The sequence below is a fragment of the Rhamphochromis longiceps genome, linkage group LG3, assembly GCF_057381845.1.
Source record: "Rhamphochromis longiceps isolate RC_006_pf linkage group LG3, R_longiceps_female_GT1.1, whole genome shotgun sequence".
Classification (NCBI taxonomy): Eukaryota; Metazoa; Chordata; class Actinopteri; order Cichliformes; family Cichlidae; genus Rhamphochromis; species Rhamphochromis longiceps.
This window is the reverse complement of record NC_140559.1, coordinates 25,805,891-25,876,976: the sequence shown is the minus strand read 5'-3', so window position 1 is coordinate 25,876,976 and position 71,086 is coordinate 25,805,891. Positions and strand designations below refer to the sequence as shown.

Below are 71,086 nucleotides of genomic sequence, written 5' to 3'. Positions count from 1 at the left end.
GAAACGAGAAAAGAGAGGGATGAGGATTAGTTGGGAAAGCAGATAAACACGGAGAGACGAGAGAGATTGTATATTTAAGCTTCTAACTCTTGACTGTTTTCCTTCATACTTTGTCATTTTGCCTTTGTCTCAGTTTTAATATTGAAGTACATATAAGTGTTATCGGGTAGATTAAATTGAATTAACAAATGTGGGTCATATTACCTCAAACTGTTGCTCTTCTCGCTGCCAGTAAATAAAGCCCTTTATGGATATTGGGAAAACTGTATTTCCATGGTTAGTAAGTGTGCAATGCCTTTTAATTTATCTTTTTAGGCATTCATGGAGTCACAAAATCTTGCAGTTACTTAACCAAGTCTCATGTATGAGTTTCCCTCTGAATGAACCAACCAGTGATCTGCTTTTATTGGCGATAAATTGGAGCTGAGGGGTCTTGGTTACTATTTGCAAACATGCTATAGGACATAACAAATTTGGTCAGAGAAAAAATGAAATTATTTTTTCAAATAATTTGACACTTTCTTTTTATATTTTAATTTCAGGAATTTTATGTAATCACAAGGAACAGCACAGAGAGCACCAGGCACCAATGACCACAACTGAAAAATGATATGTAAGAAGTTCCAAAAACTGCAGTTCCTCCAGTGGCCACTTGAGCTTGTCTTCATATGTGAGATAAATTACCATCTTATTCCATTAAGAAGCCTGCTAGGAAATATATGATTGGTCTTTGTAGCTAATTTCTCCCTTTATAACCACTAGAAGATAGAGAACATTTTTATATAACTCAGCAATTTGGCCGTTCGATGGTATAAAGTAAGAAATATCTCCTGCCTGGTTTGCACTGACAGCAGATGTCTGATATGTTTCACCTGCTCTGAACCGAGGCAATGAATTGGACTTGGATGTTTGTGCCACTGGTCCCTTGGTAAGTTACAAATAATATGACTTTTTGTGAGGAACCCCAAAACTTGTCAGTTTTGGCTAGCTGACTGACAATAATCCAGGCTAGTGAGCTTGTGGTCAGTGAATCTTGGCATATGTTATTCCATTATATCCAGTGAAACAGACTACTCAACTTTGTTCGTAACTCATAAAAGTTATTATTCAGTGTTACTTGGATCTGATTGTGTTAATTGGTAATGTAGCTATAATCACACTGAGAGCAGGTCCGCAGATGTCTGTCGGCACACAAAGCAGAGATCTGCGCAAGAGCAAATGCCAACAGCTGAGCGAAAAGGGCTGTTATTGTGTGTGTATGTGGATTGTTACGACCCCCTCTGCTAGGGGACAGTAGCAACATACTTAAGTCCTCACACGAGTAACTAAGTGAAATAAAGGTTTTATTGCAAAATTCAAACAGAAAACACACGGGGCTGCGTTCTGTAGACCACTGGGTATATAATCAGCACACAATTAACCAACACATACGGGAGTGGAAAAAGCTAACTAAGGCTAACCTCATGAGCAGTATCGACTATATTTTTCTCCTCAAAATACAACATCAGAATAGAGGCACACAAATAACGCCATAGCCCTTAAAGCTACCAAGGTCTCAGAGTGAGGATCGAAGATTGTGGGTTGGTATTGGTGGTGGCAATATAAACTCCACCTCTCTCTGAATCTGGATAGTAGATGTCCTTTCAGATAGGCCTCAGTACATCTGAATCAGCAGCAACACCTCTAACACCATCAGACTTAGCACAGGAGCTCCTCGGGGCTGTGTTTGCAGCCCACTGTTGTTCACTCTCCTGACACGACTGCACTGCCCTACACAGCTCTAACCACATCATCAAGTTCTCCAATGACACAACCATGGTTGGACTCATCAGCAGCAATGACGAGTTGGCGTACAGAGCTGGCGTTCTGGTGCAGCGAGAACAACCTGTCACTGAATGTGGACAAAACCAAGGAGATGGTCGTTGACTTCAGGAAGATTCGCTCCACCCACACACCACTCAGCATCCACGGTTCCACGGTAGAGACTGTTAACAGTATCACGTTCCCATCTCAGATGACCTCACCTGGACCACTAACACCTACTCCATCACCAGTGGAGTAGGTGTTAGTTTTTTTTGGCTGTTAGTGTGGTGTATCGAGACGCTTGAAGCAGGTGACCAAAGTCGGCAACCTCAGCCAGCAACAACGCACAAGCTGATTGTTAAAGCAGCTACCAAGAAAATTGGAACATCTCTACCTCTGCTACAGGACATCTTCCACAAGCACTACGTCAGTAAGGACTCCTGCATTGTGCTTGACACCTCATTTGGACTCTTCTCTCCTTCCATAAGGGTTCATTTAAACCACTCCAAGGTGACTTTAAGCATCTAACTGTAAATTTTATTTAAAAATGTTATTGATCCTTTTCCCCCATTCAAAAGTGTATATTTATTTTCTAATTTATTGTTTGTTCTTTTGCACTACTGTAACTGGAGCCTCATCATCTCATCTCTCTATACTGTACATAGTGAAAATGACAATAAAGTTTACTTTCACTTTGAAATATCTTCTGGACTATTTCTGCCCCATTAATCCATCGAAATTAATTCCCTTCTATGCAGTGAAAATCACTCTCCTCCTCACACTATGTGTCCTCGTCTTTTTCCACCTCCTGACCTGTGTAGAGCATTATTTGTCTGCTGTTCACCCTACAACACACACCTACATGAGTCTAAGAAGTGCTCGTGGGGTCAGGATCAGAAACATCACTATCGGCTGTGTTTGGCTGCTGAGCTTAGGAATGACATGTGTTACAATTTTAATACCTGCTAACTACAGATTTGCTCCACTTTCTGTATTTTGGCTCCCTTCATAATAATCGTAACTTTCTGCAGCCTCTCTGTTCTATACGTTTTTGTGGCAGCCCTAATAGACATGCTCAGCTCTTATAGTTATGTCAACCTCTGAAAAGGCATTCATCTTTGTTTGAAAAAAATGGAAAACAGACCAAATGATTTGACTTCCAAAAGTTTTCATGTCGTATATAGAGCAATGGCTGCTGGCTATGCAAATGACAGCACAAATCAACTTTTTTGTTTTTACAATGCTTGTTTGTGCTTTGCATGTGTTTATATATGTATTTTTTTCAGGTTGTTCAGTTGTACTAGGCAGGATGTTTTAAGGTGCATGCTCATACACTGAAAAAAAGGGATTGGCCAACTCTTGGATTTACGTAAGCATCTTGCGTGTATTTAACATAAGTGCCTCATGCTTTAAAGTTAAGCATAACTATATAGTGTAGAAACTACATGATATGCAGAGAGGCTAGATTAAATTGTTCATATCATGTTCGAGTGAAGTAAGTCAATAACTTTCAGTCTCGTATGCTTTGGATCGTGGTTTCAGGAAGGCATCCATCTCAGTCAAATCGAGTAGCCTCCACTACTTTTTTTGGTATACTGAAAAAAGTAAATTGGGTGTTTGTTACATTAAAAACAAAATTACATGTTTAAATTAACTTGTAATTGTGTCTGTATGGTTGTCTGCCTCTTATAACCCCAGTGGTCTTGTACATTTTGTGATTCCAGGCAACTATCCACTCTTACTAGATTGTATCATGCCATCTACACAAGAATAAAATAAGTTGTGTTTCATGCAGATCCTACATGATTCACTTGGGTTTACCATAGAAACATGAAAGTGTTGTTGTATCTTGTAAACGTGACAACCTATTCAACATCATTTGCTGACTTACCTTAGGCTATTTTATTTAACACAATTGTTAAAGCAATAAAAACATTATCTAGTTCAAACACGAAAATGCATCAAGTCCAACTTTTTTGACCCTGCGACCCATATCCGATCATGGTATGACAGTGTGAACGGCACAAATCCGATATTTTCAAATCTGACCTGGGTCACTTTCGTATGTGGTACTGAATCCGATACATATCAGATGTTTTAGGAAGCGACTGCTGTTTGAACGGTCAGGTCGCATTAAATCCGTCTTTTACGTCACTGACACAAGACAGACGGCAATTATCAGCGCTGGAGAAGACATTGTGAACACTTCCTGGCCATCCCGTGTAGATGTTAGTTAAACTGTTGGGAAGACAACGTTGGAGAGACGTGAACATTTTATTTGTACTTTATAATCTGCGGATTCTGACAGAAATCTGCAACTATCCTTTGAAGCACTGCTCCTCTCTAAAACAGCAATAAGGATAATTATTAGGCCATATGTAAATGACAAAATAACTTTATAACTTAAAGCAAAATTGGGAAACATAAAGTCAGAAACAAGTCTTTGGGCCATCAGTCAAACAATACTGTTTGGTCTGGGTCTAAACAGAACGTGTTGTGTTTTATTGTATCAGGGTTGCAATAAATCTTCTAATAATAACAATAATAATAATAATGGTCCGCTTGCGGGCCACTTTGAAGGTTCACACTAGAGCGCGTTTGCTGTCACATTTTATTTGTAGTCTGAACAAACAGACAAAAAAATTAGATTTGATTCAAAAAATTGGAATTGAGCATTAAGACCTTCAGTGTGAACGTAGCCAAAATGACAAACGGAACAATATTGTCTTCCTTTATAAAGAAGCAGAGAAACTCAGGAGAAATTTCTCAGGTCAGAACATAGAAGTGCACTTGGCAAAACACAAGCCAAACAACATAGTGTGTGCTGTGGAGTGCAACGAAGAGTGCTCTGATCTCTATAATGGATGATATAAGATGATATAAGATGATATAACCATATATATTTAAGACAGAGAGGTTTAAATATTGATAAACATAGACATTATACACTATATACACTGCATTTCAGAATTATGGCTTGCAATGTGTATCAGGGTTACAATAAATCTTCTAATAATAATGGAAGTAGAGTTGATACTGGATGCATAGTAAAATCCTCACACACATGCTGTAAATTAAATCCCATCAAACTGCTCAATGTACATACACTGCTTAATTTGAATGAACACCTGTCTTAAATTACAAGCCGTTTGAATACTGTGAGATGTGATGGATTGATAGAATAAACATAGACATTAACAATTCTAAGCATGTTGATTTTTTCCATTATTTACACATCCTAAACTGTTCTGTCACGTATATACAACTCAACCAAAATCAGCTGAACTAATTACACAAACTCCATGTTAGTTTTTGGTTTCCTACATGTTGGGGTGAAAAAGAGAATTTGTTTTTTTTCTACATATATTATCTATAGTTGTTAGAAAATACCGATGTAACCTGCAATACCTTCCTGTGACGCAAATGGTCAAGTATTTGCTTCTGTAATTTACAGTAACCACCTATAGAGTCATGCAAAAGGCCCCCATTGTTCAGCTGCTGTGGGAACTCTGACCACCATCAACACCAGAAGAAGCATCAGTGCACATTTAGAGTGAAGAGCAGTCGGTCAGTTTGGAGACGCAAACCAGAGGAAACAATTCAATCATAAAGGTGATTATAGTGATACGTTAATTTTTAAATGCTTTCTTATTCAAAAAAATATTTAATCTGTTGTTTATCTTTTTGTACTGATGCAACTGAGATTAAAGTGTTTCAAGCTGTGCTCACTATACATTAATTTAAATTTTGATGTAGGTTATCTACCTTTTTTGCCTCACTTTCTGTATATGTTAGGAACTTGTAATTAATAGTTTTTAAAAAATGAATTCATTAATTTTTTTTAAACCTGTTCAAAACAAAGGTTACTCTTAAAAGCCCATTTTTCTTTGGTCAAGTTACAGCGCTATGGTTTTATTACACCTTTGAGGAAGTGATTAAATTTAGTGGGTCAGGTTAAGTTAAACCAGATAATTTCTAATGATAACGTCAACACATTATATTCTGTGTGGAACTCATAGCTGCTTCCACTTTGTAACTGTAGTGAAATCGAGTCACTACAATGAGAAGATCCTTATTTGTAGGTAAATCTGAGAACACTGAATGGGATTACCGAATTGTTAAAATTAAGAGAGAAAATGTGTTTTGGATTTGAAATTTTTTATATTCATTTAAAAATGAAAACGTTTCTTTAAGTGTCATAGATAGACCTTTTCTTTGATTTATTTGTGAACAACTCTATGAATTACATGTGATCAGATTTTAATGACAGAGGATAATGGAAAATTATTTATTATTATACTCCACCAGCTTGATAATATGATATTATGAATGAGCAAAATATTGTATTTTTAATTCATTCTGAGTATATTTTTCTACTGTCAAAAATTTCATACCCATGTTATGGTGGTTTGTTTTTAAATGTTGATTAACAATTAAGACTTTATGTTAGAGTATTTGTTGACAAAAAAATGCCAGTTATCTCTCACAGTATTGCGCCTAAAGCGCTACTAATTTGTCAGAGACTGTTTAAGATGCATTATAACTGTGATCTGTCAATCCCTTCCAGTCCCTCTAATTGTTTTTTTTTTTCTCCTCAGACCTACATCATACAGCAGTTATGGCTTTTAACTCCACCTCCAACTATGTTATGGACGATATCTGCGCCATATATTCATACAAATTTATTCCTTTCAATACAGTGAAAATCACCTTCCTCATCATTGTCTTTGTTCTCGTCTGTTATGTTGGTCACCAAAGATGGCGGCATCAGCGCTTTAAAACAGCAAGCCACTCTGACATCTTCACCTACCACATGGCTGCCATGGAGCTGATCTGGATCTTAGGGTGTTTGGTCATGTATTGCAGCACATACACTAATCACTTAGTGAGTGTGGCAGTAGGATTATATGTTTGTAACGTTGCTTATTATGGAGAGATATTTTTCCACGTCCTGACCTGTGTAGAGCGTTATCTGGCTGTTGTTCACCCCATCACCTACATGAGTCTAAGAAATGCCCGTGGGGTCAGGATCAGAAACATCACCATTGGTTGTGTTTGGATGCTGAGCTTTGGACTGGTGGGTTTTGCACTCTTATTACCTCCTAACTACCAATCTGCCCCAACGTTCTGCATTTTGGCTCCATCCATTATAATCATAACTTTCTGCAGCCTCTATGTTCTCTTTGTTCTGATTCGCCCAGGGCCAGGGGAAGGAGGTAGGGAAAAGGAAAAGGTTGACCAATCAAAGCTGAGAGCTTTCTACACTGTCACAGCTATAACCTGTGCTGTGTGGCTATGGTTTGTTGGGTTGCTTGTATCAAATGCTCTTAACGACTCACTTCTGGTGAGCAACACTGTCAAGTGTTCAGTGTTAATGTTTCTTATCTGGTTTAACTTGCCCAGCAGTTTGGTGTTACCTCTGCTGTACCTGCATAGGGCAGGAAGACTGTCGTGTTGCTGTTATACCAACAAATGAAGAACAAGTATTGAATACAGGATTGAGTACCGCAGAGACTATAGATCTACATGGTTTGAAAAAGTATAGTAGACTACAACATTTGGAACAATTTTTGTTGTATTACTATAATAACAAAAGACTTTGATCAATAACTCTTAACTGGCTTCATGTAACTTTGTAGGCTTTTGATACTGCCCTGTGTCCTGAAGATAATGATGATCAAATTTGTTTTCATGGCTTTATTATTATTTAACAGAACTCTAGTCTTTTGGAGAGTTTTTAACAGAGGACACAAGTTATTCAGCATTTGTCCACACTGATGAAGTTTGATGTAACTGAGCAAATGCCCATGTGTTTGCTTTTTATGGATGCAACACAGTATAAATTATTTGTGCGTGTTTTTCCTTTGTGTGAGATTGTATGAGGCCTGGCAGTCAGTAACGATTTATTTAAACTCTGTAGTATTTATAAGCTTGAAAACAGAACCTTCACTTCATCATTACCCATATGGAAAAGAAATAGTAAAAACATATATGATTTACTCATGAAAGTGGCCACTTTCTCATTACTTTCATATAATTTTTAGTAAGTATCCAAAACATACAAGCTTCATTATATAATTTTTCAAGGGATCTTATATCTGTTTTCACTCTTGCATGCTTTCCATACAAGTTTCATACAAGACAGATAAAAACTTTATAAGATTTATATATATCTTTTCCATATGGATAACAGAATGTTGAAAACACATTTGTATCAAATTCACCAGGTAGAGATAAATACGGCAGGTTGTTTTGCTTTGGACAGTATGGGTTTTTTTTTTAGCTGTACTGTAAGCACACATACATGAGAAAATTAAAAACAGCATTAACTTTTTATTTTATTAACCTTTTACAGAATTAGTGGTGTATAGCTCTAAAATATTTCTCTTCATGCCGTGCCTTCCTAATATTGCAAATAATTTTTGTATGTTTTTGTGACTGTTGATTAGGTTCATTGGCAAGTTCAAAAATGTGTAGCTGAGACATGGAGCATCTTCATTTTGCTAGTTAAATTTCATTGTGCCATCAGTACATTCTTTATTTACATGTATGTTAATAAAAAGCAAAAAGTCAAAATGTGTAGGAATCAACCCATAGTTGTCATGATGTTTATGTACAGCACAAAATAATCTGCACTGTGGTCCTTTGGTCTGTATATACTGGAATTTCAATTTTATTTTAATTTTATTTTTTATTTATGATACTTTTCTGTAATGGAGAGTCCACATGATAAGCTGAATTAAAATAAATATTTCTGAGATACAGTCTCTGTCACGTCATTTATCATTATACCTATGGCGTTATTTTTGTGCCACTATTCTGAGCGCACGTAAAAAAAACATTTGAAGGTGCAAGTGTTGCATTTTGAGGAGAAATTTATTGGTGGGTAACAGGCATCTTCAAAAACGTTAGTGCACTTATACAAATATGTGATGTCTTGATAGGTCGAGCAGATATTTGAAGTTCACACAGCACCATTCTCACATGAAAATATCTTAAAAGTTTATTTTGTGACCCAGAAAGAGTAATATTTCAAACTCCGCCACTCTGTGCTCCTCCGCCACAACCTTTTTTGAGTTTTGGACTAAATGGATTCTGGCATATTGCATTTCGTCATTTCGACCTGATTGGAGACCAAAACAGCCAATCAGTTTTTTTGCATCCAAGTGTGTGATTGGCTGGTTTGTGGCACAGAGAGGACAGATGGTTTGAAAGAGGAGTGAAAGAAGCCATCTATGTCCACTGTGAGCGACCATCTTTGAACAGAGGCGGTGGTTTACGACACCAACTCTCTGCCATCTATAATCCAGTTTTGAGATACTTCCCCAGACGCCTTAACGCCCACTCACATCCAACAAAAGTGAAAATCAGTAAAAACTTTATATTACCCCAATTTCTTTATGGCTCATCTTTAAACTTTACAAGAATATAATAGGCCTTGGGTGACATGAGTACCTAGGATGAATAAGCATTTGACTTTGACCTTCACTGTTAGTGTCAAACGTCAAAGTTGACATAGAAGAAAATATTTAAAGAAACTATTTTGAATATCTCCCAAAAGGTTGATTCTGTTCATTTGGACGTAACAGAATCAACCAGCCCAGGAAATTTGTTCCTCATTGTCAGCTTAGGACAGTCTGAATTATGATGAAAAGTGCTATCCTTCTAGCTTATGAACTGGTTCCAGTAGCTTATAGGCAGCTTGTTCGAAAAGCTTACAAGGCCAATCCTAACGTGTTTTTTCAAGGGCGAAAAGTGTCCTTTTTGTACTCAAAAGAAAGTAATCATAAGATACATGTTTGATCCATCACTTGTTATTTCTAGATGTGACATCATAGATATGGTCAGCTGTCATAGTTATCTTAATCTTTGAAAAGGGTTCTGGACTGAAGTGAAATTTTAACCACATTGCTTTCATCCTTGTTTGAATTGGGAAAAAATGCAAAACTGACTTAATGACGTGTCTTCCAAAAGTTCTCATGTCACATGCAGAATAATGGCTGCTGGCCATGCAAATGACAGCACAAATCATCTTTATTGTTTGTACAATGCTTATTTGTGCTTTGTGTGTCTTTGCATATAAAGTTTAACTTTAAACCTTCCCTGTACAGATGAACAACTTTAAAAAATAAAGTCTATGCTTATTTAAAGCCAAATTAATTGTAGCTCCTATATATGTTTTCACATTCACATTTTGTAATATAGCGAATAATTTGTGCATGTTTATGATATTTACTGTGACTATGTTGATTAGGTTCACTGGCAAGTTCAAAAGTATATTTAGCTGAGACAAGAAGCATCTACATCACACCCGTTAAAATGCATTTCATTATCAGTAGATTCTTTTTTTACATTTATGTTAGTAAAAATGTGCAGGAATCAGCCTATAGTTGTCATGATGTTTATCTACAGCATAAATTAATGTGGTTCTTTGAGCTGTACATCCTGCAATTTCTATTTCATCGCTAAACTTTGTTGTGATGCAGAGCACACTTGATAAGCTGGCGAAAATAAACAGCTCAAAAACATAATCTGCATCTATGTCATCAGTGCTTCTCATACTCTTCTATTGGTCAACATGTGAAACATTCATACATTTGATAGGCACATGTTCAAGCAACTCATTTTACATTTTTATACTCTACTGCACACATTTTGATGATACATGCTGAAAATTATTCAACATCATTTGCTGACTCACATTGGGCCATTCTGTTTTACACAAGTGTTAGAGAGTAACAATAAAAAACATTCCCTTGTTCAGACACTACCCAGGGAGAAACAAAATTAATAACGGAACAACATCGTCATCCCTTATGTAGCCAGTTTATCAGAAAAAAATTTTCTCCAACCATGACACTTCAGTGTACTTCAGATCCAGCCACACACTCAGACTAAAAACTGGCTCATTCCAAAGACAACGTAGTGTGTGCTGTGGAGCGCAGCGCAGAGTGCACAGACCTCTACATTGGAACAGCCACTTCATAAACGCATGGTGCAACATGGTGCAAGATTCAGGTGTGCACCTGCATCTAAAGGACAAAGGTAATTCTTTCAAACATGTCAACAAATTTTAAAATAAAGATTGGAAAAACACTTGAAAAGGCCTGTTATTAGGCTCAGAGAAGGGCAGGCATCAGTCCTGACCAGTTGGGGCTGATGAGGTTTTCACATATTGTTGGCCAAAGTTATGTAATGTCCAAGTTGAGATCATAATTTGGAATCAGAACTGTGGGTCTCTGCATCTTCTTCTGCTCATACATTTGAAATGTCTCATTACTGGTTCACTTACTTCACTTTTTGGATTTGCACTGACTTTGTTCAGTTATGATGTGAGGCCACATTTCGACTTTCCCCTACACCTGGAAGCTCAGGTGGTTGGACATCTTTCCCAGTACCTTCAAATTTCTGTGAAATGCCATCAGATCTTGCTCTGACTTGGCACTATATAAATAAAATTGCAATGAGTTGAATTGAAAATATTCAGCTAGGAGTAACATTTTGAAACCCAATTTTCTTTCTTTTAATTAGCTCTTGCATTTAAATGACACCATTGGCTCATCCACAATGTTTCAGCTTCACGAGAATGTGCTTTAGAAGAGGTTGAATCTTATCATAGTCACCCATATGCCTTGTGGCCTGGCAACTGTCGCTTAATTTTTTTAATCCCTTAATTAGTGCGAGAGGTATCACATCAGCAACATGTGAAATGTGTAAAAAATTGTGTAAGAATACAATGTAGCGTTACATACAAACACACTATTATAAAAGTCTCCCTCAGACTATAAGCCCTTATTGCACAACATTGCTCTGAGGCAACAAAAGGAAAAACAGAATTTCTGAACATGCAAAATAAAAAGAAAACTTCATAAAACCCGACAAAAACCCTCTCTACATCTTCATACATGAAAGTTTGGGGTGGCTGTAGGTCAGGTGGTAGAGCAGGTCACTTACTGATGGCAAGGTTGGTGGTTTGATCCCCATCTGCTCAAGTCTACATGCTAAATATTCTTGGGCAAGATACTAACCCCAGGTTTCACTTACATATAAAGAGGGTTAAAAAAAACTGCTTGTTTGAATGGGTGAATAACGCAAGTTGTGTAAAGTGCTTTGAGTGCTCAGAGTAGAAAGAGCGAGAAAGATCTGTGAAGTGACTAACTGACTGAAACGGACTAAAAAAGGTTGTGGCGGAGGAGCACAGAGGTCTTAATGCTCAATTCCAATTTTTTGATCAAATCTGCTCGTTCACACTACAAATAAAATGCGACAGCAAACGCTCAAAGTGTCCCGCATGCGCAAAAGAAGACGTCACACACAACGCGCTCTGTTTAGACCCAGAGCAAACAATATTGTTTGACTGATGGCCCTTAATATAAAGACTTTGGACTTTATGTTTCCCAATTTTTGCTTTAAGTTATTTTGTTATTTACATAATAATGTAGATAACCTAATAATTATCCTTATTGCTGTTTTAGAGGAGCGGTGATTCAAAGATAGTTGCAGATTTCTGTCAGAATCTGCAGATTATACAGCACAAATAAAATGTTCACGTTGTCTTCCCAACAGTTTCACTGACATCTACACTGGATGGCCAGGAAGCGTTCGCGATGTCTTCTCCGGCGCTTCTCTGATAATTGGCATCAGTCTTGTGTCAGTGACGTAAAAGACGGATGTGACATGACCATTCAAACAGCATTCGCTTTCTAAGAGATATGTATCGGATTCATTACCACATACGAAAGTGACCCAGATCTGATTTGAAAATATCGGATTTGTGCCGTTCACACTGTCATACCATGATCGGATATGGGTCGCATAGGGTCAAAAAAATCTGATTTGATGCGCTTTCGCCTGCAGTGTGAACGTAGCGTAAGAAAACTCAGAAAATATACTGTTAACAGATCATTACATGAATGGGAAGATGGCACGAGTTTTTATATGGACTCAATGTTTACTGTCTTGTATTGAACAACAGTTTTTTCATTGTTATTAAAAATGAGTTTTTCATTGCTGTTTGTCATTGCTTCTTTCACACCCAGAAAGAAGGGAAGTGAGAGGAGTAATATTTCTGGGTTCTAGGAGATATTTTGCGGTCTTGTGAAAGCTAAGTGAGTGAAGCTGAGATTAAAGTTAGAATAAATGTGATAAGCTCTCGTGTCGTCCTTACATACCTCCAAAATACCACTATATCCTCACTATGAAGACTTAAATTAGTCCTCAGAAAAACAGCATCACACACAGTAAATAAACATTAGATTTGAATGCTGTATTCAAATGGTGCTTGACTTATTATCTAATGAATTATATATGTAATGATAGAATAAACAGTTAAGCTGTGAAAAGCATATATAAATAGACATATATACACAAGGAGAACATAAGTATGGGACATTCTGAGTCTTGGACATTGTGGATATTCTCTTTTTAACCCTTCATCAAAGATTATAGGTAAAAATCCGAGTATTACTCAGCAACAGTAATAGTACTTATAGGTTACTCGAGTCCTCTATAACTAACAGACCCTTGGGGTTTAGTTTTCCATGCTACTAAAAACAGATACAAGTGGCAAAAATGTACTTTCTCTGAATGGTGGCTGACCTCTCCGCTAGAGATACGGTGAGATGTTCAGTCAGAGTGGATTCACTGCTCCACATCGAAAGGAGCCAGTTCAGGTGCTTCAGGCATCTGACTAGGGGGCCTTCTGGGAGAGGGTGTGTCCCACCAGAGGGAGGCTGCGGGGCAGAACCTGGACACAGTGAGAAGATTACATCTCATGAATAGTCTGGAAATGCTTCAGTGTTCTCCCTAATAACCTGAAGCCAGTGGCTGGAGAGAGAAATGTCTATGCTTCTTTACTTAGACTGCTGCCCCCTGGATAAGTGAAAGAAAATGGGATGATGGATGGGTTTTCAAATTCTTGACATAGGAAAAGGAGAACAAATAAAATAATCATCATAACTGCTTCACATTAAAAACAAACTTTCTTTTTTTTTCAATGACACACAAAAGCTCTTTTTATTTTTATCTAAACTCAAAGTTGGGTCTAGTGAATGAAACTAGTGTGTGTGCAAGCATGATCTAACCATGGATATACATTGTATTTCACTATTATGTGTTGCAGTATGTATCAGGGTAATCTTCTAATAATAATGGAAGCTAGAGTTATGCATTTTAAAATCCTCACGTACATGCTGTAAATTAGATCCCATCAAACTGCTCTTAGTATACACATGCGGCATGACATTGCTTAGTTTGAATGAACACCTGTCTTAGATTACAAGCCATTTGAATACTGTCTGATGTAATGGACTGATAGAGTAAAAAATGGACATTAAAATTCTTTAAGTCCTAAACTGTATGCTATTTTCTGTCACATACAAGAAACTCAACCTAAACCAGTTGCACTAATTACACAAACTCCATGTTAGTTTGGTTTCCTACATGTTGGGGTGGAAATAAGAATTTGATTTTTACTACATATATTATCTATAATTGTTAGAAAATAAATATGTACCCTGTAATGCAGCACTATGACCCAAATGCTGAAGTATAATTTAATGGTGTATTTTACAGTAAGTACCACCTATTGAATTATGCAAAAGTCCTGCTGTGTGAACTGCGAGCAACCTGAACACCGGCAGAAGCATCAGAGCACTTTTAGAGTGAAGAGCAGTCGGTCAGTTTGGAGACGCAAACCAGAGGAAACAATTCAACCATAAAGGTGCTCTTTAATATTTGATTATATTAACATTAATTTTTAAATGCTGTTTTTCACAAATATTTGATCTGTTATTTATCTTTTTATACTGATTCCAGGGAGATGAAAGTGTTTTAATCTGTGTTAACTATACATTAATTTATTATTCGATGGATGATCTACTTTTTTGCTTTCCTTTTTCTGTGATTAGATCACTTCCTTTATATGTTGGGTGCTTGTTATTAATAGTGTTGTAAAGGCTAATTCAGTGACAATTTTGGAACTTTTTTTTCAGCATTACTCTAAAAAGCCCGACTTTGCTTTGGTCCAAGTCACAGCGCTGTTGTTTTATTACAGCTTTGAGCAGTAATCCTCACTAGATTAATTTAGGGAATCAGTTGATTTTTTGTGATGAAGCAAACATAGTATATTCTGTCTGGGCTCATAACTGCTCCCACTTGGCAACTATTGTGAAACAAGATAGTCTCTGATAAATCAGAGACAATTTACTGGGATTACAGAATTATATAATTTCAAGGATAAAAGAAAAAAATGTGTTTTGAATTTGAGAATATTTATAGTCAGTGAGAGATGAACTTTTGTTTAAGTATCATTTATAGACGTTTGCTTTGATTTATGTTTTGCCCAGTGTGGAAAAATCCACAATTTTATAACATTTTAGATAACAGAGGATAATGATAAGTTCTTTGTTTTTGTACTCCACCAGCCTGATAATAGGATATTATGCGTGAGCAACACACTGGCATTTTGTTTTTCTTAGTTTCTGAAAATATTTTTTCTACTGCTACAAATTTCCTATTCACCTCATTTTGATTTTGTAATATAATGTTGGTTTACAATTAACATTCCATGTCAGAGTGTTTGTTGACAGAAAAAAACTATTTCAATGACCAGTCATTACTCCCACTATTACTCCCAAAGCTACACTAACTAAGGGCTGTATTAAGCTGCATTTTTGCCTGTCCCATCTGGCACTGTAGTAATCAGAATTCTTCTCTAACATTTCCTTAATAAGGTGCATTATAACTGTGAACTATCAGCACTTCCACTGTCTGTCCCACTGACTGTTTCTTTTTCTTCTCATTTACCATTTTACATCATACAGTAGTTATGTCACTTAACTCCACCTCCAGCAATCTTCTGGACAATTCCTGCCCCATAAATCCATCCAAATTGATTCCCTTCCATACATTGAGAATCGTCCTCCTCCTCACTGTCTTTGTTCTCGTCTTTTTTTCTGGTCATCAAAGATGGCGGCAGCAGCGCTCTATTATAACAGCAACCCACTCTGACATCTTCACCTACCACATGGCTGCCATTGAGCTGATCTCGGTCTTAGGGTGTTTGGTCATGTATTGTGGCACATACACTAATCACTCAGTGAGTGTGGCAGTAGGATTATCTGCTTCTATTACTGCTTATTATGGAGCGTTATTGTTCCACCTCCTGACCTGTGTAGAGCGTTATCTGGCTGTTGTTCACCCCATCACCTACATGAGTCTAAGAAATGCTCGTGGGGTCAGGATCAGAAACATCACCATCGGCTGTGCTTGGCTGCTGAGCTTTGGACTGACGAGTGTTGCACTCTTATTACCTCCTAACTACCAATCTGCCCCACTGTTCTGCCTTTTGGCTCCATCCATTATAATCATATCTTTCTGCAGCCTCTCTGTTCTCTTTGTTCTGGTTCGCCCAGGGCCAGGGGAAGCGGGTGAGGAAAGGGAGATGGTTAAAAAATCTAAGCTGAGAGCTTTCTACACTGTCACGGCTATAACCTGTGCTGTGTGGCTATGGTTTGTTGGGTTGCTTGTATCAAATGCTCTTAACGACTCACCTCTGGTGAGCAGCACTGTGAAATGTTTGGCGTCAATGTGTCTCATCTGGTTTAACTTGCCCAGCTGTTTGGTGTTACCTCTGTTGTATCTGCATAGGGCAGGAAAACCCTGTTATAACAACAAGTAAAGATAAGTATTGAATACAGAATTGAGTATAGCTGAGACTACAGAGTTAAATGGTTTGAAAGAGTATAGTATGCTAAAACATTTTAACAGTTTCGGTAGTATTATTAATATAATACGGGGCCAAGTCCAAACTTTAGATCCAGAAGTAGACCCAAGAAAATTAAGAAACAAAAGAGAATAAGTCTTAAGTGGTTATTTAATGCAATCAAGCGTTTCATTCAAAATAGTCAACAGGGTCGCAAGAAGCGTGTGGAAAAACCAAGGCGCAAAATAACTGCCCATGAACTGAGAAAAGTCAAGCGTGCAGCTGCCAAGATGCCACTTGCCACCAGTTTGGCCATATTTCAGAGCTGCAACATCACTGGAGTGCCCAAAAGCACAAGGTGTGCAATACTCAGAGACATGGCCAAGGTAAGAAAGGCTGAAAGACGACCACCACTGAACAAGACACACAAGCTGAAACGTCAAGACTGGGCCAAGAAATATCTCAAGACTGGTTTTTCTATGGTTTTATGGACTGATGAAATGAGAGTGAGTCTTGATGGGCCCGTGGCTGGATTGGTAAAGGGCAGAGAGTTCCAGTCCGACTCAGACGCCAGCAAGGTGGAGGTGGAGTACTGGTTTGGGCTGGTATCATCAAAGATGAGCTTGTGGGGCCTTTTCGGGTTGAGGATGGAGTCAAGCTCAACTCCCAGTCCTACTGCCAGTTTCTGGAAGACATCTTCTTCAAGCAGTGGTACAGGAAGAAGTCTGCATCCTTCAAGAAAAACATGATTTTCATGCAGGACAATGCTCCATCACACGCGTCCAAGTACTCCACAGCGTGGCTGACAAGAAAGGGTATAAAAGAAGAAAAACTAATGACATGGCCACCTTGTTCACCTGATCTGAACCCCATTGAGAACCTGTGGTCCATCATCAAATGTGAGATTTACAAGGAGGGAAAACAGTACACCTCTCTGAACAGTGTCTGGGAGGCTGTGGTTGCTGCTGCACGCAATGCTGATGGTGAACAGATCAAAACACTGACAGAATCCATGGATGGCAGGCTTTTGAGTGTCCTTGCAAAGAAAGGTGGCTATATTGGTCGCTGATTTGTTTTTGTTTTGTTTTTGAATGTCAGAAATGTATATTTGTGAATGTGGAGATGTTATATTGGTTTCACTGGTAAAAATAAATAATTGAAATGGGTATATATTTGTTTTTTGTTAAGTTGCCTGTTACGTCCCCCCCGAAGGGGTCTAGGCATGCGAGTGAGGGGACCAGTAACAAATGAGTCCAGAACAGAATGAAAGGAAAACAGACAGGTGTTCTTAGTAAATAACAGTCTTTATTGTAGATAATCATAACATAAGGAGCCGGCAACGCTGTATTACCAATAACATGCCGAAAAAGGGAAAAAAAGGTTGCAACAACAAAGAACACAACAACCAAACAAGCCGTAACATTGCCTAATAATTATGCACAGTAATAGTCACCTGCACACACAGATATCCCCCTAAAAATAGCTAAAACTAAAAACAAACTAAAAACTACTTCCACAAACATTCAGCTTTGATATTAATTAGTTTTTTGGGTTCATTGAGAACATGGTTGTTGTTCAATAATAACATTATTCCTCAAAAATACAACTTGCCTAATAATTCTGCACTCCCTGTATATTAATATTTTAAACAGTGCTGCAGTGTAAAATTCGAGAACTAGACAACCAGATGAAATCACGAATGACAAACACCAAATGTAATCTTTACATCTTGTATTCAATGTTAGTCTGACATCTAAAGGTAAATCAGGTAGTCAGGTACTATGCAAAAAATAACTGAACCAAAAAGTAAAATAAATAAATAAATAAACTGCTTAAATTTGTAAAGTTGATTCATATTCATCACTAAGTGCCCTCATACACATATTAAGAGTGAGCCAAACATTAACTGTGATGCCCTAGTACTCAAATGCTCAGAAGAGCAAAAGTCAATTTTTAACCTTCCAGTTTTGTCACAGGCACAGAGCATCCATCCATCCATCCATTTTCTTCCGCTTATCCGGCGTCGGGTTGCGGGGCAGCAGCCCAAGCAGAGAAGCCCAGACCTCCCTCTCCCCAGCCACCTCCTCCAGCTTATCCGGGGGAACACCAAGGCGTTCTCAGGCCAGCCGAGAGATATAACCTCTCCAGCGTGTCCTGGGTCTGCCCCGGGGCCTCCTCCCGGTGGGACATGCCCGGAACACCTCACCCAGGAGGCGCCCAGGGGGCATCCTTGTCAGATGCCCGAACCACCTCAGCTGGCTCCTTTTGATGTGGAGGAGCACTGGCTCTACTCTGAGCCCCTCCCAAATGGCCAAACTTCTCACCCTATCTCTAAGGGAGATGCCAGCCACCCTTCGGAGGAAGTCCATTTCCGCCGCTTGTATTCGCAATCTCGTCCTTTCGGTCACTACCCACAGCTTGTGACCATAGGTGAGGGTAGGGAGGTAGATCGACCAGTAAATTGAGAGCTTCGCTTTTACACTCAGCTCTCTCTTCACCACAACAGACCGGTACAGCGTCCGCATTACTGCAGCCGCTGCACTAATCCGTCTGTCGATCTCCCGCTCCCTTCTCCCATCACTCATGAACAAGACCCCGAGATAGTTAAACTCCTCCACTTGTCGCAGGAACTCGTCCCTGACCCGGAGTGGGCACTCCACCCTTTTCCAGCTGAGGACCATGGCCTCAGATTTGGAGGTGCTGATCCTCATTCCCACCGCTTCACACTCGGCTGTGAACCGTTCCAAGCACAAAGTAGTCATATCTTAAAAAAATGACTAAGTGATGTTCTGAAGAATGTTATATAAACATTTTGCAGTTGTTCAAAGAAATGAGAATACAAGACTGTCATTAGTGTAGAGATATTTAACACTGCTTTCTTAATATGACAGGCATTATACTTTCCCATGCCATCATGTAAACCTTTGATATTTTCTAACATTTGTGACTAAGGCTCTCCAAGTATATAGATGGTAAATTAGTTGACATTGCACACATTTTGGACAAAACCAAGCCATAGTAACAGCTGCTATTCAGGAATCAATGCTTTATTTTCAGTGTTGAGTGTATGTGAATATTAAGTCATAGCCCATAACAGTGAACAGACATGACAGCAGTTACAGAGCAAGAAAGACCTTGAAAGTGACACTGTATGAAAGCGATCAGTATTTTAAAAGCTGTCTTCTAAAACACCATAATAGGATTGCAGGGGGGGAAAAATCAAACCAGTGCAATACACAATGCTGTTGCATTTTCTGCTAAAAATCTTACACGTAAAACACCCACATTTGTACATATGTGCAATGGCATTTTTTATTTTTTATTTTTCAGGTTTCCAAAAGAAAATTTGCAATGGCTGTGTTGGCTACAAATGAGCTGTTTGTGTCTGAAATTGTAATTAAATCTTCTTTACTGTATTTTTCCAAAACAATCATTACTTCAAAATTACTGAGAAGGCAATTCTACCAGATCAAACAACATTCATATGTAATACCAACATTAAGGCTCAATATCCAGTAAACAAAGCCCAGGTTACATTAGGAAACACAGTCGAATTTCTTTAAAACAATCAATAGTACCAACAAATCAAAAGATCTTATTTCAAGTTGATGAGCAAAATCTGACACTTAGCAGCATTACAGGATGCTTATGTTAGAAAATATAGTCTTAGCAAATCCATGAACAGACTAACAAATTACACAAACGAGGAGGCGCCAACCTTTTTTTTACTGGACTGAATAATGATTACTGTCATTGTATTGAAGATGAAGTTGTTTCATTGTTATTAAAAGTGATTTTGTTGTTTCTATGTGAAAAAATGATCAAAACTGACGGCTACAAACAAGTCAAAATTAATAGGTTAGCTTGTAATCAGTTATGTAAGAAAAAAGCAGTATTAGCCATTTAAAGCTAATGTTTTCATAAGGTTGGTCATTGTACTGCACTGTTTTTACAGCTAACTTATTAGTTTTGAGTTAAACGTGTTGTTGATCCCAAAATAAGGTGCTAATGAGCTATTTTTGCTAACTGATGAGCTTGATTTTTTTTAATTTAACAAAAGATTTTAAAAAAAAGGAAACTTGACAAAATATTAACAGCAGTTCTAATTCCAGTCCCATTTCAATACAGCCTAAAGACTGAAATGTCTAGTAAGATGAAATGTAACGGTCACTTATGAATTTAAATGCACATGGTGTAACACAATCAAATGGCAAGATGAAAATAACTAATTAGATAAATAAATAATAAGCAATAAATAGAAGTAGTAAAATATATAACTTAGAGAATCTCTGACCAACTGTGAACATAATGATGAGTTTCTCAATTCCTGTTTCAGGAAAGACTAAATGTGTAAGTAATTGATGTGATGCCACTTAAACTACCACAATCAACAAAGAAGTTTGCAGTATATTAATAGTGCATGTAAAATCTCCCCAACTCGTCGCGGATGGAAATAACATAAATTCTTCTCTTACCTATTCAACAGTTTATGTAAATGCTTTGTAGTGTTGTTATTACTGGCATATAGCACTTTATGTAAATGGCTAATGCTTGAGACTTTAACATTACTTTAACTATACTTTACTGATGTTACTGTAAATTGTCTTTTAGGTTAGACTTGTAAAATGGGAGCTCGCAGTAGATGTCTGATATGTTTGGTGTCAACAGTTACATAACAACAGAGGCATGCTTCTAGAACACTGAGGTATTCTCTTTTTTGACAGAATATGTGGAATTTTACAAGCGGGCAAGAGCAGTTTTTCAGAATTCTTAAAGCATTCTTGTATCCTTGTCAATAAGGAAGAATGAATAGAGACATTCTAGAATTCCTTCCCCCAAAATATCCTTCTGATATTTTGTTGCCATGGTGACAAGCATAGAGAAATATGTAAAAATAGGGCATTTCAACTGCAGGACATAGCAAGGAGTTCTGGGGAGCACATCAAATGTAAATGCAACAGCCATCCTGGTCCCCTCCATTGTTGTCACTGTTGTTGTTGTTTTGATTTCATGGGACATCAGTTCTGTTAACTTATGCGTTGTGAATTGGTATCACAGACCTTGACATTGTAAAACTGGTTTGTTGACATCATAAAATCAACTGATCCTAAAATGCAATGGAAACGAAATGGCTCAAAGGGCTCATGAGGGCACTAGACCTGTAAATGTTCCTGCAAAAGACGGCTGCTGTTACTGAGTCCAAATATGTTGATTACAGCTTATGCAACATTATTAAACGTATCTTCACAAATATATACGATAAATTTTTCACTTTTTCCTCATTGCAACAGGTTTATCAGGAAAAAAATATCTGAACACTCAAACCAAGCATAGACACACAATGCTTTTTGTCAAATCAAGTCAATCAGTCATTAATTCAGACAGTCAGAATTAGAGTCAAGCAATCATTTCTAATAATGAATCTATTACCTAAGATTTGTAAAGAATACTGTTATATGGGATCAAAATAACATTCCATGTTCAAACAATCCTAATGTACAAACAATGCACTTTGGACTAAAAGTGGTCTATGTCTTATAAATTTGGAATTTTTTTGTCATATTTAGAAATAAAATCTTGTATGCTTCAGCACAATTGCTGTCCTCTCCAGCTGCGCTACCTTTAAGTTAAGTGCTTTGCTCAAGGGATGTTAAAGTGTGGCACCAAATCCACAGTGGAAGTCTCTAATTATGTAATGAAATTGGAAGACATAGGTCTCTTTTAGCTCATAATCAATTATTTTGTGTATTACATACAGCACAAGAAGGCAGAACATTAGAAAACTTTCAGTCTTTCATTTCATTCTCTCCACATTATTTCCATTATGTCCCTTTATGTCCATGTTAATGCCTTTGCTCCTTTTTATGTCTCATTGACCACATCATAAATTTAGTAAGCAGTTGTTTCTGAAGAAATCATTGTCATCTCTCTTGCAGCCTTTGTTTGGTTTTTTCATTTTATTATCTAAAGCTTTCCTCATTAGTCCATTTATAGACACTGAACCTCTCAAATTTGACATCTCTGAACCAGTATTGCATAACTTTTATCTACATCCCATTCTGCAATGTCTGTATGACAGCTGGAAATTATTGAGATTTTCACGTGAGCCAATCTTAAGCCCTCTTGAGACTCATCTGCTATCAATGTTTTGTTTTCATTTTATTTTTTTATGATCTTACCTAATAATAATCACCAAAAATATTCAAATTAGGTACTTCCGTCATGAGTTCTGGTTGGAACCCAGAATGGGAACTGAACACTTTTTCGCTGACTTTTTCATCCCTTCTATCCCATTTTCAACATTCACAGGGAGCAGTTAGAGGCTCATGCAGTAATTCATATTATTTGACAGTGCTCACTCTATCGCTTCATTTAAACCTCAACTTGTCTATCGCGTCCACGTCACCATCCCCCATCATCATCCAAGCCTCCATCATTGTAGGTAGCGGTAGACTTTAAAGCAATGATTGCCAGAGTCAGCCACTACAACGTGTCCGTCTGAAGTCAGAGCCAGACCTTGGGGTCCATAAAGAGGGTCTGCTGATGTGTTGATATAGGACAGGAAGGAGCCACTGCCATCAAACACCTGGAAATGTCGAAGATATGTATTATTTATATATAAAAACCTTACACAGCAGGGCTTTCATATATAAAAGGTTGACCGTATATAAAAGTTTTTTCATATGTTAACGTTTTACCTGTATTCTGCTATTGCCCCAGTCAGCTACAATGATGTTCCCATTAATATCCACTGCTACACCAGTGGGAGCATTGAACTGGCCGTTTCCTTCCCCATTTGAACCAAATTTCAGTACAAGCTCTCCTTCAAGCGTGAAAACCTAATCCGAGAAATAATGATAAAGATTTATTATTTTGAATCCTCTGAAACCATACTTGGACTTGATATGAAATATTAGCTTTTTTTTACCATAACATTACACTAAAACTATCCTTTAAGCTCAGTAAAATGCTGTACCTTAACAGAGTGATTATGGAAGTCTGTCACAATGATTTCATTGTTTTTGTTCACTGCTGCAAAGTGTGGACCTTTAGGAAAGAAAAACAGGAACAAAGAAATAGGTTGTACATTGTACAACGAACAATGTATTTTCAATTAGCTTTAGCCTCTTTTAACACTTTCAATTCGCAAGTATTTTAGAGAAAGGTAACACTGGTATTTGTATATCTGAATAGTTTTTGAAGTCTCTTAGAATGAAAAGAAAAAGGGGAAAAAAGAAAAGAAAAAACAAAATGTACAATATTTTACTGTTAAAGGTTGGGGTCATCAAGTGATTTAAAGGTCATAGGGTTAAACTTTAAACAGAATTTCAAGTGCACTCAGTTCTTAAATCAATTTTCAGACTTAGCAACTGCCAACCATCACCTAAATACTTTTATTAGCGCACGTAAACCTTCTGAGGTCACCAGTGATAACTACAACCCTAGCCTCAAAACCTGGGACAAAAGAGAAATGCAAGTTAAAATGTTGTTTGTTCCCTTATTGCCAAAAGTTGGGGGGTAAATGCTTTAACCCTCTCAGATCTAAGCCATCAGTTGTCCCAATCCTTAACTTTTAGGACGTATCATTTTCATTGTTTTGGCAGTCAGGGGACAAAAGGGTACGCAATCTAATTGCTCTAACTGACTATTTATATTTCTTATACTTTGTGCTGGTCACCAAAAAATGGGGTCAGGGCAGCTAGCACTGCTTTCATTACCAGTGATGACTCAGACCTCATGGGGTTAAAAACATCAATGGTTTCTATATAGTACTAACTTTTTAAAGAGCCGTTAATCTCAAGACAATCCAGAATCAAACATTTTCTCTTCATATATTTGCCTTTTCTTCTTTATGTATATTTATTCTTTACAGCCCATAGTACATTTTTGGGAATTAAATTACGTGAAATAATATAATTTAGTCCACATTACCTGCAAACTGCTTGTCACCATTGCCCCTGCTTCCAAACTTGGTAATAAGCTTTCCAGTCAGCTGAAAGATGAAGACAGTACAAGCTTTGTTGTCAACCACAATAACATGTCCGTTTTGGTCCACAGACACACCCTTTGGTCCCATGAGTCTGCCAGAGCCAAGTTTTGCCTGGTGAACAACAAATACAAACAATAAGATTGCTGCATAAATCAACACTGAAAACATTAGAATGAGGGTTTGCTTGCAATAAAGTACAATACCCCTTCAACCCTGACATATCAGCACACATACCTTGAATTTGCCCTCACAGGAGAAAATGCTGACCCACTTATTGTCGTAGTCAGCAATAATGATGTCACCACTGGGGTGCACGGCTACACCAGTCGGACGCTGTAGCTGACCTGGCGATCGTCCCCGCACTCCAAAACGACTCTTAAATTCTCCCTCATTGCTGAAAATCTGGACATATATACATTGTTTAACTTTCGATATAAATTTGGGGTTTTTATATGAACCCTGCAGCTTTTCGAAGGCCATACCTGGACACACTGATTGTTGCTGTCAGCGATCAGTATCCTACCATTGGAAGAGGCAGCTACTCCTTGAAGATTGGTGAACTCTCCTTTATTCCTTCCCTTTGTTCCTGAATAGTGCAAAATATGATTTTAAATTCCATTATACATAGAAATGTTTTCATAAACAACCTTTTGCATGAAGCTTCAATTTGAGTTCAATTTTCCTTGAACATACATTTGGACTAGACCTACCCCCTCAAACACAAAATACCCATGGATTGTGTTTTCTATTTTAAAAAGAAGGCTCATTTGTGTAAATTTTGTTGAAAGTAAAAGGTGAATATTTATGTTTTCTTTTTGTGTTACTGACTTTAAAGAAAGGCTTTCTATGGGAAGACCATTTCACATTTACCTAAGTTTTGAATGAATTGAAGCGAGGTCTAAAAGACATTTGAGTGGAATATTATTATCAAGACTAAAACTGGGCATTTCACCATTCCACACAAAATGTTCGTATGTGTGGTGCACCACACATACGAACATTTTTGTTCCAGGACAAATTTATGAAGTGTTTAAGGTAGGAGAAGATTAGCTATGATGTCAATACTAGAATTATTCTGACAGTCCTATCATACTTGTGTGCTAAGATAAAAACAAACAAAACAAAAAAAACAACAACAATACTACAATACTGACAATTTGGTGAATCTGAGCTTTTAAAATTCACAATGACATTACTTTAGTCCCTTCATAAACTGTAACATGAAACAGGTAACAGACACTGAAATCAGCCAGATGAAAATTCCACCATGTTGGAAAAAGTGATGCATATGATGGGGAGAAATAAGCCCAAATTAATTGAACCATTAAAAGGGCCTTTCAGTGTCACAAAAATGAGGATATATTAGCTTTAAAAAAGCAAGTGTACAATATCCTAGTCTGTCTATACGATTCGTTTCTTCCAGCTAAATGTCTCACCGATCCTAAAAATGAGGTCGTCCTCAATGGGGTTCTGAGTTTTGCGCCGTGGGGTACCAAGGGCACTGCTGGCCCTCTTTGAGCCTTTCTTCTTCTGACCAGGTGACTTTCCTCGTCTCTTTGCTCCTTCAGATGAGCCAGTCGATGGCGTAGCATTGGCTGCTGAGTTGGTTGCCGTTGTTGTAGAGGGAGAAACCTGGAGAGAGAGCAAAAAGGGAAACACAATACACAGTAACTATGAAGGTTATATGGTTTTTGTTTGGAAAGCTTCCTACATCCTTTGCCAAAGTCAATGTATCGATGAATTTAGGGTAAGCTCAATCAAATAAATTTAGGTTTTATAATTGCTTAAGTCATGTTGCTTGAATCATTGTTGCTCAAGAACTCTGAACTTCAAGAGACAAGCACGACGTGGTCAACAATACGAGCTTTTCTGTGTTGTGTGAGGACATTAGCACAAAGTTTTGCAGTGAGATTGGACATACTTGGATGCAAGTTTCGTTTGATGGGAAGAGGATTAACAACCTCTTAGGTTTAGGCAAAACTACTTGACTAGGCCTTCATAACAATAATTATAAAGTGAGTGTCAGACAGTAATGTCATAAGCTGATGTTTCAGGTCCTGATGTCCAGTGTCCTTCAGCACAGATGCTAAAGGACACTGGACATGAATGAGCCGTACATAGGTTGTTGGTGTATATTACAGTTGCTATTAAAGGAATTTAGACATTATTTGCCAAATGGATAGTAGAAATGTACTAATATTGAAAGAAAGATCCACCTACGTCTAGTTCAGCCTCTAGAGTCTTGGTGACAGTCAGTTTGAAGGGACTTCCTTTGATGTGCTGGTCATACAAACGGAGAGCCAGTGAGAAGTCACCCTCCTTTGGCACCGTGTACACAAATTCATATGTCCCGTTCTTGTGGTCCACTATCTCACCATCTACTATGCTGCCGTCTGGTGTGAATACCTACATCAACACATCATAATGTTTTGTCACTGTTTGCATTGAAGTGTGAACACAGAGTAGAACTTAATTTTATGGAGTTTAGGTGTAGAATGAACCTCAGCAGAGAGGATCGCATTTCCACTCTTGCAGGCTCCCCCTGACTTGTCTCTTGTTACAATGGTAACAGAGGCAGGATGCCCAACAATGCATTGCTCAAGACCTGCACCCATGGCTTCGCTCTGGCTTGCAACCGCACTGAGGACGAGAACAAAGACGAGTGTTAATGAAATGGCATTAAATCCAAAACCACATGGTTCAATATGTTTCATCATCATTGAAATGCCCCAAAACCCCATCCCCTTAGAGACTGTGTCGGCCATGGATATAATTCCTCAGCTGCATCTTCTTCAGTGCCTTATACCAACACAGTGCAGAGCAGTTACCTGAACGCTGCTTTTACAGAGTTTGTTATCTTGTTAATAGTTTTATATCGTCACTGCGTACGACTCTGGATACTGTAGCTCCTCTGACAAAGAAAGACTTAAATCAGAATTTATTGCCTTCCTGGTATAACTTTCAAAGATGCACCTTAAAGCAGATAGCTGATAAGCTGGGGTGCTTAGTAATCTTTAATAATTTAGAAGATGACAATTTAGCCTGGAAAAACAGTTTGTTGTTCTCTAAAAATAAAATACAGCTAAAACATCTCGCTATTTATCACTGATTGGAATACTTTGGTATACAGCGGATTTTATAGATTGCTCTTATTTTCTTCAGAGTCAGAGTCATGTTCCCAAGCACAGCAGCAAATGTACAACAGAATGGCTGGAAATGAAAAGGATCAAGGTGATGCAATGGCCCGTTCCAGTCTTCAGCCTGACTGAAATGCTGTGGTGGGACCTTATAGGGAGCTGCGCATAAATGATACAAACAATGAGCTTCTCTGATTTTAGGATTAGGCTTAAAACTTTTTAATCTTTACACTGCAGTAGGTCTAGGCTGCTGGGGTGTTCCCATGATGCACTGAGTGTTTCTGTTTTGTTTTTTTTTTCACCTTTTTTATTCACTATGTGTTTACACACCACTCTGCATGTAATCATTAGTTAGTATTAATCTCTGGCTCTCTTCCACAGTCTTTTGTCTTTCCCCTTTCACTTTAAACCAGTTGTGGCAGATGGCTGACCCTCCTTAAGCCTGCTTCTGCCAGAGGTTTCTTCCTGTTGAAAGGGAGTTTTTCTTTTCCATTTCCTTCCCCTATGCTTGCTCATACAGGGTTGGCTGACTTTTGGGTTTATTCTGTTTTTCTGTACTATTGTAGGATCTTTACTTTACAATATAAATTGCTTTGAGGCAGTTGTTGTTGTGATTTGGCATTAAATAAGTAAAACTGAGTTGAAATTGATTTGAATTGTCTCACCTGGTTGTAACAATAGTCCCCAGGTTGTGTATGGACTTCCTTAACCCATCTGTCTCCATCACCAGATCCAGCTGGTCGTTCTCTTCCGGCTGGCATGGCAAACCAAGACCAGCAAGCTCACCCAGCCTCTCCCACAGCTCTCGTTCCACCTGCAGGCTCGCCACACAGGGATCTCCAGCCAGAGCCTCCTCTGCCTGGGTACAGGTGGCTGTCATGTCCCCCTCTCCCCGTAGAAGGCTGTCTATCTGGGCTTGGAGAACCTGGAGACAGAAAAAGAAAAGTTTCATTAGACTGTTTCAGACTTTTTCATTTGATTTGTTTTATTTAAAGAAGTATACCAGTGACTGAGGAGGTTGTACTTTTACCAAAGAATCAAAGGAAAAATTAAACAAACTCTGTTCACCTTCTGTTTGAGTCCGTATGTAACTTCCAGCTCCATCAGCAGTACACTCTTTCGAACATCCAGCTGCTTGTGTAAGTCCTCGAAGCTCGATTGAATGTCCTCTTCAATGGAAGCCCTCTGATTGGTCAGCTGCTGGAGGATCTCTTTAACAAAGGACAGTACATCTGAAATCTGAGGGAGTCTAGAGAGGACACGCACAAAAGAGAAAGGCAGTTACATATCTAATTTGCAAAACAACAATAGCAAGCTTTCTTTATGCTACATTTATGTTGTTAAATATTTACATATGCAACCTGTAACTTTAATTGAGAAAAATTAATAACATGTTATTGTTAATGTCAAGATTTTATAGCCTGGTAAATCATTTGTACTGTATTTTGCTCACTGTCCACTAGATGTCAGCATCTCTTCTTTCCTCCATCCACTGTCTGTCAATAGTTACTTGTGACTGAGTTATATTAAGTATGCCTACATTATACTTTAACTGAATATGTCAGTTGTTATGCAACTTGTTCTCCACAGCAAATACATTTGTACCTGTTGGAGCTACAAGAATGAAATGCTATCAGCTGATTTGTATTTTATTTTTTTCCAATTTTGCAAACGAAAAAATGTGACTTTTAGTATTTTAAGTGCGATTTGAATGTGGGACCTACATTTACTACTCCCTGTTTACTAATAATTCCCTACATGAATGGATGGGTATTTTCAATATAAATACTTAGTAACTTCTTTAACTTTCTACCCAAGCCCGTATGTCTTTTAAGAAATCTTTTGACTATCTCATTCCCACAGTAGCATTTAAATTAAATTCCAGAGATTATTTGTCTTTCTTGAGAAAAGTCCTTGGCCCAGAACACTGTCACTCTTCTATTTTATTCTTCTATCTTTTTTTTTTCTTAACAAATGTGAGGCATTTAGGGAACATCTGTGTTTTGCTGCAAAAAACAATCAATGAGCATTGCCCAAGTGACTCTTAAATGAATCTTGCTTAATGAGAGAGCCCTCTCCTGGTCTCTGGGAATTACTAAAAAATATACAATATATAAAAATAATAAAATCCTAATAAACTCCAGCTGATGTTTATCATTGGCTTACTTCTGCAGTTTATAATACATATTTAAAAAAAGTAATTCAGCATTAAAATTTTTGGGGGGGTTTGTGTGTGTTTTTGTTGATAAATGGAAACTAGCACCACTGCACAACAGTTTAACATAAGGGTTTGTTGGGGGCACAGATTAATGGACTGAATAAAGTTTCTTAATGTTGTATCAAGTATTTCACCCTGTACCTGTCCTGAACAGTGCCCAGTCTTTCCTGCAGGTTGTTGCGGTGCTGCTCGAGGGCCTGGCTGAGGGCCACCTTAGGGTGTTCTGCATGGTTGGGAAGACAGTCCTCACACAGAGCGCACTTGCAGGCAGAGCAGTACAAGTCAGCAACCTGCAAATTGAAAGGATTACATGAAGGGAGGAAAGAGGAGAGAGAAGCTACACTATTAAGAATTGAATGCCCCATGATAGCCTAGATATATTGTTTGTCTTTAGTTTAGTCTCATTGTTGTACAGTTGCTAATCAGTAACTGGATTAAATAGGAACAACATATAGATAACATGGATTAGGCTTTGGGCTTACACTTTGCAGTACATGATTCAGTCATTTCTATATGTATGACTGAATCTGAATCTGAAAATACATGTTACAGAAATTCCTGGAGGAACCCACCCGAGGGATTAATAAAGTTTTATCTAATCTCTAATGTGAATTCAAAATTTACTGTTGAGAACCATAACTTGCTCATATCTGTCCTATAAACTTTGTTTTTGCATCATATTTCTTAACAGGGCACAGTTTTATTTTCTGTTATAGTCACTTAAACTGTCCAAGAAATAGCAGCACACATACCTCCTATAAAACTGCAACTTTTTAAACCTTCTAGTTTGTAGACAACCTGCTCTACTTAATGAGCTACAGCCATCCAGTCTTTTAGAGTCCAGTCTTTACTTTAATTACAAGTATGTAATTGGTTCCATTTGTCTGTTTATCTGGCCATGTTTTAGCAGGCTAGTTGCCACAGTTTTCAAGATATCATGTTCAAATTTAGTCTGATGGTAGATACCAATAAAGGCTCAAGCTGATTTTATTTTTGCTGAAAATCAGTTCAAGGTCACACCAAAAGTGAAAATCAGTAAAAATGTTATATTACCCCAATTTTTTATGGCTCATCTTTAAACGTTACAGGTATATACAAGGCCTTGGGCGACATGAGTACCTAGGATGGCTAAGCATTTGACTTAGACCTTCATTGTTAGTGCCAAAGGACAAAGTTGACATAGAAGACAAGATTTAAAGAAACCATATTGAGTGTGATATATACACTATGAAAGGGCACAGAGTGTGCTGTACCATGCACTTTTTTTGCAATACGATACGATACGATATTACAATGAAACCATATTTGTAGAATCACGAACTGCATAAAAATATATGTTAAAATCTCAAGTTTTTACATGATAAGAACCAATGATTTTTGCAGATTCTGCTCCCACCATGTAGGCAAAGGTAGTAAAATACACTGTTTTAGTATGCAATGCTTCAAGGCCAATAATATGTGAAATGTGAATTCAGAATTTACTGTTGAGAACCATAACCGTATTTTGCAATACTATTCCATACGATATTACAATGAAACCATAGAGTTTTGTAGAATCACGAACTGCGTAAAATATATGTTAAATACACCATTTTAGTATGAAATGCTTCAAGGCCATAGGTCAAAGGTCTGGGTCACACGAATCAAGAAAAACCTTGGGGGAGCTAGAAACTTTCTTTGTTTGAGCTCTTTAAAAAAAAATACAATATTACTTGAATTCACAATGACACAAAAGATTAATACGCTTTACTAAATTGCCATATGAATAATGCTAACATCAGCATAAATGATCTATAAAAACTCCTGATGTCATCAGCACACATAATCTGTGAAAACATCCGATATGAGAATAATTCAAACGCCATTTAACTTAAATGGCGTTTGAATTATTCTCATTTTGTTCATATAGGCATATACTACCAAACCCAAGTCAGAAAAAATCAAAGAGTTATCGTTTGTTTGTGTAAAACTTGAGACGCTTGTCATGTGTTGTAGGTAGATGTCCAATCTTTGGCTTCAGTTTCAGTTTAGCTGGCAGGGACAGTCTATATTGGAGGTAATATTGGAGTGTGTGAATGTGTGCGTGAATGGGTGGATGACTGGATATGTAAAGCGCTTTGGGGTCCTTAGGGACTAGTAAAGCGCTATATAAATACAGGCCATTTACCATATAAAATAAATAAATAAATAAATATGGATTGAATATAAAAATAAATAAGGATTATAATATGGAGGTTAAGCATAAACATGAATGGATATGAACAGAATTACAGGCGAGGCATAACTTTGTATGGTATTGGAAGACTTCTGGTTTCCTTTTGTACCACTGATGTTTAACAGAAACGTTTATTCTTAGCCAACTGAAATTTACCTCCAAGGTTTAAGCTGATTTTGGCTTTGTGCGATATGTGGACACGTTTTTGCTTGCTTTCATGTCACTTTTCATATGTAGTTCAGGACATTTGCACACCTATTGAATACCTACCTTCCCTGCATGTTGTGGGCAGGCGTTTTTGCCAGGTGGAGCCTCCAGGACGGTGCACTCCTCACTGCTGCTATCTGGGGAGTGTTGGTGGGCCTCCATCTGCAAGTGGCAGCCTGGTGAGGGTAAACCTCCAAACACACCCCTTTTTCCACTCTGCAGCCAGGGGAAGGGGCTTTATGTTTAGATACAAGGTTCCAGATGTATTTTTGTACTGTTTGTTTTTGTAAGCTCCTTGTCTCACCCTTTTATTCCATTGTGTATTCAACATAAAAAGGATCAAATGTTCATATGAACTCCTTGTGATAACTCTTGGCGGATGCTAGATCTCTGGAAAAGCACATCAACATTTCACACACAAAGAAGAATGCCAGAAATCCAGATGCAGGTTTGGTTTTTCTGTAATTTCAGGGCACGGTAATCCAGGCTTGTGAGCTTGTAGTCAATGAAACTTGGCATAGGTTATTCCACTATGGGGGGAAAGAGTGTCCAGGTGTCCACATTTAGGTACATATCCCATTTAAAACATCTTTCTGCTTCCATGTGTTGTTTCTTCAAGCACATAAACCGAGTGAATGAAAGTAGTCAATCCTCTTTAGGTCTTATTGGGTGAAAAGCAATGAACTATGGTGTTAATTTGATTCACATAGGGTTCAAGCTGTGGGCAGATCACACTGTGTCCTGCAGAAACGAGACAGAGAGAGGGATGAGGATTAGTTGGAAAAGCAGATAAACACAGAGAGACAAGAGAGATTATTTACTTAAGCTTCGAACTCTTGACTGTGTTCCTTTATACTTTTTCATTTTGCTTTTGTCTCAGTCTTAAGATTGAATCAGGTAGATTAAATTTGATTAATAAATGTGGGTTATAATGGCAGCACGGTGGCACAGCGGTTAGCACTGTTGCCTCACAGCAAGAAGGTCCTGAGTTCAATGAGTTCTGTGTGGAGTTTGCATGTTCTCCCCGTGCTTGCGTGGGTTCTCCCTGGGTACTCCGACAATGTGGATAGGTTAATTGATCGATCTAAATTGCCCATAAGTGTGAATGTGAGTGCGAATGGTTGTCTGTCTTTGTGTGTTAGCCCTGCGACAAACTGGCGACCTGTCCAAGGTGTACCCTGCCTCTCGCCCTATGACTGCTGGGATAGGCTCCAGCGTCACCCTGAAAAGGATAAATGGAAGCGAATGGATGGATGGGTTAAAGTACCTCAAACTGTTGTTCTTCTCGCTGCCACTAAATGAAAAACCTTTATGGCATTGGGAAAACTGTATTTCCATGGGTAATGAGTGTGCAATGCCTTTTATCTTTTCAGGCATTCACGGAATCACAAAATCCTGCAGTTACTTGACCAAGTGTCATGTATGAGTTTCCCTCTGAATGAACCAGCCAGGGATCTGCTTTTACTGGCCATAAAGTGGAGCTGAGTTGTCTTGGTTACAGTCTGCAAACACGCTATAGGACAAAGCAAATTCGGTCAGAATGAAAGTAATTTTAAAAAAAAAAATGTTATTTCTCATGCTCCCAAAGTTTCTTTTCTATATTTTCATTTCAGATATTTTATCTAATCACAAGCAATAGTATAGAGTGCTTTTCTTTTAAAGAGCACCAAGCAGCAATGTCACCAGTTAAAAAATGAAACATAAGTTCCAAAAACTGCAGTTCCTCCAGTGGCCACTGGAGCCTGTCTCAATGATGTGAGCTAAATTACCATTTTATTCCATTAAAACGTCTGGTAGAAATACATCATTGGTCTCTGTAGCTAATTCCCCCTTTATGACAACTAAAAGATAAAATTTATATATAACTCAGCAGTTTAGCCTGTTGATGGTATAAAGTAAGGGCCAACTTACTTATAAAGTAAGTATCAGCCAGAGCAGATAGTTCTCTGCTCAGTTTCACCTGCTCTGAGCTGAGTCACTGAATTTGACTTCTCAACCATGTTTGAGCCATTGGTCCCTTTCAAAGCATTTTTAATGCTATTATCTGACAAATAATACTTGTTGTGAGGAACCACGTTTCCAATCAGTTTTGGCTAGCTGACTGACAATTATCCAGGCTAGTGAGTTTGTAGTCAATGAAACTTGGCATATGTTATTCCATTATATTCACTGAACTAGACTTCGTAACTGTGTTTGTAACTTATAAAATTCATTATTCGTTGGATCTGATAACATTTCTTTTTTCTTTGTTTTACTTAATTTCTTAGATTTGTGTTACAGACAGTGTTGGGAAGGTTACTTTTAAAATGTATTCCATTACAGAATACAGAATACATGCCCCAGAATGTATTCTGTAACCTATTCCGTTACGTTACTCAATGACAGTAACGTATTCTGAATACTTTGGATTACTTAATATTGTAACGATGGTTAAGTGTTACTGGACAGTGACATGTTGGTTTTCTCTGCACACTGTTGTTGTTCCTTTAAGATTCATGTTTGGTTGGGCTGCAGGAAGTAGTGAGGGTGGTGTACAGGAAGGGGTGGGGGGACCTGGTTGTTCTGTGTGTGTGCCAGGCTGAAGAGAGGTGTAGTTCGAGAGCGCTTCCCCCTGAGTTAACAACCCGCTGGCTTATGTGCCGAATAAACGGACAAACTGAGACCCCAACCGTCTGGTTCTTGTGAACGTTACATTGGTGTCAGAAGTGAAGAAAGAAAAAAGAACCCCAGAACGCCCGAGACCCTGTTGCCGGCGACGCTTGCCGTTACGAGACGAGGATGTTGCCGGGCAGGATTAAGAAGGAGACGGAGGAGAGGGAGGTTCGTCCGCGCTCGCCCGCCCATGGAGTGAGGGAAACGGCGCTGCGGCTGTCTGCCGAGGCTGGATTTTCTCCAGGTTTGACTAGGCTCGGGAACTGTTCGCACAGCGGCCGCGATTCCGGCGGGAAGGAGTCGACCTCGCTTGGCGCGCCGTCACGTGATGTAAACAAACATGGCGGCGCCCAGCAAGCTGCAGCGAATATAAAAACGCCTAAGTTCAGCGGCAAGACGCCATGGGAAGTGTTTATCGCACAGTTCGAGCTGTTAGCTGTTGCAGCTGGCTGGTCTGAGGAACATAAAGCTCTCCAATTGGCTTTGTGCCTGTGTGAGGATGCAGCTGCATGCCTGCTGCTGCTGACCGAGGAGCAGAGGGGAGATTATAATGCTCTGGTCGGAGCACTTCAGAGGCGCTTCGGGCAGTATAACCAACCAGTGCTGCTGAGGTCGGAGTTCCACAACAGACGCAGATTGCCAGGTGAGCCCCTCCGCATTTTGGCCCATGAAGTCGAGTGCCTTTGCCGGAGGGCGTATGACAGCATGCCACCATCAGTGCAGGCGGAGTTAGCTCGGGACCAGTTCCTGCAGGCCCTGAGCCCTAAAGAGCTCCGCATGCAAACTCAGCTTGCTCGGCCGGCCACACTCAGTGCAGCCCTGGAGCTAGCGTTGGAGAGGGAGATGCTTGCAGGATCCTCTGGGGGCGCTGACGACGCACACGTGGTGAGGGCTGTGTCAGCACCTGTGGAACAGATGGAGACGCCAGCGGGCCTGTGCAGTTTGGTGCAGACAGCTTCGCTGCAGTCGCCTTCCCCTCGGGCTGGCCCACACCGCCGACCTCAGAGCTGCTGGGGATGTGGACAAGTCGGACACCTCATCAGGCAGTGCCCCAAGCTTGCAGCGGTTCAGGGAAACGCCCACGGGCCCGTGTAGGCGGGAGTACACGGGCCTGGGAGAACGACATCCCCACACCACCGCCACCTCCACCCGGTGCGGCCATCACTGTGGGCTGGACCCAGGTTGGCGGCTTTTGCCATGTTCCAGTGACGATTGCGGGGGTGTCCTGTACGGCCCTGCTGGACACGGGATCCAATGCAACGCTGGTCCGACCCGATATTGTCCCAACCGGAGCTGCTGTACAACCGACTAACGTGCAACTTAAGACTGTGACCGGTGATCTGGCCCCAATGAGAGGGAAGGGAGTGTTCCAGTTCAAGGTGGGGGACCTCGGTGTGTCTTATGCTGCCTGGGTGGCTGACGTGCAGGACGCCTGCATCCTTGGGCTGGATTTTTTACGAGCCATTGGTGGTGTACTGGACTTAGGCAAAGGCCTCCTCGTACTCCCTGATGGGAAGAAGGTGCCGCTTATTCCTCCCCCGGTCTGCACAGCATCTGCCGCGGCGTCCACCTCCACCGCAGAGACCCCTGCAGACCCGCCAGCAGAACAGCGAGCGGAGGAGGAGGAGGAGGAGAGGCTCTCAGCAGTGAGGAGTATCTGGTCAAAGAACTGTGAGGGGCTGACTCCACAGCAGCAAGAGAGTCTATGGCAGGTACTAAAAGAGTTTAGTGACATTTTTGCCCTGAAAGAAAGTGATGTTGGCTTGACACACTTGGTAGAGCACGTCATTGAGACCGGGGATGCCCAGCCTATTAAAGTGCGCCCCCGCCGCCTGCCCCTGGCTCATCAGGAGGCTGCAGACAGGGAGCTGTGTGAAATGATGAAGGCGGGCATCATAGAACCATCTGATAGCCCGTGGGCCTCCGCGGTGGTGATGGTGCCTAAGAAAAAAAGCCCTAGGATGCGTTTCTGTGTGGACTACAGACCACTCAACAAAGTGACGAAGAAAGACTCTTACCCCCTTCCCAGGATTGATGAGTCCCTCGACTTAGTAGCCGGGTCCTCCTGGTTTTCCACCCTGGACCTGCGGAGTGGCTACTGGCAGGTGCCACTGTCCCCGGAATCCAGACCGAAGACAGCCTTCTGCACTAACAGGGGACTATGGCAGTTCAAAGTCCTGAGTTTTGGCCTTTGCAACGCTCCTGCGACCTTCGAGAGGCTCATGGACAGTGTGCTGGCTGGCGTCCCACGGCAACGGTGTCTGGTTTACCTGGATGATCTTCTAGTGCACGGGAGCTCCTTTGATGCTGCCCTGGATGCCCTGAGACAAGTGTTGGAGAGGGTGGCGGCTGCAGGCCTGAAGCTGCATCCCGACAAGTGCCACTTCATGAGGAGGGAGGTGGAGTTTCTGGGCCACAAGCTGGGTCGTGAGGGCATCAGCACTTTGGAGGAAAAAATTCATACCATTACCGAGTGGCCCACACCAGCAGACCAGAAACAGCTCAAAAGCTTCCTAGGACTGGCGTCTTATTACAGGAGGTTTGTGAAGGGCTTTTCCTCCATAGCCGCACCACTCTTCCACCTGCTGCAGAAGGACCGTGACTTCATCTGGACCCAGGACTGTCAGCAGGCGTTCGACACCCTCCGCAGATCGCTGACAGAGTCCCCAGTCCTTGCCCCCCCTGACCCCGCCCTGCCTTTTGTCCTGGACACTGACGCAAGTAATGTGGGGCTGGGAGCGGTGTTGTCGCAGGTTGGACCGGAAGGGGAGAAGGTGGTGGCGTACTTCAGCCAGGTCCTGAACAGGAGCGAGCGGCGCTACTGTGTCACACGACGAGAGCTGTTGGCTGTGGTGGCGGGGGTGAGACACTTTAAATACTACCTGTGCGGCACAGCATTTGTTGTCAGAACTGATCATGCTGCCCTTCAGTGGCTGATGTCTTTCAGGGAGCCAGAGGGACAGGTGGCTCGCTGGCTGGAGGAGCTCCAAGCCTTCAATTTCACCGTGGAGCACAGAGCAGGGACGCACCATTCTAACGCAGACGCCCTCTCTCGCCGCCCATGTGCTGCAGCTGGCTGCCGTTACTGTGAGAAGCGAGAGGAAATAGAGCGGGAACTCACGACAATAGACGGAGCAGCACAGCTCGCCTGCAGGGTTCTTCTGGTGGTGGATGCAGCGGAGTGGAGGGCACGGCAGGAACAAGACACAGACCTGCTGCCGGTCCTGCAGTGGCTGGAGAAGGGGGAGCAACCCCTTTGGGATGAGGTCACTGGGTTTTCCATCTGTACCAGGGGGCTGTGGGCCAAGTTTGCAGCTCTCAGGCTGAAGGAGGGGGTGTTGGAGCGTGCCTGGAAGGATCCTGCCACGGGGGAGGAGAGGTGGCAGGTTGTGGTGCCAAGGTCGCTGAGGTCAGCTGTGCTGGGAGCCTGCCATGGGAACACTGGCTCTGGCCACTTTGGGGTCTCCAAGACTCTTCGCCGCCTCCGCCAGGGCTATTACTGGGGTCAACAGCGGAGGGATGTGGAGGACTTTTGCCGCAGCTGTGATGCATGTTCCTCACACAAAGGGCCACAAGACCAGTCCCGGGCTCAGCTTCAGCAGCAACCAGCAGGAGCCCCAATGGAGCGAGTAGCTGTGGACGTCATGGGCCCATTTCCTCGCACAGACAGAGGAAACCGCTATGTTCTTGTGGCCATGGACTATTTTACCAAGTGGCCGGAAGCATACGCCATCCCAGATCAGGAGGCTGAGACGGTCGCTGATGTATTAGTGGAGGGGATGTTCAGCCGCTTTGGAACAGCAGAGACCCTCCACAGTGACCAGGGGCGTAACTTTGAGTCCAAGGTATTTGCTGCCATGTGTGAACACCTTGGGACTAAGAAAACCCGCACCACCCCACTTCACCCCCAAAGCGATGGGCTGGTGGAAAGGTTTAACAGGACGCTGGCCCAGCAGCTAGCCATCCTTACCTCAGAACACCAACGGGACTGGGATTACCATCTTCCCCTTACCCTCATGGCCTACAGGTCGGCAGTGCAGGACTCCACCCAATGTACGCCTGCCCTGCTCATGTTAGGGAGAGAGCTGAGAACTCCTGCAGAGTTGGCTTTTGGGAAACCCCCGGACGCGCCAGAGGCACCACCGGGCCGGGACTACGCAAGGAAGCTGCAGGACCGGCTGGATTCTGCACATTCCTACGCCCGAGAGCAGCTGGCGAAGGCAGGCCTGCGCCAAAAGAGGAATTACGACATCACCACTAAAGGGAGGCACTTCCGTGCTGGGGAGCTGGTGTGGGTCTATAGCCCAAAGAGGAAGAAGGGACGGTGTCCTAAACTGGATAGCAGCTGGGTGGGGCCTTGCAGCGTCCTAGAGCGAGTGGGGGAGGTTGTTTACAGGGTGCAGTTGCCTCCTAGGGGGAGGATAGTAGCGCTGCACAGAGACCGGATGGCCCCCTACAGAGGACAGTCCCTCCCCTCCTTTCCAGAGGGACGTGTACAGAGCGTCCATGACCCTGCTCAGAGGGGCCCCTGACCGGGGCTGCGTTCCCCCCCCCTCGGACTCTTCACCCCAAAGCCCCAAAGCTCCGCGTCCTCCTCAGGGGCTCAGGAGGTCAAGGAGGGAACGTAGGCTACCGCCCCGCCTCAGAGACTGTGTCGTTCCCTCGGGGACAAGGAACTTATTGCTGGGGGGGCAGTGTAACGATGGTTAAGTGTTACTGGACAGTGACATGTTGGTTTTCTCTGCACACTGTTGTTGTTCCTTTAAGATTCATGTTTGGTTGGGCTGCAGGAAGTAGTGAGGGTGGTGTACAGGAAGGGGTGGGGGGACCTGGTTGTTCTGTGTGTGTGCCAGGCTGAAGAGAGGTGTAGTTCAAGAGCGCTTCCCCCTGAGTTAACAACCCGCTGGCTTATGTGCCGAATAAACGGACAAACTGAGACCCCAACCGTCTGGTTCTTGTGAACGTTACAATATATTATCATGCTTTTTACAACAACGTGAATGTACTATTGCTGTGTGATTTATTACTGTTACTGAAGGTCCGCGACTCCGAACTGTAGTAAAGGGACCTCTGACTAATACGGCGGGGTCCCTGTCGGCTCGTAGCCGAAAAATAGCTTTACTTTGTTGTGTGGGTCAACTTTTCTTGCGAGAGACAGAGAGAGGCGTTGAAAGACTGCTCCAACGGAACTTATTGTTTTCGGAGGAAAACACGAACACGGTGTACAGTCGAGTCTTAATAGCTTACTTACAACTGGGCTCGTCAGGCACTCTTCTTGGCTGAAGTGGTTATTATTATATTTACATGCTTCCAGCTCCCGTTTTTCCTCGATGACAACTCGCACCTTTCCACTCCCCTTTTTCTCCCTCCTCGCACTCACAGACCCATAACGTGTATGGCAGTCCATTCTCCCTGCAACACGGACTACACTGCCCATGATGCTACATTCTTTAGAGCTATGCTTGTAGCGTTCTGCCTGTTAGCTTACCACAACAACAACAACAACGAAAAGGCGCTCTCTCACCCAGGAAACACACAGTCGCAGAGAGAGAGAGAGCGTCACCCTGTAACCATGGCAACCGTAACGCTGCCGCCTGGAACAAAGAGCGTAGCTGTCGAACAAAACCCAAACAGTCCTGACCCACAACAATATGAAACAGGAAAGTACCGCAGTGTAATCCATTTATTTCAACAAAGTAACTGTATTCTGAATACCACCTTTTTAAACGGTAACTGTAACGGAATACAGTTACTCATAATTTGTATTTTAAATACGTAACGGCGGTACATGTATTCCGTTACTCTGTAACACTGGTTACAGATAGATTGTATAATGTTTTTTAGGAAAAACAAATATTGGCAAACTGTAAAATTATTTCTACATGTAAATCAAATTTGACATATTTGATTTAAATGTAGATAAAAGTGGTTTAAATTGTCTTGTCTAGCCAGCCTGGTCCTCTTTCTGGCCTTTCTTAATGTTAGCTAATGAATCAAGCTTTAGTACTGTCGGCTTTGTTTGGCATAGTCTCACTTTAATATTTTGATATGACGCTGTTTGATTTATGTTAATATTTCCTGGCTTTAAGTTGCTCTTAAATTGGATTGGATTCCATAGTTCAAATGCATTTAATTAATGCTGCGTTTGAGAGGTTTTACGAGAGGTAACATACATGTCCACTGGTTTATTGTTAAAATGCGACTATTTGCCTCTAAAAACTCTTCCAACTTTCCCGGGAACTGCTAATTAATATCGACAAAGTTTTTCCAGTTGCCAATATAAACGTGTGTTTATAGTACTATGTGTACTAGCTGGAAAAAATACACAAATGCTGATATATTCACATGAAAAAGAGGGTTTTTTTCACAGGACTCTATGTTGTCTGGTGAAAAACTCTTTTAAAACGACACTGCATGATTCAGCACATTAAAGAACCATGACTTTATCAGTCTCTCACATTGTTGTGGAGGGATTATGGCCACTCTTCTTTACACGTTTTATGTCTTTACAACATTGCCTCAGCTGTTTGAGGTTTGCTAGAGTTCATCTATGCACAGCTCCCTTAATGTCCCACCACTGCATTTCAGTCAGGGTGACATCTGGACTTGAGTGGGCCGTTGCAGCATCTTGGTTCTTTTCTTTTTCAGCCATTCTGTTAAACATTCACTTGTGTGCTTGGGATAATTTTCCTTTTGCATGACCCAATTTGGACCAACTTTATGGTGTTGCATAGATGGCTTCACATTTGACGACTATCAAAATTTCAGTTTTATAGAGGTGTTGATAAGCAGTTAACCACATGCATTTAATTGGCTGCACCTGGTTGCTACTCACCCTCTATCATGTAAACATAATGCATTAAAGGTGGGTTTAATATTTCACCTGACTGGATAGCCTCCCAAGTGGTACGATACATCAAGCTTAACCTGTATAGGAAGCCCATGGACAGATGCCACAAACAGGGGGATGACTGCATGTTGTTGCTTGTTGGACCACCAGGAACAGCAAATGTGGAGTAAAATACTATGAAGAGCTTCTGGAAGCAGTAATGTAGGTCAACAAAATGTCTTCAAAGTGATGGAGAACAGAGAGGGAGCCGGGTGGGGAGGGAGGTTCTGGTTTCCATAGTAACAGACTGCATAGGACTGGGGTGAGGGGGTTCACAAGCTAGAAGGAAATACACCAAAAAGTGAAGCAATCATGTCCTCTATAATCCCAGAAATTTAGTCTAAATTTAGCTGGCAGTGTGCTGAGAGCTGCAATGATTATGGCTCGGTTCACAAAGTGTTCCAGGTCTGTTTTTTTGGTTAATTTTTTTTTTTGCTTTTTCTTTTTACTATCATGTTAAAGTCACAGAGATGGTGGTAATAATGCTGAATCAGTGTGAACGCCTAAAAATAGACTTTTAGCTATGGTCCCACAGCACATGATAGAAAAAAGCTCAATTTGTTCCACTGAAAATGGAGAAAAAAACATTAATCTGTCAGTTCTTTAAAAACAACAACACTTTAACTAAATGCACACTACCAGTGTACAGTGCACTGTACACATAAAGCAGGAAACCCCATAACAGATGCAGGATCACTGCCTGTGGGTTAAGGGGGGACATGCATCTAATGAAACATGTTACGTGTTTCATATGCAAGGATTAAAATAACTTTACATTTACGAACATTTAATACTAACTACTATGTGTACACTCTACACCACTGCAAATAAATCAAAATACAATAAAAAATAAAATGAATGTCATATTTTATTACACATGTGACGAATGACTAACTGTGTGCTTTTGTGAACAGTAAATGTTGTTTTTGCATGAATAATTGTGTTCTTAATTATGGTTTGCAAATGTTTTTGATTTTTCTTTTTTTCTCTTTCTTGTAAATTTAACATTTTTATTTAATTGCTAGAAGAATTAAAGAAAATAAACTCACTTGACTTTTTAATAAAAGTAAGTTAAATTACCATATTACTATGAATTAACATGTATGTAAATAAAAACTGGCAAGTGTAAAAGCCATAAATAATATCATTTTTATAAGAGAAAATGTTGTTTTCATGTTTTCAGTTTTAAGTAATTGGCTGCTTTTCTTTTGCTGTAAATCCATGTAAATTTTAACTAGTTGACAAAACAAGGTTATGAGCAGTGCTGCTTTTGGAAGCCTGACTGTTTTCCTTCTCTCTTTGTGTCTGGTGTCTAGGTTTATTTTTCATTGTCACTTTGCTCAGCCAAAGCATATACACTCCCATATCTGTGGGTAAAATATAAAAAGGAATATTTTCATGAATAATTCATAAAGAGGAGGGATTATGGTTACGAGTTCTCTGTGATCTTGTATATAATCCTGTTTTAACACCTCCTCCCCCAGAAAACACGACCTCGACTGATGTGAAAGCAACCTTACACAGACAAGCTCACACTTTATGTCTGTCTGAAACACACACACACAAACGTGGCACATTGAAGGAAATTATTTTTCTGACATTTCCCTTCTTTCCACTCTTCTTTCTTCTCAGTCCTTCTTTGCTCTACAATGCTTTTGCTGTGTTTGGGTGTTTGTGTGCACTTGTGTGTGGTGGCTGCCTGTAACTGCCACAGTGCAAAGAGACAATCGAACCCTTTCTCTCTGTTTTGTTTTCTTTCCTCACAGATTCATAAAGAAGAGTCAGCGATTCATCAATGCTTTGAATGTATCTGCATGTTCTCCCATACACGGGTTCACACTGATGTCTGTGTTTAATCTTCTCACACTATTTTGAGGAATAGCTACACTATATTGCTCAGATCTATATCAGCTACAAGTCAAACCCATCCACAATTCCAGCTGGTAAATTTCACACAGGACGCTATATAAGTTGCTTTAACCTGCCCATAGTTGCTGTTGGTGCACATCTGCAAGCTGCTTTCAACCCACCTCCATTTCAGCTCCTAGTGTTCATGTTTTGTCATGCTGCTCATCTCCCTGCTTCTGCTTTTCCCTGTATCTTAATGAATGGGCCGGGAACTCCCAGCAAATGTAAATTTCTGCAGAAGAAAATGATCGTCATCTTTTGATCACAGTGGTCTTGAACTGAGATATTTTCTCGTCGTTCCCCACTTTAGTAGAGGTACAGCACTAACTAAAAACCCAAAATATATCTATCATGGACAGTTTCATTGTAAAAGTAATTCTGTAGGAGTCACTTTGCTCTCTTCAAAAAGATTATAAACAGTAACATCAACAATGTAATAGTTCATCGATCTCACAGTTCATCACTATTCACAGGTTATTACCTTAACTTTGACCTTGGCTTTGGGTGAAGACCTATTAGGTGATCATTGTGTGCAAGTTTCACCAAAATCTGACAAATACTGTAGGAGGAATAATGATTCTTGTGAACTGTGGAAGGACGGATGCCTCACCTCAATGGTTCTTTGGCCAGATGAGCTCAAACTGCTGTTAACTCATCTGCATTCACAGTCTTACCATTTAAAGATAAATTGTGATCAACTTGGGCCGCTCACTGTCTATAAACTAAATATGCTCATAAAGCATCTACAGTGTCTGGGGTTAAAAGGTCATGCTCAAGTCCAAAACACTGCAGTTCCTATATGGACCACTAGAGGCTCCAAACATGAGTAGATCTCCATAGACAGCTCTGTTAAAATCCCATGTGTACATCAGAAATATTTACAGCCTGCTACAAAGAATGCTTTTGGTCTGTGTGTTTCTCTAGTTTCTCTCTTTATGGAAGCTGTACAAATTTTGTACAGCTTCCATAAACCTTTGTTTGCAAGTTTGTTTGTTTATAATAGCTTATTTGTTTGGATTTTGTTGAGGCTTAAAGTTAGAAGTAAGGCAACTGTAAGTTACTGCTTGGCATTCAAGAGAAATATGGAGGACATAGAAGGATGGAAGTGAATGATTCAGTGCAGTAACTCCAAAGGAAGAAACTGAAACTCTTAACTAATTACCGTACATATATATGAACATTTTATAAGCTAACAGCACGCGCTGAATGGAAAGTCATCATTTAAATCAGAAATAGTAAGTAATCAAAGTTGTTGTATTCATTAAAAGATAGACATCACGGGCACCTGACATAGTAATACATTAATTTCACTTGATTTTGAATGCCGGTTAAACAAAAGGCTGGTTATTACAAACGAAATACTTTGATTTAATTAGAGAGAGACTTACATCATGTTGGCTCAGCAGAGCAGCGTCCATTAGAGGATTGTGAGATTTCTTTAGAAGTCAAAAGAAAAAAAACAAAACATCCTGCCTGCAGCCTGAGAAACGTACCAGTGGAACCAGTTTCTGAAGAGCTTGCCAGTAAATATACAGTGTGGCATCACACACATACACACAGAGTCAGGTAATCTGATCTGTCTCCCTTTGTATTCCCGTGGGAATGTTTCTGTTTTTCTCTTTGTTTTAATCACTCCTCTGTCTCTCTTCTATAAGTTGTAATTACCTTTTTCTTTCTCCATGGTTTCTATTGAAAATGTTTCATCACTTCATCTATTTATTTGTCTTTGTAGGCTTTTTAATTTTATGCCCAGTTTACAGATTTCATCAAAGCACCTCTTTTTCACTATCTTTATGCTTGTTTGCAATTTGCACTTCTTCGTGCATATTTTTTTTCTTTTTATAGTCAAATTTCTGTTTTTGTTTCTTACTTTTCTGGCTCCTTCTCTCATCTTGTTTTTCTTTAAAGTCTTTTCTGTGACCCAGCTTGTCACTCTGCACTCACCTAGGATAGACTATATTGGATGAGCTGTTAAGTAAATGGATGATTAGTAATCTTTTTGATGTGTTTTCTAGTAGCTTTGCTCCTTCTTGAGTAATTTGTAGTTCATCCAGTTCATCCTGCAGACATATATTTTCATGCTTGTCACTACTGACCATGTGGTCATAACATACTTGAACTCAAACACTTAAGCTCAGTTATCAGGGTTAGATTGTCCTGGATACGACCATTTACAAAACCTCTAACTATTTAGTTACAAACTTAAATGTAACACAATAACTGTGATGATAATGAAGTCCTGGTCCATCCTTAATGTTTTGTGACTCTTATTTATTTTGTTCGCCTTCGCAGTGATTTTGCATCTTTTAACACTTAGACCCCCGGAGAGCAGTCATTTTGGTTTTCTACCTTAGACCCCTGCGGAGTCATCATTTTGCGTTTCTACCTTTAATGCTCGTCTTTGTAGCATTTTGCCTCTGTTCTGGTTGCTGGTGTGTCTGTGTAGTGATTTACAGTTTTTGTTTCCTATTCAGGGTTTTTTTCTGTGTGGAGATGATTTTTGTGTGTGTGAAATCTGTTGTGGTCGTTTTGTGTGTCATTGTAGCTGTTTTGCATCTTTTCATGCTAATTTTGTGTCTCTTTATTGTAATTTTACAATGTTTCTTTTATTTTCATTTTATAAATCTTTGTGTTTTTTATGATGTTAGATTTTTATCTTGGTGTTGGATAAGCAGAAGAGAATAGTCAGATGTGTCTTGTCTTTTTAATTTAGTATCTCTTTACATTTGTTATTTGTTTGTTGAATGTTTGCATCTGTTAAAAGTTATTTAGCATCTCTTTAGTGATTTTTTTCAGTTGTTTTTCTTCTTTCGGAGTACTTTTTTTATGGCTTTGCATATGTTTTTTTTGCATTTTTGATTGCTTTGCTTCGCTTTGTGGTGACTCGATGCGTCTTTGGGGAGATTTTGCACATTTTTAACTGTTGCATTTCTTTTGCAGTCGGTTTGATTTTCTTTGTAGTTTTGTGTCTTTGTGTTTTTTTCTCTGTTATTTTTTTATGCTTTTAACTTTCAGTTTTGGGTCTCTTTGCAGCGATTTTGTGCCTTTTTCATATCTTCTTTAGTCATTTTTGCTTGTTCTTGTAGATGTTTTTCATGTCTTCTGGCTTTTTTTCTGTATCATTATTGCTTATTTGGCATCTTTTCAGTAATTTCAACATCTTCTCTTCATCTCTGTGGTCAGTTTATTTTTTGTAGTCACTCGACTGACTTTAAATGAAGAAGCATTAACTTCAAACATCAAACAAGCTCTGACCTGCTGCTCCCTGCCCCTACTGTCTGTTTGCTAATCCATCCATATCTGTATGTGTTTGTCTGTTTATATGTGGCTGTAGAAATGAAAGCAGATCAGCCCAGTTTTGGTTCACAGGAGTGACGTACCTACTGTTACTGTTAGCACTCAGGATGCTAACCTGCATTTACAGGCCTGGCAGCACACACACACACACACACACACAAACACATACACACTCACACACACAGGCTTGTATGTGCTTTAAAGCTGATCAGTTTCTTCATGCATTCATTCATTCAGTCCTCCACCTTCATCCATCTGCAGTCTGTCCATCCTCCCCTCTTCCCTCTCTCTCTCCCTATCAAGAAAACACAGCATGCTACAGCTGCTGCTGCTGTCATCCTCACACATTCCTCCACCCATCAATCATCCAGCCATCCATCTGTCCACGCAGTCGTCCGTCTGTCCTCTCATCTTGGAAATTAAAGAGAGCACTCACCATGTTTTCCTCAGACGCAGCCGATCACTGCTGTCTGTTCTCCAGCCTGAAGCCATCGCGTCACGAGAGCGTCTTGTTTGCTGCCTGTCCTCTTAGTGTGTGTGTGTGGGAGGGGGAGGATATCATCGTCACGGCAACACCAGCAGCTTGCAGCAGCAGCACCACCACACAGAGGAGGGAGGGGATGAAGAGGAGGGGAAGAGGAGGAACGCACCAAACAGTCATCTTTGCAGCATCCACCAATCAGGAGCGAGATGGAGAGTACAGGGCAGAGGTGATTGGCTGTTCTGTTAGTCAGTTATTCAGTGACAGTGAGGGAGGCTCTCTCTCTCTTTATCTCTGTGTCTCTCTCCCTCTGATCAACCTTTAATCCACTCAAAATTGTTTTAGAAAAATACGTTTAACAGAATTGTGTTTTTAATCAAATATTAAATTAAAGAGAAGTCAAGTTTTGCTGGTTTTATTTATTCATCATATATTCTAATTATTATGTTTCTTATGTGTTTATTTCTGTGTGGTTCATGATATAAGTTTCTGCCTTAATGCAAATATCTAATGAGTCAATCACACAGCAGCAACACAATGATTTAGCTACGAAGACATAGTCAAGATGTCCTGCTGAAGTTCAATCCAAACATCAAAATGAGGAAAAAATGTGATTAAAGTGACTTTGAGCATGGTTGTTGTTGCCAGACAGACTGGTCTGAGTATTTCAGAAATGGCTGATCTGGGATTTTCCTCAACACTCATCGATAGGGTTTGAAAAAGAGAAAAATATCCAGGTCAGAGGAGAGTGGTCAGACTGCTTCAATCTGATAGGAAGGCAGCAGAAGGCCACACTCGGTGGAAACTGAGGCTAAATTCACATGAGAAAAGTGAGAGAGAAAACTTTTCTGGTGTGATGAGTCTCAATCTCTGCTGTGACGGTAGGGCCGGAATATGAAAGCATGGTTCTATCTTGTCTCATATCAATGGTTCAGGCTGCTGCAGGTGGTGCAAGTATGGTGTTAATACAACCTGAACATCATTTAAACACCACAGGCCTGTGCTGACCCTGTCCATCCCTTTATGACTACAGTGTACCCATTTTCTGATGGCTGTTTCCAGCAGGATAACGCACCATGTCACCATTTAACCAGAGTTAAATATTTTTGAAACCATGTGCCATGCATTATATCAATAAATAGAAATATAATATGAAATTATTATTTATATGAAATGCCTTAGTTATTTATTTACGTCAAATGAATACATAACATTTTAAAAAGAAGGCACTAACAGTGTGTCAGTTCAGCCTCCGGTCCAGCAGGCGGCGGTAAAACTGAATTACACCATTTAGTCGCCGCCTGTAGATAAAAGGGTGAGGAACTCTGTGTTCCGTCATTTGAGCCTGCAGTCGAGGTGGAGAGTGTTGGTCTGCGTCTGGGTAAATATGCGTTTAATCTTTATATTAGTTAATAAATGTAACGTTGTATTTATTAATTACTTTGTGTTGAGATGCAACGTGCCGATATTTACCAGCGATGAGGCGTTTATTTCACGGATGGCGGCAGATTGTGTGTGAGTCGTTGTAAACTTGTCACGTGGTTTTCTCGTAACATCACGTCTGTAGAGTTTATTCAGTTAATTACACTTCAGTTAGAGTTACACCGCTGCGTTAGTCATACATACAAGTGATATATAAATTAAAACCATATGGTGGCATGAAGAGGGTCTAAAATGTGACTGAAGATGTAATAATTTTAAGTTTTATCAATAGGCATGTCAATAGTAGCTCAATTGTTTTATAATTTTTTACAATTTTATTACTATTTTTTTTAAACGCGCCCTTTATTTAAAACGATAAGCAAGGAGTATCCAGAAATTTCCATCAGCTGAACACGTGGTGGGGGTGTTGCACAAATTATAATCAGGGAAATAGACCTTTGGTATCAGATATGGTGAAACCGCATTAAGCTCAGTTATTTTAGGTATACGATTAATGAATGGGTTACTTACTAAAAATGCATGAAAAATAAAATGATTTTTAAAAATCCTCCTAACTACAAAAAGTGCAAAAGTACGAATTTAGAGCCAACCTGTATTAAAGGAATAATTTACATGATATAATTTAAAAAAAAATGTCTGCCGCAATCAGATTTGAAATCAGTTACTTATTTAAGACTAATAAGAATGAAATGTAGTTTTCATAGCAAAGTTACAAATTGTCAGTGTCAGTAAAATACCCACTTGAATAAAATCAAATAAGAACTCTTTACTTTAAAAGAAAATACATGGTATGCACACACCTACTAAATTGTCATAGGAACTGCTAAATCATAGAAAACATTTTATGCCTAATCTGTATTTATAAATTAAGTAAAACAAGATCGCAAAGGCTAAATATGTCAAGATCTTGGCCCTTTTGTAGATGCACAGATCTGTAGACTTTGGATGAAACGGCAGACTAGTGTAAAAGCTAATGTGTAGTAATTGTACTGATTTAACTCTCTTGAGATCCAGTTACTCTGGTCACTGTGGCCTTGAACTATTAACTGAATGGTGTTTTCTTCTTTCAGCTTGATGTTGATGCTTCAACAGCGTTCTTTTTGACGAGGATGACACGCACAACAGTTTGTCTCCAGCACAGTCAAGGTAAGTTTTCCTTTGTGCTTTTTGTTATGCATATGAAGCGTCTTCCTGCGCTGTGATGATGTTTTTCCTGCCATTCGTAGTTTCCACCAGAGGTTTAAACACCAAAGATGGTTCAAATCTTCCTTGGATGTCTGAGCGTTACTAGCTGTTCCTAATTAGCAGCTACTGCTAACATGCTGGCTTTCTAATGCAGCAATTGTCTCCACAGGTTCCCATCAGTCACAGAGAATGAGCTTAACAGGGACAACACTGTGCGGAAGGTGCTCTGCTGCATCAGGATGCAAGATGGGGTGAATTCCTCAAGAACTAAAATCTGCAGGCGAGTTTCAGTTAACTTACCCACTGATGCATTAACTAAAACTTGTACAGTGTAAGAAAATACTTGCAGACCAGTTAAATCTGTGCCTGGTCTCTAGCCCACTCATCATGGGCATAGTGATTTTCAGTTTTTAAGGATTTCTTTGAACTGCTTTTTCCAGGGTAGACTGTACAGTGTACGTCTTTAATTTCTAGACATACAAATTGAGAACGCAAATTTTAATTACTTTATATTTTCTCTGAAATACCGAGAGAATCTAAATCTTTTTTCCCCTGGAAAAGTGTCTTAAATCTGTAAACCCCCAGTCAGTCGCTATGATGATGATTTTTCCTGCCATTCGTAGTTTCCACCAGAGGTTTAAACACCAAAGATGGTTCAAGTCTTCCTTGGATGTCTGAGCGACTGAAGGGAATTTTTATTTATATATATATATTGTTTTAAATCAGATTGTCACTTCTTGCTCCTAACTATTCATATTTTGTGTTTCTGCCAGTCGTTGCAGAGAATGGCCTTCAGTAAAAGTCATGAAGCTGTTCAGCTGGGTTAGCATGCTGTGTTCAGGGAGTTCTGGACAGAGAGGAGCAGATGTGGATCAGCATCACTGCACCTGATTCTGGGTAAGTTATTAAAGGTAATTTGATTGCGGTGCAGCTGCTCTGAGGAGTTTACAGTTCGCTGTGATGACGCTTTTCCTGCCATTCGTAGTTTCCACCAGAGGTTTAAACACCAAAGATGGTTCAAATCTTCCTTGGATGTCTGAGCGAACACTTTGAAGTTTAACTCTTGTTGATGACTGAGAACCTTCACAGACAACTCTTGTTATTGACACTTCTTCTTTCAGAGCTGACTCTGCCTCAATCTCTGTTTCAGGATGAACGTCTTCAGTTATGCCCACCAGCTGTAAACCTGTTGTGTCACCAAAGCTGCTCCCGGTATGTATTTGTTAATATTTTGGACTTTACCTTTTGAAATTGTTTCGCTGTGATGATGATTTTTCCTGCCATTCGTAGTTTCCACCAGAGGTCTACAGACTAAAGATGGTTCAAATCTTCCTTGGATGTCTGAGCGAACATTTAATTCCTGTTGTATCTTGTGTCTTTCTGCTTTATGTACTGACCTAAACTCGATCTCACTTTCAGGCTGAATGGATGTTTCTGTAAAGGATCAACCTGCAGACTCTCCAGCACCAGTGTTGGTGGTCAGAGTTCCTGAAGCTGGTACGTATTACAAGCTGTTCTTGGCTATGATGGAGATGTATGACACTGTAGTTACAAAAACAGATATTGGGTCCTTTTTTTTTCCCCCTTAAATGCCCATGAAGCTACAGTCTTTATTAAAACGTGGAAGGGGAATGTTCGCTGTGATGATGATTTTTCCTGCCATTCGTAGTTTCCACCAGAGGTTTAAACACCGAAGATGGTTCAAATCTTCCTTGGATGTCTGAGCGAACATTAGAGGATTGTAGCTCTACTTTTGAATGTCTTTGTTCTAAGAACTAAATTGTATTCTCCCTTTCAGGGAGATAATTGCCACGGATACAAGGCTAATCTGTGGATTCTCCAGGCTGTTAAAGCTGGTATGTACGGTTACTTGTTGAAGTCTTACGTCTTTGAAGAGTTTATCGCTGTGATGATGATTTTTCCTGCCATTCGTAGTTTCCACCAGAGGTTTAAACACCAAAGATGGTTCAAATCTTCCTTGGATGTCTGAGCGAACATTAGATTGCATCTTTGCTTGTGAACTCTTCTCTTCCAGATCTAACTTTATCTCAATTTATCTCACTTTCAGGCTGGACGTCAACGTTGATGGACCTGCAATCAAACATAAGTCAGCTGTGTAGGGTTTTTTTGGGGGGTTTTTTTTTTTTGAAGTTTGAAAGATGGCTGTCATCCAATCTTAAAAATAAAATGAATCTTAAACAGAAAACAAGCTAGCAGTTTTGTGACTGTAAATGAGATGTTCTTAGTTTTGAAATAACTGATTTTTGTTTTCCATGCATGCTGCAAAGTTAGTTAGTTTTTTGTATTTTTACTTGAACATAATTTTTAAAGTAATAAAGATCCAATAGGTGCGGAAAGATTTTGTTTTGGTTTTTAATCTGTCTTCTCTTGCTGAAATTGTCATTCAAATAAGGGGTTTTAGACTGTACACTGTTGCTTCTTGTTGGGCTGCATTGCTTGGGCAAATGCTTAAATATTTGATAGATTGTAACTGATGAAAACTATTCAACATCTAACTCAGTGACGTGAAGAATCTCAGAGAACATAAACTGCATCATGTAAATTTTAACACTACAGAATAACATTTGTGAAATGTTTTCAGACATTGAACAACTATATTTGTTCACTATACTGTGAAAACCCAGTGTGTCGAGGACTATTTTGGGAATAAATCAGGCTATACATGAAGTGTTGAGTTGGTGTTGGCTGAGAAGTTCGTCATATTAAGTAGGTAAATGGGTGTACCTGATTTTCTACTTGGTAAAAAAGTTACATATTTCTAAGCAACTGACTTTTACACTGTTATGCAGTACTGCGTTTTTATATAATGCTAATGGGTTATTATTAATTACTATTATTAAAAGCTTGTATTTTTCAATGACAGTTTTGCTTTACTTTACTTTTCCTGTGGGTCCTCCTTATGCCACCCCAGTGAAGGATTTGTTATGGATACAAAATTGAACACAACTCTGGGTACTTCAAGCATAAACCAACAGTGTCGAGCCTTGTCTTACTCAAAGAGATGTTACCTTGGGAAAAACAATCAATTTAACAAAATGTCCTGATACATACAGCCAAATAATTGAAATTAGGATTGACAGAAAAATAGTTCTCATAATTTAGTAACTTCACCCTCTCTGGAAACTAACTCAAGCTAAACTGAATTGGAAAAGTGTTAAATAATATCTGATTTTAAAATGAAACTATAATAGCTTTTTTCATAGCTGACAAGGAGGGGTCGCTCTGAATCGCGTTTAATTTTGGCACCCTTGGCCTTCCTTACTCGGTCAGTAGGGACCGGGCTAAGCTAGCTGCTGGTTGCCGGATAGCTTGCACCAGAAGCGCACAGAAAGCAAGACGATGGCGGGTGTACATCCCCAGGTGAGTGAACTAAACTCTTCAGTCTAGCTGTTTATAAACTTTAACGACTGTTACTGTCCGTGGCAAGTGAAGAAAACAGCTAACTGAGGCTAATTAGCTCCGTAGTTCAGGTGAGCTGTGAATACTGTGGCTTCGACGTGGCACAACAGAGGCATGTTTAAGGAAACGCCTTTCTTATTACAGAAACATTAGGTCTTATGTTGTTATGGTAGAGGCAGGAAACGCAGTTCATCAAATAGCTTGTCTCTCAGTTTAGGAAGTTGTGTTAACCTACATTAGTGTCCAGTGAGACCCACAAAGCTCCCAGCTGCTATTTCTGTCCCTCATTCCAGGACGACCTGCTGAAAATGACACACAGAGAAAACTGGAAGTGAGTACACCCTCTTCTGCATTTTCTTTATACGTTATATCCAAAAACATCTGCTTTTTAGTTGTTTTTTTTGTTTTTTTTAACAAATATGAAAATAAATGCAGCTTTTGCCACAAATTCATGTTTAGTCCTGACTCTCCGGCACATGCTTCACTCCTTTCTTAATCCTCCTCTTCATCTTTACAGGGTGCAACACGAGCGCCTGCACATGAAGCACAGAGGACACGAGGCCATGCACGCAGAGATGGTGCTGATCCTCATCGCCACGCTGGTGGTGGCTCAGATAGTCCTGGTGCAGTGGAAGCAGAGGCACCACCGCTCCTACAATGTGAGTGCTGCCAGCAGGGAGGCTAAAGGCACTGATTTGTCCCTTTTTTTATGGTAAAAACCACAAACATGTTTAACAAATCATGTTTAATATAAATGGTAAATTTTAAAAACCTATGTAGAATTTTTCAAACAACTCTTCACCACAAGGCACAGGGGCACACCACAGGCTTGACACTTTCAGGGTGTGTCACTCCACCTGTTGTCCTCCTGGAGACAGCGCTTACATTTGAGTCTGCCTTTAGTGGCTTTTTGGGCAGCGTCTGTGTCGGTGACAGTTTGAACAGGAATGTGTTCAGCTCTGCTGCTGTGGGGAACACCTGTCTTGTCCATCCCACAAAGCTGATGCACACTATAGAATCTTTGTGCGCTATGGATTGAACCTGGTTGGTGCATATCTCATGATGCAAGGTGAATGCATTTGTTGTCGCAATGTCCACAAAATGCAGCAACATGGTCCTGTACCAGCAGGCAGTTTTTCTGTGAGTGAAATAATACTGAGTGAGCTGGTCAGACAGGTCAACCGCCCATATTTTTATTATATGCCATGATTGGTGTGGGGCAGGGGATTTCTCTGATAGCTAAGTGTCCATCCTTCACCTTTCTCTTCACAGTCTCCCCTGAAAATGCAGGGATGGATGGTGGAGCACACGGACACCTCCCGTGTGTCCATCCACTTCATAAAAACAAGTGGGCCCTCTGATCCATCTCAGATCCTCTGACATTTTCCGTTCAGAGCATTTGCCCTGTCCTTGTCCTTTTCTGTTTTCCCTGTAGGTACCACATGCACCAAACCTCATGCTTGTCAGGTCCAGGAACAGTCTGGGACTGGTATAAAAATTGTCTATGTAAACATGGTATCCAGTGCCAAGACAAAAAAGCCAAATGAGGTTCATCACCACATCATAGGCCAGCCCATGCTCACTTGAAGTTTGATTCTTGCCAGTGTATATGGTAAAGCTGATGGTGCAGCCACTTCTTGATTCAGCCAATATAAACATTTTCATCCCCCATTTAGTCGATTTGTCTTTCATATATTGTGTCATCCCAGTTTTTGCTTTGGTTGACACCTTTCATCCTTTCATCTACTGACAACTCCCTCCTTTTTAGTAATGAGCCTGGCAGGCACTGAGGATCTCATCATTTAGAGGCCTGACTCTAAAATGCTTGTCATGGCCTGGTGTTCCTTTCTTTGCGTCATTTTTTTAAAATCCACCTCAGGATCACTGAGGTGGATGTTCCAAAATATGGTGAAGAACCTGTCTCTCATCATCACTATGGATGGAAGGGGCACAGACAAGATATGATTCTGTCTCCAGTAATCTGAGACTTGGAAGTGACACAAGTGACATGTAAGTCAGGAGACCAAAAAACTGATAGAGATGTTCTGTCTCAGTGCATTTGTATTTTTTTCCTAAATGATGATTTTTGTTTATTTATTTTTTATTTATTTATTTGCAGCATTTTTGTTCGTGTTTGCACACATTTGTATTGACTGTGTCAGTAGCAAAAAACGATAAGAAAAAGTCTGTTGGACTATGAGGGCAAAGTGTCTCTATCTGGACTCCTGGTGTTCTGCTAATTTCTGGGGCAATGTCAGCATCCTTCTCTGACTTCCAGGACTCAGAGCTGAGGTGTGGCTCTGCTGCCTGGGCCAGTGGAGATCAGGACCTGGTGGGTGTGTCACGCCTTCCCTCTCTCTGCAGACCTCCTAGTGCACTCTGTGTGGATGTGAGAGGATCTTCTTCCTCCCCTCCTCTTTCCCTCTTTACATCTTGTAGAACAAAACCCCTTTTATTAATATTTTATAAAGAAAGTTATGGGCACATATTTGCATAACTTTTTAGGTATATGTACAAGTAGCGGTAATTACAAGTACGAAACATGTACTGCGCTTCATAAATGAGTAACAAATGTAGTACATAACAATAACCTACAGCACACCAGAAAAATAGATTCGGCCTACCTTTTAGGCTCAGGTGCAGCGACACTGCTTTAACAAGAAGAAAAGTCAGTCATTCACCACCATCTTCCTGCGCACTAAAATTCTCAAATTGATTTCTGCGTAATCATTTGAGCAGTTAAAGTGAGGAGTGTTAACAGCTTTAACCATGTGCATCATGACCATACTAACAAAAGTTTAAGCATGCAGTAGAAGTTGTAAAGTTGAGTATGGTAAGCACAAGTCACATGGTGAGGTTTCTGTAAAGCCAAATGTCAGATTTTCAGTTGTAGAAACGATCAAAAGTTTCTTGTCCTCTGATGATGGAAAGAAGCTAGAGGAGGCGGTTTGAGAATAAATTTGGCCACGTCCTGAACGTTTCTGCTGTACCTTTTCCTGTGTGAAACCTATTATAAAGTTGGCGTCAGCTGTAGTTAGAAGCTGCAAGGTTTTATGCACAGGATGTTTGTCTTTATTTGCCTGGTGCCATTGTTATTCATGTAAGTACAAAGTAATAAAACTATTTTTTTATATTTTAATATTGAGGATTAAGTTTTCTCAGGCTCCTGAGAAAACTTAATCTTTTTGCCTGTTTTATAGCCTTAACTACATTACTAATGTTATTTTCTCACAAAGGAAATCCTCCAGAGGAAACAAGTCACCTTACACTTGTTTACAAGCATTTATTGTGTCAGTGTCATTCTGCACATGTAAGCTTAACTGCAGCTGTTAGCATATACTCACTCCTGCTAGCAGTGATGTACAACAATGGTGTTTCCCCATCTGCAGGTGAAAATCCTGAAGGATAATGTCCAGTTAAGCTTAGTTCAATTATGCAGCAGAACAAATCCACGAGTGACTGATTCAAAAACACCAAATTGAAGGTTTTGGGGTGGCTCAGTGAAAGTCTGGACATGATGCTTTGGCCTCACCTTAAACAGGTCATGCTCAAAACCCCACCATCAAGGCTGATTTAAAACAATTCTGCAAAGAAGAGTGGGCCAAAATTCCTCCATGGTGCTCATTGGCAGTTAGTTGTTTGCAGTTTTTTTTCCCCCATAAGGGTCGCACAACCAGTTATGTGGATAAGGGGCAATTAGTTTTTCACATATGGCCAGGTAGGTTTGGATAACTTTTGGAAATAATTTAAATAATTCATGTTGTATTTACTCTGCTTCAGGCAATTATCCTTGGGAAAGATGGTGACTCCAAATTGCTGTTAATGTTAGTGAAAAAGCAGCTAAAGTTTAGTTTGTGTGACTGGGTGAATGAAGGATGTTGTATAAAGGACTTGGTCCTCTGGGAGAGAAGAAACGTGCTATTTTCCATTCACACCACTGTATGCAGCAGGCTTAGTCTGATACTGAATACGGACTACGCCTCTGTCCTCAACAGCTGGTGACTCTGGTCCAGATGTGGGTGGTTCCTCTTTACTTCACCATCAAACTGTACTGGTGGCGTTTTCTGTCCATGTGGGGGATGTTCTCCGTCATCACTAGCTACGTCATCTTCAGAGCCACCCGCAAGCCGCTGTCCTGCAGGACGCCGAGGTAAGGGGAACAGTGGAGACAAACTAAAGAGTTTATTTTACTGAAATAAAGGAAAGACCAAAGATTTCACAACGGATTATCTGAGGTATGGCAACTTACATACAATTACACCGTATTTTATCCTTCGGCTAATTAATATACAGTTTAGAAATAGAGACCCATTACAGTTGTAGACATCTGGGTCATTATGTTTATAAATAATGTAGAATTTAAGCTTTAAAATTAAGTATTTTCGGTTTATACACTTGTGAGCCCTTTTTGGCTTTATACTTTATAATAAGATGAAAAACATAAAGCCAACAGAAAACTGCAAAACAAAGGCAAATAAAAAGATATACATACATAAAATTTAACAAAGCAAAACCAATTAGAACTTTAGCTCCTAATTTTAAAACCCTTTTATTCAAAGCAGATGTGTCCAGTGACACATGACAGTGTGTCATGGTGAATGATAACTAACAAGACAACTATTGTCTTTGTCTCTTTGAATTTCCAGGATGGTCTACAAGTGGTTTCTGCTCATCTACAAGCTGAGTTATGCAGTCGGGGTTCTGGGCTACATGGCCATCATGTTCACCATGTTCGGCTTCAACGTCTTCTTCAGGTGAGTCAGTGCTGACAGCTCAGCTCTTAATGAACTTGTTTAATCACACAGAGTTCATTCAAAGCTAATTTGGGCTGTTCTTTTATTCACAAGCAGTTACCACAGTAAGTAGATCTGCGTAGTTCTGGCAGATTTTTTTCACCTTATACAGGGAGTGCAGAATTATTAGGCAAGGTGTATTTTTGAGGAATAATTTTATTATTGAACAACAACCATGTTCTCAATGAACCCAAAAAACTCATTAATATCAAAGCTGAATGTTTTTGGAAGTAGTTTTTAGTTTGTTTTTAGTTTTAGCTATTTTAGGGGGATATCTGTGTGTGCAGGTGACTATTACTGTGCATAATTATTAGGCAACTTAACAAAAAACAAATATATACCCATTTCAATTATTTATTTTTACCAGTGAAACCAATATAACATCTCCACATTCACAAATATACATTTCTGACATTCAAAAACAAAACAAAAACAAATCAGCAACCAATATAGCCACCTTTCTTTGCAAGGACACTCAAAAGCCTGCCATCCATGGATTCTGTCAGTGTTTTGATCTGTTCACCATCAACATTGCGTGCAGCAGCAACCACAGCCTCCCAGACACTGTTCAGAGAGGTCTACTGTTTTCCCTCCTTGTAAATCTCACATTTGATGATGGACCACAGGTTCTCAATGGGGTTCAGATCAGGTGAACAAGGAGGCCATGTCATTAGTTTTTCTTCTTTTATACCCTTTCTTGCCAGCCACGCTGTGGAGTACTTGGACGCGTGTGATGGAGCATTGTCCTGCATGAAAATCGTGTTTTTCTTGAAGGATGCAGACTTCTTCCTGTACCACTGCTTGAAGAAGGTGTCTTCCAGAAACTGGCAGTAGGACTGGGAGTTGAGCTTGACTCCATCCTCAACCCGAAAAGGCCCCACAAGCTCATCTTTGATGATACCAGCCCAAACCAGTACTCCACCTCCACCTTGCTGGCGTCTGAGTCGGACTGGAGCTCTCTGCCCTTTACCAATCCAGCCACGGGCCCATCCATCTGGCCCATCAAGACTCACTCTCATTTCATCAGTCCATAAAACCTTAGAAAAACCAGTCTTGAGATATTTCTTGGCCCAGTCTTGACGTTTCAGCTTGTGTGTCTTGTTCAGTGGTGGTCGTCTTTCAGCCTTTCTTACCTTGGCCATGTCTCTGAGTATTGCACACCTTGTGCTTTTGGGCACTCCAGTGATGTTGCAGCTCTGAAATATGGCACTCCCTGTATTATGGAGTTTTTCATTCCCACTGTCTCCAATGCTTGCCAATAAGGGGTCATATGATTGCTGGCTTTTTTCTGGTTTTTGTATTCTTGTAGGATCTTTACTTTACTATATTAAGTGCCTTGAGGTGTGTAATTTGGGACTATATAAATAAAATTCAATTGAATGCCCTTCCTGACAAAACCCTTATGCACAATGGAGCCACTGTTCATACAATAGTGGCTGTTAAACACTGAAAGTATTAAAAGAAAAAGCTTTCAGAAATCCAAATGTAGAGCAGTTAGAGCAACGACACACAGTCTGCTTCACACACTGTCAGAAACTCAAGTTATTGGAGTTGTGTACTTTGTAAATACATTTTATTTTTGAGCTTTCTGTTTTCACTGAGTTTCACTTTATTAAGTTTCACTTGATTAACTTTCACTTCCACTGAGTTTCACTTCATTGAGTTTCACTTCATTGAGTTTCACTTCATTGAGTTTCACTTGCACTGAGTTTCATTTCCAGAATGGGCTAAACATGCAGAAAGCTACCAGTGCCACTCAAGTGTAGCAGTGAACTGTAGAGGGTGCTACAGTGTTGACTTCCGGTTGAGTTTCCCTGAGTTATGTTTTATTTGAGATTTCAACTGCATGGAAGAGTTTAAGATAGTGAGACAAAACACAAATAAACCAGTTTCAATGGAAGTATTGAAACGTTTTAGTTCAGAGTCACTCTATGAAAAATCAGTTCTGAACCAGTATATGAAGACGATACAGTGGATATAAATGTCCCTTCATGTCCCCATACATTTATCACAAGTTGAACAGGCAGGTAAACAAATCATGAAGAGAGCATCCATGATACAAACTAGATTTTGCAGTTGATGTGCTTGGGGTTTTTAACAGACCTCAAACATACTTTCAGTCCAGATGTGGGTATCCCCTTGCTTAAGATATCCAGCAGGCCAAAGGATACAGGAAACATAATTAAAAGCAACAAAATGCTAATCCACCTCTTGTCTAGGTTAACTGGCTTAGAAAATATTCATGCTGTGAAGGTAAATGTTTGCATGTTTTAAACAGATTAAAGTTTAATAAATCAGGTGACTGAGGGGTCAAGAGTTGAAGATATGGTTAATTTGATTAAACTGTGGTCTTAACATCTTAAATATGATTTTGGCTGAGTGAGCTGTCAAACAGTTGATCTTTCACCTTTTACATGTCCAGGACAGACTACCATCAGATACAGTGTAAAGCCTCTTTAGTGGCTTTTTGGATACTAAGTGGTAGTTACAAAGCTCCATTTAAATGTCTCTCAGTTCCATTGAGTACAGTTAAATTAGCTGTACTGACATGAGTACAGCTAAATAACTGAGTTATTCCTTTTTCTCTTTGTACAGGATCAAAGCAGAGGACTCGATGGATGTTGGTGTGATTATGCTGTTTTATGGACTTTACTACGGCGTCATGGGCAGAGACTTTGCTGAAATCTGCTCGGAGTGCATGGCTTCTACAATCGGGGTAAAACACGTTTTTTGCCCTCCCAGTTTAACATAGCAGCCTTCAGGTAGTTTGTGAATAAATAAAGCTAACAGTGTTTTAAAGTACAATTAAATTTAAGCTTAAGTGCTTGCAAACACTACACATAGTCTTAGAGTCTGTCATCATTTTTGAAGTTTAACACAAACACAATCAAAAACAGTTTTGAAAGAAAATGGCTACAGAAACTTGACTGTTGTTTGTGTATATAAATCAATAAAAGTAAAACACAAAACAATAACAACATTTATGTGTATGCCTGCTGATGTTGCACCTGTGCGTTTTCAGTACTACAACAAGGGTGGCATGCCCAGCAGGAGCCTAACCAATGATATCTGTGCGGTCTGTGGTCAGAGGATCCTGGTGAACGTGGAGGAGGAAGGATTTATAGAAGACACCTACCAGCTCTCCTGTGGACACTTGTATCCTAAAGTCCTGTTGTTTCCTACAGGTCCAAAGGCTTTTTATAATTTCAAAAGATCTTGACGTATATCTGCATAGATCCCCAGGTCCAGGTAATCTTAAGTGCTTAAATTGAGGGCAGCTCGACTTCTTTTAAGGTTCTTGAAGACATTTAACCTCTAATCTGAAGGGCTTCTTCAGCTCCAACAGCTGACGGGGAGTCCCAGTTATTTAACCATCCGTGGAGGTGTTCCTGAGAGACCCTAACTTGCCCCATTCACATGTGAATTGTTAGGTCACATGGGGCAAAGGTAGGATTGAGTCCTCCATCATCGTCTCCATCATCTTTTTGAACTGAAGAATATTAGAGGTGGAATGTTATGCTAACTTTCATGCTTGCTAGCTTCAAGGACAAATTTATTGGATGGCCTCTTAACTGCACAGCAAGTGATATTATTTGATATACATTCAAATGCTCCAAAAGTGAAAAAACACGCTCGAGGTCTGGTTCAGTGACTTTAGTTAGCCAAGCTTAGCAGAGAAGTAGCAGCTACAGCTGCCTATGTCAGGGAGCCGCCTGTAAGTCAAAATGGCTTTAGTTACACAGATGGAGTTTATATGATGATGATTTATTTCAGTAAACAGGTTGCTCTTTCAGCCTTAACTCGATCCTCAACCAATAGGTTCCACGAGTTCTGCATCCGTGGCTGGTGCATTGTGGGTAAAAAGCAGACGTGTCCTTACTGCAATGAGAAGGTTGACTTGAAGAGGATGATGAACAACCCGTATCCTTTTGCTTCCTTTTGCTGTCCATTACGGGCTGACAATTGAAGTATTGCTGGGGAGTTTTGTTATATGATGTTTTGTTTTTTTTTTTAAAGAAAAGATAACATTGAATTAATGAACAAAAAAGTAGAAACTTCTTAAGATCTTCATAGAAAGTGATTTCTATGAAGCAAGTCATCTCCAAATAACTGAAAAAGCGTAGACTATTAACATTGCCCTTGTAACATTCAACATAATGTGCTTTTACTTATTTGATTTCACTGTTCTTTATCAGTACAGTGCACCCCTGAAATTTGTCTAGAAAACATGATTTTTGTCCATAATTCCTCAATTTCCAGCTGGGAGAAGACGCATGTCCTTTATGGGCAGCTTCTCGACTGGCTCAGATATTTGGTTGCTTGGCAACCCATCATCATTGGTATCGTTCACGGCATTAATTTCTCCCTGGGCCTCGAGTAAAGCCCAGAGGAACACTGCCATAAGTACGACTGGAGTCGAGTTACACTCAGGACACGTGTGATAGCAAACTGTCACAGTAGGCGCTACAAGGAACCGAATGCAGCTGCTTTCAAAGTTTTTCACTTCGTGTTCTCGGACTAAACTCTCACATGGTTTACTGCAGAGTAAACGGAAAGCGTCAGAGTCTCAACACGACCCCAAAACTGCTGCCAACCCAAACAGAATGATTGGAGCGCAGAGCCAGTATTTTGACAGATCAATCTAGTTTGGTCTGGAAGTGTTGCTGTCATGCATGCTGTTTCTGTTGAGCTGAAAGATGCTTTACTTTGTTCTGTCTTACAGATTTTCGTGTTTAATTTGCACACTCCCCTTTTTTTGTTTCTTTTTTTTTTTTTTAATAAAAATTTCTCTTTCTCATTAGACTTTATCTGTATTGGATTGCTTATAATAAGGACAGCTCTGGGTAACATTTGGACACATTGATTAATTGTAGCATGACAGTATTTGACAGTGCCAATGCAAATTACTGAAGTACGCTGTGTACTATGTGTAATGTTGATTCTGTTTGTTATGCTGAACTGTGGTAGAAATGAAAGAATACGTCTCCTACAGCATTGATAAAACGCAAAGGTCCGGTGTGACTCTCGGCAGCAATTTGTTGCACAGTTTTCATAGAATTCATAAGGTGTTGTAATTTATCCTGCCATGTTAATGAAAGTGAAAATAAATCTGCTCTTATGCACTAGCTCTCTGGCATATTTGATCATGTGAATGTCATTCCAAGTTTAAACAGGTCTCATCAGGTGTTAGACTTGTAATAAGTGAATCATGTTTATCAAAGTCACAGTTCAGGTTTGATGAAAACTAGTTTTCCCTTGACTGTGCAGCCACAGTCGGATCACTCTGAATTCTCAGCCTGGATTTATGACATGGTCTTCTGGTTGTTTCATGCCTCTATAGTCACAAAGTGCACACTTAAATGTTGGGATTTCTATCATGCTTTCACCTAATGTTACTCTTGTTCTGATAAAAATCACCTCAGAGCTTATTGTGTCCTCCAGGTTCTCTTCTAGTGAGGCCCATTATAAACTGTTTCCAAATTTCAGCTGAAAATCTGAAGAATAGGATCCCTTTCCTGCAGCCATGTCCATATAAATATCTCCAGGATCATGAAAAATTAGTATGTGGTCTAGCTACAGTGGGGCAAAAAAGTATTTAGTCAGCCACCGATTGTGCAAGTTCCCCCACCTAAAATGATGACAGAGGTCAGTAATTTGCACCAGAGGTACACTTCAACTGTGAGAGACAGAATGTGAAAAAAAAATCCATGAATCCACATGGTAGGATTTGTAAAGAATTTATTTGTAAATCAGGGTGGAAAATAAGTATTTGGTCAATAACAAAAATACAACTCAATACTTTGTAACATAACTTTTGTTGGCAATAACAGAGGTCAAACGTTTACTATAGGTCTTTACCAGGTTTGCACACACAGTAGCTGGTATTTTGGCCCATTCCTCCATGCAGATCTTCTCGAGAGCAGTGATGTTTTGGGGCTGTCGCCGAGCAACACGGACTTTCAACTTCCGCCACAGATTTTCTATGGGGTTGAGGTCTGGAGACTGGCTAGGCCACTCCAGGACTTTCAAATGCTTTGTTGCCCGGGCGGTGTGTTTTGGATCATTGTCATGTTGGAAGACCCAGCCTCGTTTCATCTTCAAAGTTCTCACTGATGGAAGGAGGTTTTGGCTCAAAATCTCACGATACATGGCCCCATTCATTCTGTCCTTAACACGGATCAGTCGTCCTGTCCCCTTGGCAGAAAAACAGCCCCATAGCATGATGTTTCCACCCCCATGCTTCACAGTAGGTATGGTGTTCTTGGGATGCAACTCAGTATTCTTCTTCCTCCAAACACGACGAGTTGAGTTTATACCAAAAAGTTCTACTTTGGTTTCATCTGACCACATGACATTCTCCCAATCCTCTGCTGTATCATCCATGTGCTCTCTGGCAAACTTCAGACGGGCCTGGACATGCACTGGCTTCAGCAGCGGAACACGTCTGGCACTGCGGGATTTGATTCCCTGCCGTTGTAGTGTGTTACTGATGGTGACCTTTGTTACTTTGGTCCCAGCTCTCTGCAGGTCATTCACCAGGTCCCCCCGTGTGGTTCTGGGATCTTTGCTCACCGTTCTCATGATCATTGTGACCCCACGGGATGAGATCTTGCGTGGAGCCCCAGATCGGGGGAGATTATCAGTGGTCTTGTATGTCTTCCATTTTCTGATGATTGCTCCCACAGTTGATTTTTTCACACCAAGCTGCTTGCCTATTGTAGATTCACTCTTCCCAGTCTGCTGCAGGTCTACAATACTTTTCCTGGTGTCCTTCGAAAGCTCTTTGGTCTTGGCCATGGCGGAGTTTGGAGTCTGACTGTTTGAGGCCGTGGACAGGTGTCTTTTATACAGATGATGAGTTCAAACAGGTGCCATTCATACAGGTAACGAGTGGGGGACAGAAAAGCTTCTTACAGAAGACGTTACAGGTCTGTGAGAGCCAGAGATTTTCCATGTTTGAGGTGACCAAATACTTATTTTCCACCCTAATTTACGAATAAATTCTTTACAAATCCTACCATGTGGATTCATGGATTTTTTTTTCACATTCTGTCTCTCACAGTTGAAGTGTACCTCTGGTGCAAATTACTGACCTCTGTCATCATTTTAAGTGGGGGAACTTGCACAATCGGTGGCTGACTAAATACTTTTTTGCCCCACTGTATATAACACGCATTGCACTGGCACATTCAAAATATCCTAATTTTTTTTTTTAGATAAACTTTGCCACACACAAACTTTATATTATATATTTGTTTACTTGGAGCGGTGATACTGTTTCCATCAACCACCAGTTCACCTGTAAAACCAACTTAAAAGTTGTTTTCTTGGATTCAGGATTTTCATATTAAAGAAAGATTTTGGTTACTGAAAGAAAAACTTTTTTTTTTTTTCTGTTGTCATGGAAAGGAGTAAGTAAATGCTGGTGGTAGGGCTTGGAGGTTTGAGTGTTTCACTTGCATTTAATAGTCTTTGGTTTGGCCTGTAAACTGAGTTTAGGAGTACATGTGAATAAAAACTATTACTAGATTCAGCACATGGCACCTCGACAGCCCTCAGTTGGATAATGTTCACAGATTGGGTTTCAAATCAGTTTTTAATAAGTAAACATTATCATAAACATTAAAGTAAATTTCCCTACTATTTACTGTAAAGTGTTACCCAGTCCAGTCTAAATTGTTGTTGTGTACACATTACACTGTTTACATTTAATGTACTCTTTTGTTTTTGAAAATAATTTGAGTGTCTGTTGTTGTAATTTATATGAAGCTGAAGTTGGTAAATGGTTAATTTAATGTAGCAGTAGGTGTCAACGTGTCACGTGTGTGTTTATGAATGAATAGACTTATGAAGCAAAACCTCCTTGAACGAGCAGAACAGGGTCATTTAAATGCCCAGTTCCAGTCTGACACATAACTGCAGTCACTCCATTCGTTTGGAGGTTAATTCAGAACATTAATGCTTACTGAACAGGGACACGGTTACAAATTTGAGTTATTTAAGAATAACCAGTCGATTCCACATGTAATCACAACGTAGAAACAAAGATATTACCATTGGTTTATATTTGCATAAAGGCATAGATTCTGCTTTTATTCAGCACAAATGTATATAAATACAGGTGCCAGTGCCAGTGAATATAAAGCTTGATGAGATGTAAGGTGCATTAAACTCCAGAACTAAAATGAATCAAGTGACCAAGTGCCAAAGACTGTAGTTCCTTTAATGGCCATTTAAGGCTCTACAAACGAGGCAGTCCTCATAGTCTGCCTGCCCACAGATGCTAATCTACAGTGGCCCTGAGTCAAACACACTGCAACTTCGGTTGAGTTGCATTGTGTTTTATTCAACTAAAGTGTTTTTGAGGAGATGATAATGTGATGGAACAGCTGCGGAAGGGACAGGCTAGCAGTAAATAGCTAATGGTGAATATTTATCTACAGTATTATATGAATATGATTAAAAAGCACATTACAAGCATAATTTCCTCCCTCACAACACTGATGAACCCTTTGCTTCTTGCATCTCTTTGTGCAGTTCTTTGCATACTTTGGTTTCTGGCACTCCCACAGCTGTTTTGTCACCTTAATGTCTCCCCAAAAAACACTCCTATTTTGTGTTGCCTGTTGATTTGGGGGTTTTTTGTTTTTTTTTTGGTTATTAGTTTTTTTTTTACTTCTATTGTGTTTTGTGTGCTTCCGGAGTATTTTTCTGTTTGCGGGTGCTTTCTTAAGTTGCATTGTGTTTGACCTCTCAGGGTCATCATACTTATCAGATAAAGCCAGTCTATGAGAATGTGTAAGGAACCCGTAGGGACAGGGTCCCACTCTTATGTTTAAAATGGAATTTGTTTCAGTAACAGTGATGACCTGTAAACATTTAACAGTTTGTACATGCGTCAGAAACAAAGCTTTTCTTTGCAAAGTCAAACTGCTCTCTTATCACGACTACTGCTGATGACTTTGTATTAATTAAGTAATAAAAACAACAAAAGGTGGTTAAAATGATGGAAATTAATTTTTTTATTGGACATGTGGTTTCATAAAGAAAATTCGGTTGCATGTTTGAAATATTAATTATGTCTAAAGGGTCATTCCTGTTTGCATAATTAAGATTTATATAGTTCATTTACTAAATAAATGTGTGTTGGGCAGCTTTTTCATTGTAGTAAATGCTATCTATTGGTAATGTGCTTAGAAAAATCGGACCGTAGCTGACTCTCACAGTTTCACCTAAGAGCTTTTGAGATTATTTCCATGTTAAGGACTTGGATAAGTGTTTATGAACTTGCACTCGTGAGGGCCATTGTCATCAGTGAGCAAGACTAGCTAACGTTAGCTTGGAAATAGAGAAAGTTAAAAAGAGCAGTTAATAATTTGCTTTCTTACCTGTTTACCTTTGCTCACTTATGAGAATTTTCATGATTGCGTTTAAATGAAAATGGAAAACCCTCCTGATTACTCACCTGTGGTGATGCATTTAATATCTTAAAAAACAACCCTTTATTCACATTCTAAAAGTACACATTTTAAAGCTTATAGTAAATGCTTCTCACTTTTAATAACTCCTCTGAGTCATTGCCCATGCCAGATAGCGAACCCCTGGTCGTGTGAAGTCCATATTTCAGTGCCTCATAAATGTCCTTTTTCAAGATAAAGTGGTCTTTTATTGTTGCTATAAAAAGCAAACCTTTGCAATAAACTTGCCGTTTGATCAGTATCTTGATGAATAAGTCTTTTGTATTTTTGTTGAATACATGTGACTAGAGACTGATGAAACCCACCAATGTGCTTCCTTCTGCTATTAATACATTTTTTTCTTTTTTTAGTGTAAAGTTTCATCAGGCTTACTCATCTTGGCACTCTCTAAATTTTAATTACTATACTTTTGTTCATTTTAGTTAATGTACTTTTAATTTGTATCATATTTGCTAAATCTAGCATTTACAATAACATTTGCTTCAAAATCTATTGTAATTTAAAGTCACAAAAAACATGTATCAAATTTAATACACTAGGACAGCGGTCAGCAACCTTTAACACCCAAAGAGCAATTTGGACCCGGTTTCCACGCAAAATGAAAACACTGGGAGCCACAAATACTTTTTGACATCTAAAATGAAGATAATACTGTATATATGTCACGGTTCGCTTAAGGACTCACACGCAGGACTCAGAGGCACAGTTGGTATTTATTACAGTTCCACCAGGTGTATATACAAATAGTGCAGGGGTACTGCTATATACAAAGCGGTGACAGGGAAAAGGCTCCGGGGAAATCCAGGTAGGGAAAAGACACTTGCTCTTCTGACTCTCTCCTATCGTGACCAGTCTCTCTCCAAACACTCACATAAAAAACAGGAATCCACTCGGGGAATGCAGGGTTGGGTCCAGGGGATCTATGTACAGAAGGAAACACACGTTAGAGGTTTTGCGCAGGGAAACGAAAGAGAACTTGCTCAGAGCTGGGCTGCACTAACGCGAGTCTCACACAACGATCCAGCGATGAGTAGAAGCCACTCCCTGGCTTAAATGCTGGCTGCACTGATGATGCCCAGGTGTTTCCTCTTCAGAGGAATAATAATATTTAGTTAATATTTCACCGAGGGCGTGAACCCGCCATAAGTTCCGCCCTGGCGAGAGAGCGAGAGAGAGAGCAAGAGAAAGAGAGCAAGAGAGAGAGAGAGAACGCTACTAGTCAGCGGCCTGCTGATCCCCTGGCCATGACAGTATATTGGTTTTTACTTTTATGCTTTGTGTGAACAACTAAGGTGTGTTGCTTATGAAATCCATGAAGTGCTACAGAGAAAATTACATTTTATTTATGCAATTAACACATTTTGAACTCTTAAAGAAATATAACAAAAGGAAAGACACCCAGCTGAACTAAAATGATCCAGCAAACAAAAACTGTTGTGAGCCGCCACCCTTATATCGCCTTTGGGATTTTGGAGGCTTGACCCGACTTTTAAAAAATAATTGGAAAAAAAGCACAATGCTGCTAAAAAATAGATATTTGCAAAATTCTGCCTAAATATTTTACCTGGTTAATGTGTGTAGTGGGGCGTGATCTGCAGCACCGCTGCAGGTGAGAAGGACGCACCTTAGCGGCACCCGCAATCACGCCGCCTTAACATCTGTGCTATCTATGCTGTTGTGTTGGTATGTGTCGGGCTGTGAGCTGAAAAGCTACAGCCGGCTGTATGCGTACAGCAACCGTGTGTGAAAAGTGGCCAATAAAGAGATGCTGAAAAGCGTGTTCATGCAAACATCGTCAGGTCTGCCGTGATATGTTTACAATGGGACTTCTGCTCCTGAACCTCTGCGCACAGCGTCTGCAGACCGCTGCTGTACGAAGTCAATTTCATCTTTATTGTCATCTGTGAGGCGTGAGCGGTGTTTGTTTTTAACATAGTTCACGGTGGAAAATAGCTGCTGACATAATGTGGATCCGAAGATCCATAATAATAATGGCTGAAAGTCTCGATAAATGCACGGCGTTTCGGCGGGTACACCGGCTTCCGCGAGTGTGACGCTTATTTTGAGCGATGAAAAAAATAATAAAATATAATTTTATTTTTATATTTCAATATCACAATAATCTTCCAATTTAGAACCACAAGTTAAAAAAGAACTAAAATAAATAAAATACACTTCAGCTACATACTTATAATTTATTCTCCCAAACCATGCCGAGCCGCACTATAAGGACTAAATAAGGACTATGCGGCTCCGGAGCCGCAGGTTGCCGACCCCTGCACTAGGCTTTAAAGGGTTAAAGCACATCCAAGAGAAAGATGTAATCCACAGAGTGCCAGGTTCTCTCTCAGGACACTGCAGCCAATCAAACAGCATGTAAATGAAGGAAAACACCATACTGATTCCTTTATTCCTCTTACAGAGGGTTATACATTATAAAATCATATAATATCTCCCTCTCTTTCTTCACCCCTGTCCGCACATACAACTCTAGACCAGTGGTTCTAAGAGCCACAGACATGTACAAAGCTTAAATTACTTTTTTGATTCATTTAACTCAATTGTGGGTTTATTCCCACACTCATCCAGCGTTTAACATGCAAAGTAAAAACGCCCCCAAAAGACCTCTACACATGTGATTGGTTAATAGGTTACCATGAGATCAAGTCTCTCTTGGTCACAGGTTCCTCCCGCTCAGTATCATTCAGTTGCTTTCTGCTTCCTTCCAGAAGTCAGCGGATCTCTCCAGCGCAGCAGTAGTTTGGTGAGTAAAAAACGATCTCTCTTATAAAGTCAGATAAACTACATCTGATATAACCAGTTATTATAGTTTTTTGTTGTTGTTGTTTTTTAAGGATTATTACCTCTAAGAAAAAACTGTCAAGTTTACAAGTTTCAGATGAAGTCCAAGTGAACTTGGATCTGAGTTGCTTTTATGTGTAAGCCACACCCGAGCTCTTCAAACAGTCCTTTAGGTTTGAGAGGAGGGACTATAGCAGTCTGTTTTCTCACTGTGTGCCTTTGGAGTGTGAACCAGGAAGTCAATAAAATGTCTGTGAAATGAAACTCCAACTTAACACATGCATTACATACATAAAGAAAAATGTAACATTTTGGTTAATAATTCTGCTGGTTTATACTTCTTATTTTATGATCTTAACACTCTGGTTGAGTTCATTTTTATGTGTATCTTTTTATAGTACATTCCTGGAAGCAGCAGAGTGTGCACGCAGCCACGAGGAGATACTAACTCTCAGGTGAACCC

General features: G+C 39.9%; 3 protein-coding genes, 1 long non-coding RNA gene and 6 other non-coding genes across 11 annotated transcripts; 9 read left to right on the top strand and 1 right to left on the bottom strand.

Moving 5' to 3' along the window:
- Nucleotides 1-1,837: 1,837 nt before the first annotated feature.
- LOC146673671 (uncharacterized) lies at nt 1,838-8,280 on the top strand. Its single transcript, XM_085384502.1, has 3 exons — nt 1,838-2,058; nt 6,562-7,101; nt 8,253-8,280. Exons 1-3 carry the CDS (start codon nt 1,838-1,840, stop codon nt 8,278-8,280), a joined length of 789 nt encoding a protein of 262 aa, XP_085240628.1.
- Nucleotides 8,281-19,543: 11,263 nt separating this feature from the next.
- On the bottom strand, nt 19,544-47,575 carry LOC146673670 (tripartite motif-containing protein 2-like). The gene is made up of 14 exons (XM_085402305.1): nt 47,457-47,575; nt 32,338-33,015; nt 29,994-30,142; nt 28,703-28,883; nt 28,300-28,559; nt 26,999-27,137; nt 26,718-26,903; nt 25,934-26,129; nt 24,980-25,083; nt 24,732-24,899; nt 24,440-24,608; nt 23,484-23,554; nt 23,206-23,346; nt 19,544-23,093 (listed from the first exon to the last, which is right to left on the bottom strand). Exons 2-14 carry the CDS (start codon nt 32,434-32,436, stop codon nt 22,941-22,943), a joined length of 2,016 nt encoding a protein of 671 aa, XP_085258431.1. The 5' UTR covers nt 32,437-33,015; nt 47,457-47,575; the 3' UTR covers nt 19,544-22,940.
- A 1,239-nt stretch (nt 47,576-48,814) lies between these two features.
- Nucleotides 48,815-52,789, top strand: LOC146673663 (uncharacterized). Of its 2 annotated transcripts, XR_014908747.1 has the most exons (8): nt 48,815-48,882; nt 50,015-50,090; nt 50,299-50,409; nt 50,903-51,026; nt 51,280-51,341; nt 51,549-51,626; nt 51,928-51,985; nt 52,198-52,789. It is a non-coding gene; the product is annotated as an uncharacterized LOC146673663 (long non-coding RNA). The 2 variants fall into 2 exon arrangements; XR_014908746.1 differs by lacking the exons at nt 51,928-51,985; nt 52,198-52,789 and having other exon boundaries at nt 51,549-51,703.
- On the top strand, nt 50,138-50,229 carry LOC146673669 (small nucleolar RNA SNORD14). The gene has a single exon (XR_014910855.1). It is a non-coding gene; the product is annotated as a small nucleolar RNA SNORD14 (small nucleolar RNA).
- LOC146673668 (small nucleolar RNA SNORD14) lies at nt 50,719-50,811 on the top strand. The gene has a single exon (XR_014911291.1). It is a non-coding gene; the product is annotated as a small nucleolar RNA SNORD14 (small nucleolar RNA).
- Nucleotides 51,082-51,173, top strand: LOC146673667 (small nucleolar RNA SNORD14). Its single transcript, XR_014910753.1, has one exon. It is a non-coding gene; the product is annotated as a small nucleolar RNA SNORD14 (small nucleolar RNA).
- LOC146673666 (small nucleolar RNA SNORD14) lies at nt 51,386-51,478 on the top strand. The gene has a single exon (XR_014910958.1). It is a non-coding gene; the product is annotated as a small nucleolar RNA SNORD14 (small nucleolar RNA).
- LOC146673665 (small nucleolar RNA SNORD14) lies at nt 51,765-51,857 on the top strand. Its single transcript, XR_014911069.1, has one exon. It is a non-coding gene; the product is annotated as a small nucleolar RNA SNORD14 (small nucleolar RNA).
- LOC146673664 (small nucleolar RNA SNORD14) lies at nt 52,031-52,123 on the top strand. Its single transcript, XR_014911180.1, has one exon. It is a non-coding gene; the product is annotated as a small nucleolar RNA SNORD14 (small nucleolar RNA).
- Nucleotides 52,790-53,406: 617 nt separating the features above from the next.
- Nucleotides 53,407-63,106, top strand: rnf175 (ring finger protein 175). Its single transcript, XM_085402304.1, has 9 exons — nt 53,407-53,510; nt 53,843-53,880; nt 54,067-54,208; nt 57,545-57,699; nt 58,196-58,303; nt 60,938-61,058; nt 61,365-61,498; nt 62,162-62,263; nt 62,603-63,106. Exons 1-9 carry the CDS (start codon nt 53,490-53,492, stop codon nt 62,721-62,723), a joined length of 942 nt encoding a protein of 313 aa, XP_085258430.1. The 5' UTR covers nt 53,407-53,489; the 3' UTR covers nt 62,724-63,106.
- Nucleotides 63,107-71,086: the final 7,980 nt, after the last annotated feature.

Excerpts from the sequence above, each read along its gene's own strand:
- rnf175 (XM_085402304.1), top strand. The coding sequence starts at position 53,490 with ATGGCGGGTGTACATCCCCAG. Across the intron at positions 53,511-53,842 it reads TGGCGGGTGTACATCCCCAG|GACGACCTGCTGAAAATGAC; the intron begins GTGAGTGAACTA and ends CCCTCATTCCAG. Across the intron at positions 57,700-58,195 it reads CTGTCCTGCAGGACGCCGAG|GATGGTCTACAAGTGGTTTC; the intron begins GTAAGGGGAACA and ends TTGAATTTCCAG.
- LOC146673671 (XM_085384502.1), top strand. The coding sequence starts at position 1,838 with ATGACGAGTTGGCGTACAGAGCTGGCGTTCTGGTGCAGCGAGAACAAC. Across the intron at positions 2,059-6,561 it reads CCTACTCCATCACCAGTGGA|ATGGCGGCATCAGCGCTTTA; the intron begins GTAGGTGTTAGT and ends TGGTCACCAAAG. Across the intron at positions 7,102-8,252 it reads ACCTGTGCTGTGTGGCTATG|GTTCATTGGCAAGTTCAAAA; the intron begins GTTTGTTGGGTT and ends ACTGTTGATTAG.
- LOC146673670 (XM_085402305.1), bottom strand. The coding sequence starts at position 32,436 with ATGGAGGCCCACCAACACTCCCCAGATAGCAGCAGTGAGGAGTGCACC. Across the intron at positions 26,904-26,998 it reads ATGCGATCCTCTCTGCTGAG|GTATTCACACCAGACGGCAG; the intron begins GTTCATTCTACA and ends GTGTTGATGTAG. Across the intron at positions 23,347-23,483 it reads TCCATAATCACTCTGTTAAG|GTTTTCACGCTTGAAGGAGA; the intron begins GTACAGCATTTT and ends TTCTCGGATTAG.